General features: G+C 41.3%; 1 long non-coding RNA gene and 14 other non-coding genes across 16 annotated transcripts; all 15 read right to left on the bottom strand.

Annotated features, from left to right (window-relative positions):
- Positions 1-23280: 23280 nt before the first annotated feature.
- On the bottom strand, positions 23281-23394 carry LOC122130454. Its single transcript, XR_006151890.1, has one exon. It is a non-coding gene; the product is annotated as a U5 spliceosomal RNA (small nuclear RNA).
- LOC122130450 lies at positions 23290-34202 on the bottom strand. 2 transcript variants are annotated; one of them, XR_006151885.1, is made up of 3 exons: positions 33874-34202; positions 29863-30454; positions 23290-26837 (listed from the first exon to the last, which is right to left on the bottom strand). It is a non-coding gene; the product is annotated as an uncharacterized LOC122130450 (long non-coding RNA). The 2 variants fall into 2 exon arrangements; XR_006151886.1 differs by having other exon boundaries at positions 29863-29975.
- LOC122130457 lies at positions 23681-23844 on the bottom strand. Its single transcript, XR_006151893.1, has one exon. It is a non-coding gene; the product is annotated as a U1 spliceosomal RNA (small nuclear RNA).
- On the bottom strand, positions 24162-24275 carry LOC122130453. The gene has a single exon (XR_006151889.1). It is a non-coding gene; the product is annotated as a U5 spliceosomal RNA (small nuclear RNA).
- Positions 24562-24725, bottom strand: LOC122130456. Its single transcript, XR_006151892.1, has one exon. It is a non-coding gene; the product is annotated as a U1 spliceosomal RNA (small nuclear RNA).
- LOC122130452 lies at positions 25066-25179 on the bottom strand. Its single transcript, XR_006151888.1, has one exon. It is a non-coding gene; the product is annotated as a U5 spliceosomal RNA (small nuclear RNA).
- Positions 25466-25629, bottom strand: LOC122130455. The gene has a single exon (XR_006151891.1). It is a non-coding gene; the product is annotated as a U1 spliceosomal RNA (small nuclear RNA).
- Positions 25966-26079, bottom strand: LOC122130458. The gene has a single exon (XR_006151894.1). It is a non-coding gene; the product is annotated as a U5 spliceosomal RNA (small nuclear RNA).
- LOC122130451 lies at positions 26366-26529 on the bottom strand. Its single transcript, XR_006151887.1, has one exon. It is a non-coding gene; the product is annotated as a U1 spliceosomal RNA (small nuclear RNA).
- On the bottom strand, positions 26762-26843 carry trnas-gcu. Its single transcript has one exon. It is a non-coding gene; the product is annotated as a tRNA-Ser (tRNA).
- trnas-gcu lies at positions 30017-30098 on the bottom strand. The gene has a single exon. It is a non-coding gene; the product is annotated as a tRNA-Ser (tRNA).
- Positions 30257-30338, bottom strand: trnas-gcu. Its single transcript has one exon. It is a non-coding gene; the product is annotated as a tRNA-Ser (tRNA).
- trnas-gcu lies at positions 33569-33650 on the bottom strand. The gene has a single exon. It is a non-coding gene; the product is annotated as a tRNA-Ser (tRNA).
- trnas-gcu lies at positions 33799-33879 on the bottom strand. Its single transcript has one exon. It is a non-coding gene; the product is annotated as a tRNA-Ser (tRNA).
- On the bottom strand, positions 33915-33996 carry trnas-gcu. Its single transcript has one exon. It is a non-coding gene; the product is annotated as a tRNA-Ser (tRNA).
- Positions 34203-65226: the final 31024 nt, after the last annotated feature.

Here is a 65226-nt window from a genome sequence, read left to right as displayed (position 1 = left end):
ATACACACCACCCTACCCCTGTCCTGCTTGAGTGGGCCTGGGGGCTGAGCGGGTTAGAGAGACAATGCCAAACCAGGCATGGAGGTTGCCCTGCCAAACCCGGTGGCGCACCTCAAGTCCCTCGACCCTGTGAGGCTGTCTATGGACCACTTGGTAGATAGGAAAACAGATGCTAGTGTGAAGCTAAATTAAAACTAAATCCTATATTTAGGGCAACTTAGAAAGGTGTAGTTGAAGGTCATAAAACCTAAACATACACCTAGAATCTAGGCCAACCCTTAAGGGACAATTAAGAACATCAGAAACCCATTGGTGGACTCTTTAAAGAAATTAATAGATACACACCCACTCTGCCCCTATCCTGCTTGAGTGGGCCTGGGGGCTGAGCGGGTGAGAGAGACAATGCCAAACCAGGCATGGAGGTTGCCCTGCCAAACCCGGTGGCGCACCTCAAGTCCCTCGACCCTGTGAGGCTGTCTATGGACCACTTGGTAGATAGGAAAACAGATGCTAGTGTGAAGCTAAAAAGAAAATAATAGATACACACCCACTCTGCCCCTGTCCTGCTTGAGTGGGCCTGGGGGCTGAGCGGGTGAGAGAGACAATGCCAAACCAGGCATGGAGGTTGCCCTGCCAAACCCGGTGGCGCACCTCAAGTCCCTCGACCCTGTGAGGCTGTCTATGGACCACTTGGTAGATAGGAAAACAGATGCTAGTGTGAAGCTAAATTAAACTAAATCCTATATTTAGGGCAACTTAGAAAGGTGTAGTTGAAGGTCATGAAACCTAAACATACACCTAGAATCTAGGCCAACCCTTAAGGGACAATTAAGAACATCAGAAACCCATTGGTGGACTCTTTAAAGAAAATAATAGATACACACCCACTCTGCCCCTATCCTGCTTGAGTGGGCCTGGGGGCTGAGCGGGTGAGAGAGACAATGCCAAACCAGGCATGGAGGTTGCCCTGCCAAACCCGGTGGCGCACCTCAAGTCCCTCGACCCTGTGAGGCTGTTTATGGACCACTTGGTAGATAGGAAAACAGATGCTAGTGTGAAGCTAAATTAAACTAAATCCTATATTTAGGGCAACTTAGAAAGGTGTAGTTGAAGGTCATAAAACCTAAACATAAACCTAGAATCTAGGCCAACCCTTAAGGGACAATTTAGAACATCAGAAACCCATTGGTGGACTCTTTAAAGAAAATAATAGATACACACCCACTCTGCCCCTATCCTGCTTGAGTGGGCCTGGGGGCTGAGCGGGTGAGAGAGACAATGCCAAACCAGGCATGGAGGTTGCCCTGCCAAACCCGGTGGCGCACCTCAAGTCCCTCGACCCTGTGAGGCTGTCTATGGACCACTTGGTAGATAGGAAAACAGATGCTAGTGTGAAGCTAAAAAGAAAATAATAGATACACACCCACTCTGCCCCTGTCCTGCTTGAGTGGGCCTGGGGGCTGAGCGGGTGAGAGAGACAATGCCAAACCAGGCATGGAGGTTGCCCTGCCAAACCCGGTGGCGCACCTCAAGTCCCTCGACCCTGTGAGGCTGTTTATGGACCACTTGGTAGATAGGAAAACAGATGCTAGTGTGAAGCTAAATTAAACTAAATCCTATATTTAGGGCAACTTAGAAAGGTGTAGTTGAAGGTCATAAAACCTAAACATAAACCTAGAATCTAGGCCAACCCTTAAGGGACAATTTAGAAACATCAGAAACCCATTGGTGGACTCTTTAAAGAAAATAATAGATACACACCCACTCTGCCCCTATCCTGCTTGAGTGGGCCTGGGGGCTGAGCGGGTGAGAGAGACAATGCCAAACCAGGCATGGAGGTTGCCCTGCCAAACCCGGTGGCGCACCTCAAGTCCCTCGACCCTGTGAGGCTGTCTATGGACCACTTGGTAGATAGGAAAACAGATGCTAGTGTGAAGCTAAAAAGAAAATAATAAGATACACACCCACTCTGCCCCTGTCCTGCTTGAGTGGGCCTGGGGGCTGAGCGGGTGAGAGAGACAATGCCAAACCAGGCATGGAGGTTGCCCTGCCAAACCCGGTGGCGCACCTCAAGTCCCTCGACCCTGTGAGGCTGTCTATGGACCACTTGGTAGATAGGAAAACAGATGCTAGTGTGAAGCTAAATTAAACTAAATCCTATATTTAGGGGCAACTTAGAAAGGTGTAGTTAAAGGTCATAAAAGCTAAACATACACCTACAATCTAGACCAACCCTTAAGGGACAATTAAGAACATCAGAAACCCATTGGTAGAGTCTTTAAAGAAAATAATAGATACACACCCACTCTGCCCCTGTCCTGCTTGAGTGGGCCTGGGGGCTGAGCGGGTGAGAGAGACAATGCCAAACCAGGCATGGAGGTTGCCCTGCCAAACCCGGTGGCGCACCTCAAGTCCCTCGACCCTGTGAGGCTGTCTATGGACCACTTGGTAGATAGGAAAACAGATGCTAGTGTGAAGCTAAATTAAACTAAATCCTATATTTAGGGCAACTTAGAAAGGTGTAGTTGAAGGTCATAAAACCTAAACATACACCTAGAATCTATGCCAACCCTTAAGGGTCAATTAAGAACATAAGAAACCCATTGGTGGACTCTTTAAAGAAAATAATAGATACACACCCACTCTGCCCCTGTCCTGCTTGAGTGGGCCTGGGGGCTGAGCGGGTGAGAGAGACAATGCCAAACCAGGCATGGAGGTTGCCCTGCCAAACCCGGTGGCGCACCTCAAGTCCCTCGACCCTGTGAGGCTTTCTATGGACCACTTGGTAGATAGGAAAACAGATGCTAGTGTGAAGCAAAATTAAACTAAATCCTATATTTAAGTCAATCTAGAACCTAAACCTAACCCTAGACCCTAACTTAACCAACACTCTAACCCTCATATAAACCTAACTTACATCCTGAAACAATCCTAAACCTAACCCTTCTCCTAAACCTAACCTAAATCTAACCCACATTCTAAACCTAACCCTAGACTCTAACTTAACCCACACCCAACCCTCATTATACATATAAACCTAACTTACATCCTGAAACAATCCTAAATCTAACCCACGTTCTAAACCTAACCTAAATCTAACCCACGTTCTAAACCTAACCTAAATCTAACCCACGTTCTAAACCTAACCCTAGACCCGAACTTAACCCCTAAACCTAACCCTGGACCCTATCTTAAACCCGGAAACAATCCTAAACCCATACACATTGCCTTTCACACCCTAATCCACAGAAAAAATCTCCAACATCTCATAGAGGACCAGTAGGGCTATTCACATACCAAATCATATCATGTTTACCCTTACAGACTCTTTACAATTAGCCTTCAAACATTTGACCACTAGGAGACGCTAGACCTTCGAAAATAGACTAAAACCATCTTTTACATAACACTTAATATTTACCCATCATTTTTAATGTTCTAAACCACTTAGTTACCTATATTTATTTTCCTACCACAAGGGGACGCTCTCCACCTTTGAAACTCCAAGGCTTGATAGAGGACCAGTAGGGCCACACACGCACCAATTCCCAAACTTCTAGCTCTTACAGATTCTTTACAATTAGCCTTCAAACATTTCACCACTGGGGGGCGTTAGACAAACAGACTAAAACCATCTTCTACATGACACTTAATAATTCTCCATTAGTTTTAATACTCTAAACCACTTAGTTTCCTATATTTATTTTCCCACCACAAGGGGGCGCTCTCCACCTAAAAGCCTATGACATACTATAGAGGGCTACAGGGGACACTTACACACCAAGTCCCATATTTTTATCCCTTACAGACTCTTCAGAATTTACCCTCAAACATTTGACCACTAGGGCGCGTTAGACCTTCGAAAATAGACTAAAACCACTCCCTAGGGGACACTTCATAAATCCCCACTGGCCCCAACATCCTAAACCACCCAGAAACCTTTTAAAAGCTTTAAACTCTCCCCTCGTGGTAACCAGGAAATGAATGCATACAAAAATACCATGTGTTGTAGTCTCTGTCCAAATGCATACAAGTCTGTAGTCTTTCAATCCAACAGGAATCAGGAAGAACCAGGAAGTGAAAAGGGGTGATTCTCTTTGACACAAAAACGGCCACAGCGTTTGATTAAAAAGTCAGAAAAATACAAGGTTTTCACTTTTGGATTGCTCTTGATCTCCTCATCTGAGCCAATATGTTTTTAGCCCTTTAAAATTACTTTTAAAATTTCGCTAAAAAGTTAACTTTTGTTGACACAAAAACGTCTGAATCTTTGGATTTATAAGTCAGAAAACACAAGGTTTTCACTTTTGGATTGCTCTTGATCTCCTCATCTGAGCCAATATGTTTTTAGCCCTTTAAAATTACTTTTAAAATTTCGCTAAAAAGTTAACTTTTGTTGACACAAAAACGTCTGAATCTTTGGATTTATAAGTCAGAAAAACACAAGGTTTTCACTTTTGGATTGCTCTTGATCTCCTCATCTGAGCCAATATGTTTTTAGCCCTTTAAAATTACTTTTAAAATTTCGCTAAAAAATAAACAAACCAGGAGGAACCAGGAAGTGAAAAGGAGTTTTTCTCTGACACAAAAACGGCCACAGCTTTTGATTAAAAAGTCAGAAAAACACAAGGTTTTCACTGATGATTAGCTCTCGATCTCCTCATCTTAACCAATATACTTTTAGCCCTTCGGAGTTACTTAAAACAAGTGCTAGGCGTGAGCTGTCAGTGGTAAACAAGAGCTGAACTGAACTCTGGGTTTTCTTTTGACACAAAAACGTCTGAATCTTTTGATTTATAAGTCAGAAAAACACAAGGTTTTCACTGTTGGATTGCTCTTGATCTCCTCTTCTGAACCAATATGGTTTTAGCCCTTCAAAATTACTTTTACATTTTCGCTAAAAAGTACCAACCATTAAGGTGTATTGTATGTAAAATAGGTACCTTTCCCAGCAAAACTATGCTTTGTATTGGGAACGAATGGAAGAACAGGAGTTGTTCTACTGATGAAGATGGCTACCATGGAGGGGAGAGCTGACTTCTGCAAGAACTAACTGCTTTTTTCAAAGCAACACGAGGGAAATCCGGATCCAGCTTGAGTAGAAGCTTGGTGGTCTCTCATGGGTGTTTCCTACCCATGGGTCTAGGCCACCCGCTCTTGCTTGGGTCCAACTGCCGGATCTCGGTAGCCTGGATACCTTACGGTGCCAACGAAGGGCTATCGGGAGAAGGCTAAGCCAGCAGGAGAGCACTCTCCGGCTCTCTGGAACCCTCCTGGTTCCGGCTGGCTTGGGCATGGTGCAGAGATGCTAGTCATCTCTTTCCACCAGTCTCCGCTCTTCTCCAACCCGGAGTTGACATGGAGATTTGCCCCAAGATGAGACCTTTTCTCTGGCTCTAGCTGGGATGGTTCATTCCATCCTGACTAGGGGGTAAGTATCCAGCCACCCTGTGTCCACTTGGACAACGCACACTGGGATGGTGGTCTGGGGCCAAACAGACCTTAAATGGGGCCCAATCTTTTACTGGTGATTAGCACCACCCACACACCAGCACACTTTGCACTACATGAAGAGTTTCACTACATGAAGACAACATCAAGAGTACGCTACGGAAAACACCGCCGTTTAGTGATTTGATTAGCTAGAATACTAATAGTTCAGATAACACCACTCAACTTTATCTAACCTTTTGAATAGCTAATCCAATCTCATTAGTACCGTAGTGGAGGGCAGAGTCAGCAGGAGAGCATTGGGAGGCTGTGGTCTGACCATGGTTTGCCCCGCTCTCTGGTCTGGATCCCTGGTGATCCTAGCTGACTTAGACATGGTATTGAGATGCTCGGGAGAGTCCAGGAGGCTGCGCTCTGGCGCGGCCAGCCTGACTACCCTGAGAGACTTAAGACAGCGCTCTGTTGTGACTGATCTGGGTCTTCTGGGGGTCTTGGGAGGTAGCGCTTTGCTGCTACTGGCCTGGGGCCCTTGGTCATCTCTTTCTACCAGATGCTCGGGAGAGTCTAGGAGACTGCGCTCTGGCGCAGCCAGCCTGACTACCCTGAGAGACTTAAGACAGCACTCTGTTGTGACTGATCTGGGTCTTCTGGGGGCCTTGGGAGGTAGCACTTTGCTGCTATTGATCTGGGGCCCTTAGTCATCAATCGGATGCTCGGGAGAGTCTAGGAGGCTGCGCTCTGGCGCGGCCAGCCTGACTACCCTGAGAGACTTAAGACAGCACTCTGTTGTGACTGATCTGGGTCTTCTGGGGGCCTTGGGAGGTAGCACTTTGCTGCTATTGATCTGGGGCCCTTGGTCATCGTCAGATGCTCGGGAGAGTCTAGGAGGCTGCGCTCTGGTGCGGCCAGCCTGACTACCCTGAGAGACTTAAGACAGCACTCTGTTGTGACTGATCTGGGTCTTCTGGGGGCCTTGGGAGGTAGCACTTTTCTGCTATTGATCTGGGGCCCTTGGTCATCTCTTTCTACCAGTCTTTGCTCCTCTCCTACCTGGGATTGACAACAAAATATCAGTACTTAATTCTATCCAATCTTTAAAACGTAACAGAGTAACATTAACAGTTAGACTGGGAACCCTCCACGGTGGGACAATAGTCTTTAAAACTCTAACTCTTATTAACATTTAACTGCTAACAAACTCAACAATGTAAGGAACCTTCCACTGTGAGGTAATGGTATTTAAACTCTAACTCTTCCTAAAAAATGAACTATTAACAAATGAACTATAAACAAACTCAACAACATAGAGAACTAAAAGCCATCATACCATCATGAGATTCCTCGGAAACCATATTGGATTTTCCTGAGGAAAACTTTAGCAACAATTGGACATAAGACACACGCTGGGGACTGATCTACCTACAGCGGGGCCGCCTCAGATGAGGGTGTTTAGTTATTAAAGGCCTGAAACACCCGATGAGTCTTTGGTGAACTACTGATGATGTGTCTTAAAATTCGCCCACAGACTACTTTGCTACCAAAGAACTTGTGGACCTAGGACCTCCTAAAGCAAATTACTGCCATAACAAACCAAATTACAATATCAGAGCTTAATCTAAAGCCTACTCTTCTTTTTTACAAAAACCATGTTTAAAACTTATCCCTAACCCCTATATCCCCCCGGGGGTTCCTTCTGGAGTAAAACCTAGACCCAAGGACTAATTCTAACCCTAACCTAGGCAATACCTTAAAATAAACTGAACCCTATTCCTAATTCTAACCCTAACCTAGAGGATCTCTCTGAAACATATTGGACACCTTTACTTAAGAGCCTGACTCTAAGATTATACTTGAACTCCAAACAGAGTTGATTCCCTGTTGTGAGACGAGCTACTGAAGCCTAAAAAGGGCAAACCATAGTTCTGATGGCTTAATGCTTGACAAGCGACGACCAGTGCACTTCCCTCGGTCCCTAACCATGCTAGTCATGGTAAAGGCCGTTAAACAAAGACATATACCTAAACCTAACCCTAACCCTAACCCTAACCCTTACCCACAACCCCAGTCCTGACCAAAAACCCTGAATCTGAATTTACCACTGAACACAACCCCAGCCCTGACCATAAACCCTGAACTTTGACTTCATTCCTGACCACAACCCCAGTCCTGATCCAGACCTAACCCTAATCCTAACCCTAACCCCTAACCCCAACCCTAACCCTACCCTAACCCACAACCCCAGTCCTGACCATAACCCTGAATCTGAATTTACCACTGACCACAACCCCAGACCTGACCATAACCCGGACCCTGACTTCATTCCTGACCACAACCCTGACCAAAACCCCAGTCCTGACCATAACTTTGACTCTGACTTCATACCTGACCACACCCCAGCCCTGACCATAACCTTGACTCTTACTTCATTCCTGACCATAACCCCAACCCTTACCATAAGCCTGACTCTGGCTTCATTCCTGACCACAACCCCAATACTGACCAAAACCCCAATCCTGACCATAACTTTAACTGTTACAGATTCTCTACAATCAGCTTTCAAACAATTAACCACTAGGGGACATTAGACCTTAGAAAATAGACTAAAACCATCTTTCACATGACACTTAATATTTCCCCATTATTTGTAATGTTCTAAACCACTTATTTTCCTATATATTTTTCCTACCACAAGGGGCGCTCTCCACCTTAGAAACTCCAACACTTTTTAGAGACCAGTAGGGCCACACACATACCAATTCCCATACTTCTAGCTCTTACAGATCCTTTACAATTAGCCTTCCAAACATTTAACCACTAGGGGGCGTTAGACCTGAGAAAATAGACTAAAACCATCTTCTACATGATACTCATAATTCTTCATTATTTAATGCTCTAAACCACTTAGTTTCCTATATTTACTTTTCCTACACAAGGGGGCGCTCTCCACCTAATAACCTATGACATACTATAGAGGACCACGAGGGACACTTAGACAACTGAGTCCCATATTTTTATCCCTTACAGACTCTTCAGAATTTACACGCAAACATTTGACCACTAGGTTGGCGTTAGACCCTTCGAAAATGAACTAAAACCACCCCTAGGGGACACTTAATAAATCCCCACTGGCCCCAACGTCCTAGACCACCCAGATACTTATATTTATTTTCCCACCACAAGGAGGCGCTCTCCACCTAAAAACCTATGAAATACTATAGAGGGCCACAGGTGACACTTACACACTAAGTCCCATAATTTTATCCCTCACAGACTCTTCAGAATTTACACTCAAACATTTGACCACTAGGGGCGTTAGACCTTCGAAAATGAACTAAAACCCCCCTAGGGGACACTTAATAAATCCCCACTGACCCCAACGTCCAAGACCACCCAGATACTTATATATATTTTCCCACCACAAGGAGGCGCTCTCCACCTAAAAACCTATGACACATTATAGAGGGCCACAGGGGACACTTACACTCTAAGTCCCATCATTTTATCCCTTACAGATTTTTCAGAATTTACCCCCAAACATTTGACCACCAGGGGACATTAAAGACAAACCCTGTTGCCAGGCCCTATAGGGGGCGCCCATTAACTTGTGCTCTCCTTAACTGCATGATGCTCACGGTGGAGAGAGGAAGGGGTCCGGACCCCATCCTCTGACCAACCTCCAGAGGGGCCCCTCCTTTGGTTATCCTGAGCAGCGTGCAGGGGGACCTTCACATTAAGTCGAAACATCCCACCTCTAGGGGGCACTATGGACAGTACTGAGACCTAACCCCGGGAAGAGTCCCTAGTCTATACTCCCTCCTATAATAAAGAGACAGCATTATTTTTACAGAGGGTGGCCCCCAGGGGGAGCCACCTTGGAGGTCCTGAATTAGGACCCCCAGGGGGCGCTCCAGCGGAGCAGCCCCATTGGGTTGTGCTCATCTCGGTTGCCGGGTACAGTCAGGAGACCCTCCTGTATCCCAGAGCAACGTGCAGGGAGAGAGCCTGTGCGCAAGGCCAGTCAACACCTCCAGGGGGCGCTCCATAGGAACAGCCCATTGGGGTAAGCTCACCTCCGTTGCCAGACACCAGGGGAGCCCTGTGGGGGGCTGTGGAAGCCCCTTCGGTATCCCAGAACAACTTGCAGGGAGAGAGCTCTGACTTAAATTCAATGGAAACTATAGCCAGTACTTATGTAAAAGCCCAAAACTCTCCCTCGCGGTGACCAGGAAATGAATGCATACAAAAATACCAGGAGTTGTAGTCTATATCCCACATGTTGTAGTCTTTCAATCCAATAGGAACCAGGAAGTAAAAAACGGCTTTATCTTATGATCAAAAAGTCAGAAAAACACAAGGTTTTCACTGATGAATAGCTCTCGATCTCCTCATCTAAACCAATATAAGTTTAGCCCTTAAAAATTACTTAAAACAATCGCTAGGCATGAGCCTTAGAAAACAAAAGGGAAACCTAACTCTGTGTTCTTCTTTTAACACAAAAAGGTCCGTAACTTTTGATTAAAAAGTCAGAAAAACACAAGGTTTTCAGTTTTGGATTGCTCTCGATCTCCTCATCTTAATCAATGTGCCTTTAGCCCTCCGGAATCACTTTTAAATTTTCGCTAGAAAGTGAGTAAACCTAATTCTGTATTTTCCTTGACACAAAAAGGTCCTTAACTTTTGATTTAAAAGTCAGAAAAATACAAGGTTTTCAGTTTTGGATTGCTCTCGATCTCCTCATCTTAATCAATGTGCCTTTAAGCCCTCCGGAATCACTTTTAAATTTTCGCTAGAAAGTGAGTAAACCTAATTCTGTATTTTCCTTGACACAAAAAGGTCCGTAACTTTTGATTTAAAAGTCAGAAAAATACAAGGTTTTCACTTTTGGATTGCTCTCGATCTCCTCGTCTTAATCAATGTGCGTTTAGCCCTCCGGAATCACTTTGAAATTATCGCTAAAAAGTAAACAAACCTAACTCTATGTCCCCCTTTTTTTGACACAAAAACGGCTTTATCTTTTGATTAAAAAGTCAGAAAAACACAAGGTTTTCACTGTTAGATTGCTCTCGATCTCCTCATCTTAATCAATCTTTTAACCCTCCGGAATCACTTTTAAATTTTCGCTAAAAAGTACCAACCATTAAGGTGTATTGTATGTAAAAAAGAGACCTTTCCCAGCAAAACCATGCTTTGTTATTGAGAGCGAATGGAAGAACAGGACGTGTTCTAGCTGATTGAAGATGGCTACCATGGAGGTGAGTACTGATTTCTGCAAGAACTAACTGCTTTTTCAAAGCAAGCAACATTCAACACGAGGGAAATCCGGACCCAGCTTGAGTAGAAGCTTGGTGGTCTCCTCATGGGTGTTTCTACCCATGGGTCTAGGCCACCCGCTCTTGCTTGGGTCCAACCTGCCCGATCTCGGTAGCCTGGATACCTTACGGTGCCAACGAAGGGCTATCGGGAGAAGGCAAAGCCAGCAGGAGAGCACTCTCCGGCTCTCTGGACCCTCCTGGTTCCGGCTGGCTTGGGCATGGTGCAGAGATGCTAGTCATCTCTTTCCACCTGTCTCCGCTCTTCTCCAACCCGGAGTTGACATGGAGATTTGCCCCAAGATGAGACCATTTCTTGGCTTCCTAGCTGGGATGGTTCATTCCATCCTGACTAGGGGGTAAGTATCCAGCCACCCCTGTGTCCACTTGGACAACGCACACTGGGATGGTGGTCTGGGGCCAAACAGACCTTAAATGGGGCCCAATCTTTTACTGGTGATTAGCACCACCCACAACACCAGCACACCTTTGCACTACATGAAGAGTTTCACTACATGAAGACAACATCAAGAGTACGCTACGGAGAACACCGGCCGTTTAATGATTAGATTAGCTAGAATACTAATAGTTCAGATAGCACTACTCAACTTTATCTAACCTTTGAATAGCTAATCCAATCTCATTAGTACCATAGTGGAGGGCAGAGTCAGCAGGAGAGCATTGGGAGGCTGTGGTCTGACCATGGCCTACCCCGCTCTCTGGTCTTGGATCCCTGGTGATCCTAGCTGACTTAGACATGGTATTTAGATGCTCGGGAGAGTCCAGGAGGCTGCGCTCTGGCGCGGCCTACCTGACTACCCTGAGAGACTTAAGACAGCGCTCTGTTGTGACTGATCTGGGTCTTCTGGGGGTCTTGGGAGGTAGCGCTTTGCTGCTGCTGGCCTGGGGCCCTTGGTCATCTCTTTCTACCAGATGCCGGGAGAAGTCCAGGAGGCTACGCTCTGGCGCGGCCAGCCTGACTACCCTGAGAGACTTAAGACAGCACTCTGTTGTGACTGATCTGGGTCTTCTGGGGGCCTTGGGAGGTAGCACTTTGCTGCTATTGGTCTGGGGCCCCTGGTCATCTCTTTCTACCAAGTCGTTGTTCCTCTCCTACCTGGGATTGATAACAAAATATCAGTACTTATTTCCATCTAAAACCGCCTATTAGTGATTAGTTCAGCTCAAATACTATTACTCCAATCAATAGAAAGCACTACTCAACTTTATCTAACCTATTTAACTTTGATTTACAAATCCAATCTTATTAGTACTGTAGTGGAGGGCAGAGTCAGCAGGAGAGCATTGGGAGGCTGTGGTCTGACCAAGTTTCTCCCTGTGGGATTTTGAGTGGTATTTCGTGGCTGGGCGGAAACATTATTATTTGTTCGTTCCTTATTGGATGTCATTAAAGCTGCACGATCATAAATCTCCAATTGTTCTGATTTCCTTGCTGTACCCCATGAGGCCCACCCTGCAGCAAGTGGTATGCCTCTAGGCACTTGTCTCAATAGTCGCTCTTCCTGAGCTAGGCTTGCGCCTTTGTTAGTTAACTCTTTCATGGCTGTTTTCAAAGTGATTTGCCTCTCACATAGTTTTATGGAGAGTGTTTTTATTCTCTCTTCGACTTCATCTTCACCCGGGACTCGCCTATATTGTGAGGCTAAGTCACCTGCGTGCGTCCCATCCGGGATAGTTAAGCCTCTACGAATCCTCAAGAAAGCATTAACTGAGGCATCGGTCAGCAAACTTTCAGGAATCCCATCATCCTTCCTGTGCTTTAAATATTGCACATCGGACTGGTCTTTTGGTTTTGCTGGAAAGATATCCTCTAGTTTTAATTTTGGGCTACCTGTCCCTAGTATGCTACTTTGTCCTGTAAACATACTTTGAGTCATGTATTTCGGGTTAAAAACGCCAGACTCCCGTGCAGGGGTCTGTTGAAAAGATTGTGTAAGAGGTCTCATTGAATGGGGGAGTGATTTTGTGTAGAGCGTGTGTGCGCCCCAGCATAGGGCGTGGAGTTTACCACGGTCCCTTACGCGGTAGCGCATAGTTGTCATTGGGGTTAGTCACTTCCTGTGTTCCCCATCCAGATTGTTCGCACCACTTCTCTGTCTCCCTTCTCTTTTGGTATTCTCTTTCCACAGATCGGTCTCTGCGTTCACACCCCTCTCTCATGTAATCGTATCCCAAAGCCATTTGAGATTCTTTCCATGTTTTTGTAACCTTATTCATCCCTAATATTTCCGCCGCGGAGGGAATGTGTGGGATTACCTCCCTTTCCTCTCTGTGTGCTTCATACCAGGGTATTTCGGGTCTATGGTTATTTTCCTCAACATATTCATATGTTTGTTGTGTAGTCAGGGGTGCATATGGCATGCCTGTCGGAGTTAACCACCTTGGCCCTTTACTGGGCGGTTTTTCGATATTTTGTAGTCTAATCTGAATTGGTTTGGCTCTTTTGTCAATACCCCTTATGAGCGCAGCTGCCTGCCTGGCATGGCCCGCCTCTGGTGGTGGTTCAAATCTCACCATTGACTGCCTTTGCATGCTGCGTCCCCTGACAGGCGCGCATGGTGTGTTTATGGTTTCATTTTCCCTTGCAGGGACAATGTTTTGACCCCTAGCGGGGCTTTCGTGCCGTCCGGGGGTCGGCGTTCTGTTTCGTATTGGCCTTGGGGGCGGTAAACTGTACTGAATAAGCTCTTCATAGTCACCGTCCGAGTCTGAGTCCTGCTGGTTTGTTCCCGCATTACCCGCGTTTGCGTACAGCTGTTCTGATTCAACTAGTGCCGAGATGAGGTATTGTTCCTCGAGTGGATGTTGAACTAAGAACCTCACAATCAAATTTTCGCTCTCCATTTCCCATGGATAAGCTGCTGCCGCAGCTGTGCAGAATTCTAGAGAGGGCAAACCCACATATTTGCCCGTTTGGGCTCTGAGTCTTATTGTCAAAATTCCTTCTGATTCGTCTTCCGCATCGCACATTGCTTGTGCCAAGATTTTATTTAAATCCTCTATTCTAGATTTTAATGCAATTCGTCCTAGGGTTACTCTGGTATATAAGTCCCTTAATTTGCCCGTTCCCGACAAAGTTCTTATTTCTCCAGGGTTCATATCGCCCTGTCCATTTTCCGTTTGAGTTTTAGCCTTAGCTCGTCTGTACCAGTCCGATCCAAAAGCTCGTCTGATTTCAGCTTCCTCCTTTGTGTCGACATTCAAACTGTCCTGTGTTATAACCAGCAGCCCACCTTTTTTATGCTGCGGAACCTCATCTGGTTTGTTTGCCATGACAATGAATGAAACTCTGCCCACCTGTGCCATCACTCCCCTACTCGGCTCGCTACCCCTAACCTCTCCGTGCTCTGTGTCCCAAATCGGGTCATCTGCTGCCCGCATAAGTGGAGGGGGTGTTGGCAACCCAAGGTGATGTGAACTCAGCCTGAGTATTGGTTCTCTTCCCACAGAGGGAGCTGTAGGGCTAACATGACTGTCATTCATCCAACATTCCTCCGGACCCTCCGGACTTGTGGGACTTTGTCTGGTTAGACAATCATTTATCATTTTGAAATCATCATGGTTATATGCTATCACCACAAACTTCCTGTTTGGGTGTGCTTGAATTATTTCCTTCAGAGCTCTATGTGCTGCTGTGGAGCTATATCTGTAGGCTCCGTTTCCGAAAGGAGCTGTTATTATTTCCTTACCCGGGGTAGCAGCGTTGACCCCTGATTCGAGCATCTCGGATAAATGTATTATCTGATCCTGCTCATCCATTATTTGATCCCAGGGAGTGTAAGCCACATGCACTATTTCTCCCACTTCGGGGTCTGAATATATCGCATGTTTAGTAGACTCCCCGTCTGTTAAAGGTAAACTGTTTTTCATTGCTTCAGCATGCCCTGCCACCTCTATAGGCCACCTGCCCCTCAGTGCTTTCGCTATCCCTGCATTATGATTCAGGTATAAATTAGCTGGGTTTAATACGCTTGCCTTGACTGTGTCAAATTGAATTGTGCGTATGTCACCCTGCAGCAAGGTACAGTTAGGCAATGGAAAAGCTTGATTTTCTGGTTGTGTTTTATGTGTTTGTTCACTTGGATCTAGGTTTTGAATTAATTCAGTCGGATAACATCTAATCCCATCATATACAACACACCCGGACTCATCGATAAGGGGAGGACGCGGATCTTCTCCCTCCTCCCACTCTGACACCGCATCGTCCATCGTCTGGGGGTGTACGATCCTTCCTCAAAAATGGTTGGACTTGACCAAATTTAAGAAGCGCACCTTAATAGAACGCGAGTAGCTAATTCCGTTCCCCAAAGGTGCCTTTTCGGTCTAAACACTGGCTCGCGATTACCACGTATCTAGATCGTTCTTCTATTACCGGATAGGTGTACTTAATCGATTTCCTTATCTGGTGGTATGCCAGACTCTGATTAGGACCAGAAATCGGTTAGGTTCGTGCGTACGGACTAATTATTACTCGCGATCATTAGCATTACCCCTCTACTAATGACCATTCATAGCCTACACGTTGGGCGCCATGTTAAGAAATGCGTAATCGTGGCACCTATAGATAATTAAATTGTGTGCTTTTCGACGCCTGAGTTGCTTATACACTCTCACAAGTAATTACTACGGTTATTGCCACACAAATCAGAATACAACTTAGTTCAGAGAAATCATGTCACATCATGGAGTCAAGCCTTTATGTTTCAGCCCAGATACTATAAAGGATCACTCAGTGTGCCTACTGAGATCACCTTCAAGTACTCTCTTCTAGAATGAAAGAGAGGGACAACTCACCTTTTCCACGTAGTCGACAGGATTCTGTGCCAAAGGTCCCCACCTCTCTTAGGTATCGGACGTTAAGGCACTCAGCCTGATGATAAAGACCGGTGTAGTCAGGCGAGGTGCGATTCAAGCGCGGAACTCACTTCACTTCATTAACTGACGCAGAAGCGAGTTTTGTGGTATTTAAAAAGTACCCTTAGATTTAATGTCAAAAAGGTCAACAAGAATTTAAAGTAAAGAAAAAGAACAATAAGACTTGGTCCCCAAGTCAACAAGAATTAAAAAGAAAGAAATAAAAGCAATAAGACTTGGTCCCCAAGTCAACAGCAAAACAGTGTATAAACCACACAGCAAAAAAAGAAGATCTCTCTCACAAGCATTGGTCTCAGCCTTTTAACTGCGACCTGCTTCTATCTTTTCATCACAGACTTTTCCTTATAAGGTCATTCCATCACACAATGTACTTTTATCATGTCAGGGTTTTTGCAACAAAGGTATGACTCAGCTATATGCCGGCTGCTTACAGCCTGCGTCTTCCTCGCGGGCCCAAAGGTTACACTTCCTGTGCTTGACCCACTTTACAGTTTCCGTTGGAACATTCACAGCTTACATCAACATTGTTCCCCCACAAGCACCTGCACTGAAAATGTTTCCTTACACAATAAGCAATTTTCACTCTTGATCATAGCAATCGGCAGCAGATATAGATTTGTTAAAACATCACTCAAGCAATTACACACACTATCATATGATTATAAGGCATGATTCAGGCATTCTGCAATCATTGTAAAAGGCATATATTGGTTCAGATGATTATAAAGCATAGCTCCAGCAATTTCATCAAAGCATACGTTTTTCATATGATTTATACATATTTCAAACAATCTCAGCAAAGCGTACATTTGTTAAATGAGTATGAGAATGGGATATGAGTGTGAATGTGAGTCAGAGAATGTCCATGAATTTGAGCCTAACACGCGTACGGCTCCATGTCGTGGCTGTCAGGTTCATTCTTTTGTGAGTCGTTCATCAGAGGTCATAAAGTGTCTCGGAAAAAGTTACAGTTTGCAGAATCACAGGTGACATATCTGGGAAGACTAATTTCACATGGGAAAAGACGAATAGCACCTGAACAAATTCAGGCATTGACAGATGCTCCCAAGCCTCTTACAGTACGACAGATGATGGCGTTCATAGGCCTCATAGGATTTAGCAGTGACTGGATAGAGTGTCATGAACAGAAAATTGCTCCACTACGAGCTATGATAAGCAAAGCAGGAATAGGAAATTTGAGAAACCACGTAACATGGACGGTAGATGGACAGGAGGCTTTTGATCTTGTAAAAAGTGAACTACAACAGGCACCCGCATTGGCTTTGCCAGATTATACTAAATGTTTGCTCTATATGTTGCAGTGAAAAAAGAAGAAGGGTGTGATGCTTACATGACAGGTGTGTTGATGCAGGCACAATGTCAGGGGAAGTCCAAACAAGCAATAGCGTATTACTGCTCTAGGTTGGATTCTGTAGCTCAGGGTTACCCACCTTGCTATCAGGGGTTGGAATCAGTATATATGGCATATGTTAAAGCATCAGGAATAACCATGGGGTGGCCAATAACTATCTATACGAGCCATGCTATTGCTCAGCTTACAGAACAGGGGAGGTTTTGTCTCACTGCACAGAGGCAGTTGAAATATTATGATTTGACTTTCTGTCCAGATGTAACTGTTAAAACTTGTGACTCTGTAGGTAATCCAGCAGACAGAGTGCCTCTGGATTACGAGGGAAGCCCGCATAGGTGTGTGGCTGACTCTGTGATTTTCTCCAAACTCAGACCGGATTTGGAGGGGGAACCGTTGTGTGACGCAGAGGTAGTTTATTTCGTGGATGGGTCAAGTCATCATTATGATAATAAAACACAGGCTGGATTTAGCGTGGTGCAAATGGTAAGGCCAGGGGAGTATGTTACAGTAATGTGTATTCCTTGTAAGCAGCCGTGTTCAGCACAGCTGGCTGAACTCAAGGCGTTAACTGAGGCTTGTAGTTTAGCTGCAGGGAAAAAGCAACCGTGCACACGGACAGTGCTTACAGCCATAATGTGTGTCATGTATACGGTGCGCAATGGAAGCAAAGAGGATTTAAGAAATCCGATGGATCTCCGATACAACATCAAGAGCAAATACAATTGCTTTTAACAGCCATGATGCGCCCTGAGCGGTTGGCCATATGTAAGTGCAAAGCACACAAAAAGGGTGGTGACTACATCACGCTGGGTAATGAAAAGGCTGACGAGAGTGCAAAAGAAGCAGCATTAAAGGCTAGGGAACTTGGAGTCCCACCTCAGTCAGAAACAACACATGCTGTGGTCCTAGTGAAGGGGGCGTGGGATGGTAACACCTTACCATGCCCCTCACTATGCCCATATGTTGGCACTGGTGAATCTGAATGCAAATGGTGTCAGTTAATGTTTATGCCAGGTCATGACCATCATATTGATCCTCTATGTTGTGCTATGTGTCAAAGGGGGGATTGTCGTTTATGTTGTGGTAAGCCATGTGAACCATGGCTGCCTGATGTCCAGGGTCCAGTAGTTTATTTACAGCCAACTATAGGTATTACAGACATTATTCAAATGCAGAAGGATGCTGGTCCTTGGGAACAGACTAAATGGATACAAAGGGGGGCAACAAGTGGCAATGATATGGTTTGGAGATACCAGGATGGCCGGATGGTAGCGCCACTCAAATTATTGACCATATTAATCGCTGATTATCATGATATTGATCACAGCGCTAGGGGGGTTGTACGTAACAAAATTTTGAGTGACGGATTTTGGTCACCCTACTTACAAGAAATATAGATCACAAATTAGCACAATGCTATGTCTGTAATACCTATAATATAAAACAGGGTATACCAACAAGACCTCTAGGGCATATTCCTATGCCAGAGGGTCCATTTAAACATCTGGTTATGGATTACATTGACATGGGAAAAACAATCAGAAAACACAGGTATGTATTGGTGGTGGTGGACAGATTCTCAAGATGGGTGGAAGCATGCCCTAGTCCAGGACCGGACTCAGAAACTGTAATTCAATTTTTTACACGTGAAATTCTACCCAGGTTCGGAATCCCGGAAGTGGTGTCAAGTGACAATGGTAAGGCATTTGTGGAAAAAACATGGAATAAAATAATGCAGGCTTTGGGGATAAAAAGGAGGTTAGGTTGTGTATATCATCCTCAGAGTCAGGGAATGGTTGAGCGGGCAAATGGGATTTTGAAAGCTAAGATAGCAAAAATATGTGCATCATCGAACCTTAACTGGTTGGATGCCTTACCCATAGCACTGATGCATATGAGATCTCAAAAGAATAGAATCACACATCTCACACCACATGAGATGCTCACAGGACGGGTCATGCCAACACCCCGGAGCAGGGGAGACGATAAGGGCCCGTCCCTGGAACAACTTCAAAGAGAAATTAGAAGCTATGTACAACAATTGTCACTAATCCATAAGACCATTTATACACAGGCAAAAAGACAAGAACCAGTGAACAACCCTCAGGCGGACACAGGAGGACCGGTTAAACCTGGAGACTGGGTCTTTGTGAAAAAGTTCAAGCGAAAAAGTCTCCAGCCAAGGAGAGAGGGACCTTACCGGGTGACACAGGTTACTCCAACAGCGGTAAGAGTACAAGGATCAAGTGTGTGGCACCATCTTAACTTCTGTTACAGAGCTAGCACCGGAGGAGAGCCAAACAGATGTGGTCCAGCGCAATGGACAGGAGCAGCACGAAGGAGATACAGGAGGTGCTGCCCGGGCAGGACGAGAGAGAGGGAGGCTACTGCTACAGGACAGCTTCGAACCAGTGGAACAGGAGAAAGTGAGAGTTCGAGTTCTCCTGGACAAGGACTACGGGATGAAATGGTGGAGGAACGGGTTTCTGGTAGGGTCAATAATAGGGATCTTAATATGTTTGATGATAGTGTGCCTGTCATTCCCTCAACGCAAGACGACCTTGTGGGAGGAAAGGCCACCCATCAGGAAGACCAGACCGAGCAACAAGGTGCTTCGGGTCCCCAGCATCCATGGCAATTACTCAGGCCCCTGGACCCCGCAGCCCTCCATGAGCACCCGGAACGAGCAGTCAAGTATCAGTATGACCCCTTACCCTTCTTTCAGAGTCCCGTTCACCATCATGGTGCCCAGGAATGAGGTCCAATTAACTGGGCCAGACCAATCCCGATTCCCGCACTTGTGGAAGTCCTGGATGATGGTGCTGGTGAGATCCAGGCCACCGCCCCCACTGAGGTCCAGGCTAAGATGAAGGACCAACTAGAAAGTCTGGATGAGGATAAAGTTCCCAGAAAACGGAGAGCAGCAGAGGGGGGTGGATCTGTGAGTATGAGAAATCCTCTAAAGAAATGGAAGGGTGGTAATGAAGCCGAAAAAATCATAGCCAGAGGTAACAACCTCTGGTATAAGTGGGCAAGATATACCGCTACAACTGTTGAACCAGGAAAGAACTGTTATGTGTGTTCCATGGCATCGGAAGAAAAGGTGGTCATTCCGGTACCCTGGAGGTCGGAGGACTCTCCTCAACATGATTGGGACTATAAAGACCACATCTCTATTTATCCATATAGTCCTTTTGAATGCATGATGTATATGGGAAGTCATTCACATAGAAATATGACCTTTAATATAGAAAACGGTATAAGCTATACATTACGGGATTCATGTAAATTACAGATACATACTTGGCCGGAATCTGACCTAAGGGAAATACGGGACTACACAGTGGAAGAGCATTTTAATTATGAATGTTTTGACATGACAGATAAACAGCTTGGTGGAGAAGATGTGGGCGTGTTTGAAGGAAATTGTAATAGAACTTGGACCATGGTACTACTGGTCCTTTCAACACTACCACAGGCACATCAGTGTTTTACAGACAAGCATGGGAATTAAGAGGAATGGTTCCCCTCAGGTGTGTGGCGGGCCAAGCATGTACTAACCAAGATAAATTCATCGACAAAAAAAGAAACTATATGTATGCAGAAGTTCCCTTATCTGTTGCAGGATGCTCCACTGGCTGACTTATGGTGGGCTTGTGGGAAAGAGTGGGGGTTAAGAAACACTTTACCACCAGATTGGACAGGGAAATGTGCAAGAGTAGCCATAATGCAGCCAGCAAAAGTTATTAATATAGACGACTCAGGACCAGAAAGAGACGGGTTGCAAAAATTCAACTCAGGAATAAGAGGGAGGTGTACGATAGTGAGGCTAGAGATGCGGAGGCGGAGGATCAACCTTTCGCATACGGGGGTTATTTGGATGCCATAGGGCAACCTAGGGGAATTCCCCAACAATACAAAGCTCGAGATGAGGTGACCGCAGGGTTTGAGTCTATCTTTCCCTGGGTGGGGCTTAATAAAAACGTAGAGTGGATAAATTACATCTACTACAATCAGCAGAGGTTCATCAACTACACGTCAGACGCATTAAAAGCACTAGGAGAGCAGTTAGATGCCACGTCAAGAATGACCATGCAGAATAGAATGGTACTCGACTGGATTTAGCAAAGGAGGGAGGAGTTTGTGCCAAAATAGGGAGTTACTGTTGCACCTTCATTCCCAATAACACAGCGCTAGATGGAAACTTCACGATAGCAATGAACAAACTATTCAAACTACGCCATGAGATGAAAGAGAATGCAGGTCCTCCTGAGTTTGGTTCACTATTATCCAACTGGTTTAAAAGTATTTTTGGGTCGTGGGGAGCATGGTTTGCTTCTGTGCTTGGCATCATTGCACTCATAATATTAGTGTTCTGCTTAATAGTATGTTGTCTTATTCCCTGTTTCAAGTCTCTCGCAGTTCGAGCAATAGCTTCTAAATTCACTCAAATGACAGTAGTAGTTGATAAGACTGAAAGCAGAGTTGGTCTAACAATGTCTCATGGTAATGATGAAGTCCTTGAAATGATACAGGTGATGAGCAATTAAGAACAAGATGAGTCAGGAGGCGAACCTGACTCCAACGGTGACGTGTGGGAACTGGGTGACCAGACCACATAAGTCCTGGATAAAAAAAAATAAAAATAACACGCCAGAGTCAAGTGCTAGCCTGCCTCGCCAGCAGGGCGACCGTGTGGTTCGCCACAGACGCAACCTCTGACTCACTCGGGCAGGCTCAAAGGAGCTGAAGACTTGCCACACCGGACAATGCATAACATACAATAACATACACTGAATACATTCACTGGACTACTCATACACTGATGACCCGTTCGGAGCAGTCCTATGAAGAATGAAATTATGCATGCTTATATACATAGGGGGGTTTGGGTACTATTAGCATAGGTATTGTTACATGTATGAAGACCTCCCCGGGGTAATATTACCTGGGGATGATTGATTTATTAAGTTTAAGATGTCTCAGGAAAATGTGAAGGGATGCATAAGAAATGGTGCTATATTTTAATTTGGTCTGTGGAAAGAGGTACACGGACGACCATATACCTCAGTATAAATGTTGAGTAAGGTGTCCGTATAAATGGACACCAAATTGATGTTTTTCTTTTTACATGCCTTCATATGTTGTACCTTCTATAATGTGATACTATGATGTGTGCCTCAGCCATTTGGGACTGACCCAATGGTCGTTTGACTTGTTGAATGTTTATCAATCTAAAGAAATAATAATGAGGTGTAGGGGAATGTTTAGTTTAAAAATTATTATGATTATATGTACACTAATGGCTCATATGCAAATAATGTTTAAAATAAGGTTAACAATTGGTTTACATTGCATAGACAGTAAGATATGCTCTTAAAGTATTGATTAGGTTATTGATAGTGTGTACTTTCTATAATAGCATAAAATGTACTGTGTGTCATTTAGACACATAGGGGGGATTATGTGGGATATTTTTTATGTTGATGTGAATATGGAATGGCCTGGTTCTCAGCGCAAGGTACAGTACAGGAATAGATAAGGACACTTGTACCAGATAAGGACATGCTTACAGTAAAGAACTCTTAGAATAGCCAGAAGTAACAACTATACAGTAGACACGAAGTCTAGCTCTCTGAAGAGACAGTTGTCAGGTCAAAGGTGGCCTCAGTAAATATACCCCTGCCTGGTAGTCGATCAGACCCTAATACAGGATGATTAGGGTAATTAAATATGGGACAACGCCCCAACACAGAATGAGGGCTTAAAATAGTACCAGGGAAGGTACCAGTACATGCCGCTGGAGATCGAGCTTGACCAAGGAACGTTCCTCCTTATTGTAACATTAACGATTACATAATACTAATCAGATTTTCTTTACAAATCAAGTTCCTCAGAAAATATATTAATCCAACGGAAAAAAATGGAATGATCAGCCACGACAACTGGCCAAGGGAAGCACAGGGACGGTGGGGGCACCACCAACTTTCAGGCAGGCTGCCAATGCACCCCAAGCACCTCAAAGCCTTTGCCAGGGCCATGCAGGGATATGAAGGATACAGTCAGCTGGAGTGCACTTGAATATATTTGAACAGCCTCCCCACATTTCAAATAGTCCTTGCTGGAGCTCATCGCCATGCCTTGGGGAACCACCACCACGCACGGCGGAACAAGCCAGAGGAACAGAGAGGACCTAACCAGAGGAACAGAGAGGAGAACAGGGAACAAACTTGACTTTAGACAGACAGGTGATGCTCCGCCGAAGCAGAGCTTCCAAAAATACCGTAAACTCGGGGGTGTTCCCCTCCACGGAAATCTTTAGTAAAAGGCGAAAGATTTGTACGAGTTGAAGAGAAACCCGAGCGTGCCTTCCACATGGCCTCTGGCCCGGGTGCTAGGACGGCACCGGGCGCGGCCCTCACGGTGTGTCTGTCTGTCTGTCTGTCGCAGGCACTTTAACTGCGTAGGCGTGGCTTCTGGACACTGAACTAACAAGCAAACACACACAAAATCAGTTTAAAAAAAAAAAAAAAAACTTTCAGGCAGGCTGCCAATGCACCTCAAAGCCTTTGCCAGGGCCATGCAGGGATATGAAGGATACAGTCAGCTCGAGTCAAAGCCGGCACTTTAGTCTGTCATTAAACCATCACGTCAGGGGAGAGCGCGAACGCAGTTCCCCACTACCAGAAATTGTGCAGTCGAGATTCCTACATTTGAGGAATTCGCAGGGGTCAGCACGACCGGAGTGCAATGGCCGAGCCTCGCCCTGGGCAAACAACCTTCTTGATCATTGTATCGCCCCTGCCAGGTAAGTATGAGTTGTACAAGACCGAGCTGGCGCCGGCCTTCCTGGCCAAGGGAAGCACAGGGACGGTGGGGGCACCACCAACTTTCAGGCAGGCTGCCAATGCACCCCAAGCACCTCAAAGCCTTTGCCAGGGCCATGCAGGGATATGAAGGATACAGTCAGCTGGAGTGCACTTGAATATATTTGAACAGCCTCCCCACATTTCAAATAGTCCTTGCTGGAGCTCATCGCCATGCCTTGGGGAACCACCACCACGCACGGCGGAACAAGCCAGAGGAACAGAGAGGAGAACAGGGAACAAACTTGACTTTAGACAGACAGGTGATGCTCCGCCGAAGCAGAGCTTCCAAAAATACCGTAAACTCGGGGGTGTTCCCCTCCACGGAAATCTTTAGTAAAAGGCGAAAGATTTGTACGAGTTGAAGAGAAACCCGAGCGTGCCTTCCACATGGCCTCTGGCCCGGGTGCTAGGACGGCACCGGGCGCGGCCCTCACGGTGTGTCTGTCTGTCTGTCTGTCGCAGGCACTTTAACTGCGTAGGCGTGGCTTCTGGACACTGAACTAACAAGCAAACACACACAAAATCAGTTTAAAAAAAAAAAAAAAAACTTTCAGGCAGGCTGCCAATGCACCTCAAAGCCTTTGCCAGGGCCATGCAGGGATATGAAGGATACAGTCAGCTCGAGTCAAAGCCGGCACTTTAGTCTGTCATTAAACCATCACGTCAGGGGAGAGCGCGAACGCAGTTCCCCACTACCAGAAATTGTGCAGTCGAGATTCCTACATTTGAGGAATTCGCAGGGGTCAGCACGACCGGAGTGCAATGGCCGAGCCTCGCCCTGGGCAAACAACCTTCTTGATCATTGTATCGCCCCTGCCAGGTAAGTATGAGTTGTACAAGACCGAGCTGGCGCCGGCCTTCCTGGCCAAGGGAAGCACAGGGACGGTGGGGGCACCACCAACTTTCAGGCAGGCTGCCAATGCACCCCAAGCACCTCAAAGCCTTTGCCAGGGCCATGCAGGGATATGAAGGATACAGTCAGCTGGAGTGCACTTGAATATATTTGAACAGCCTCCCCACATTTCAAATAGTCCTTGCTGGAGCTCATCGCCATGCCTTGGGGAACCACCACCACGCACGGCGGAACAAGCCAGAGGAACAGAGAGGACCTAACCAGAGGAACAGAGAGGAGAACAGGGAACAAACTTGACTTTAGACAGACAGGTGATGCTCCGCCGAAGCAGAGCTTCCAAAAATACCGTAAACTCGGGGGTGTTCCCCTCCACGGAAATCTTTAGTAAAAGGCGAAAGATTTGTACGAGTTGAAGAGAAACCCGAGCGTGCCTTCCACATGGCCTCTGGCCCGGGTGCTAGGACGGCACCGGGCGCGGCCCTCACGGTGTGTCTGTCTGTCTGTCTGTCGCAGGCACTTTAACTGCGTAGGCGTGGCTTCTGGACACTGAACTAACAAGCAAACACACACAAAATCAGTTTAAAAAAAAAAAAAAAAACTTTCAGGCAGGCTGCCAATGCACCTCAAAGCCTTTGCCAGGGCCATGCAGGGATATGAAGGATACAGTCAGCTCGAGTCAAAGCCGGCACTTTAGTCTGTCATTAAACCATCACGTCAGGGGAGAGCGCGAACGCAGTTCCCCACTACCAGAAATTGTGCAGTCGAGATTCCTACATTTGAGGAATTCGCAGGGGTCAGCACGACCGGAGTGCAATGGCCGAGCCTCGCCCTGGGCAAACAACCTTCTTGATCATTGTATCGCCCCTGCCAGGTAAGTATGAGTTGTACAAGACCGAGCTGGCGCCGGCCTTCCTGGCCAAGGGAAGCACAGGGACGGTGGGGGCACCACCAACTTTCAGGCAGGCTGCCAATGCACCCCAAGCACCTCAAAGCCTTTGCCAGGGCCATGCAGGGATATGAAGGATACAGTCAGCTGGAGTGCACTTGAATATATTTGAACAGCCTCCCCACATTTCAAATAGTCCTTGCTGGAGCTCATCGCCATGCCTTGGGGAACCACCACCACGCACGGCGGAACAAGCCAGAGGAACAGAGAGGACCTAACCAGAGGAACAGAGAGGAGAACAGGGAACAAACTTGACTTTAGACAGACGATGCTCCGCCGAAGCAGAGCTTCCAAAAATACCGTAAACTCGGGGGTGTTCCCCTCCACGGAAATCTTTAGTAAAAGGCGAAAGATTTGTACGAGTTGAAGAGAAACCCGAGCGTGCCTTCCACATGGCCTCTGGCCCGGGTGCTAGGACGGCACCGGGCGCGGCCCTCACGGTGTGTCTGTCTGTCTGTCTGTCGCAGGCACTTTAACTGCGTAGGCGTGGCTTCTGGACACTGAACTAACAAGCAAACACACACAAAATCAGTTTAAAAAAAAAAAAAAAAACTTTCAGGCAGGCTGCCAATGCACCTCAAAGCCTTTGCCAGGGCCATGCAGGGATATGAAGGATACAGTCAGCTCGAGTCAAAGCCGGCACTTTAGTCTGTCATTAAACCATCACGTCAGGGGAGAGCGCGAACGCAGTTCCCCACTACCAGAAATTGTGCAGTCGAGATTCCTACATTTGAGGAATTCGCAGGGGTCAGCACGACCGGAGTGCAATGGCCGAGCCTCGCCCTGGGCAAACAACCTTCTTGATCATTGTATCGCCCCTGCCAGGTAAGTATGAGTTGTACAAGACCGAGCTGGCGCTGGCCTTCCTGGCCAAGGGAAGCACAGGGACGGTGGGGGCACCACCAACTTTCAGGCAGGCTGCCAATGCACCCCAAGCACCTCAAAGCCTTTGCCAGGGCCATGCAGGGATATGAAGGAAAGGAGCTGGACACTGGTGATGTAGTCCCTAAAATGGCCTCGTATGCTCGTTTGAGAAAGACAACACAAGCCCTTGAGGGCCCTTCACGACGAGGATGGGATTCAAACCCACGCGTGCAGAGCACAATGGATTAGCAGTCCATCGCCTTAACCACTCGGCCACCTCGTCACATAAAGGATGCGCTTTAGAGCCAGATGGAAATACAGCCACTCATCAAGAAAGGGAAGGTATGGAAGGGAAGGAGCTGGACACTGGTGATGTTGTCCCTAAAATGGCGTCGTATGCTCGTTTGAGAAAGACAACACAAGCCCTTGAGAGCCCTTCACGACGAGGATGGGATTCGAACCGAGGCGTGCAGAGCACAATGGATTAGCAGTCCATCGCCTTAACCACTCGGCCAAGAATGAGGGAAAAGGGACTGCTAAAGGGGGGGGAAGAAAAGGAAAAAAGGGGGAAAGGGGGAAAGGGGGAAAAGAGAGAAGGAAAGGAGGAAAAAATGCAAATCCACTTACTACAACTTACAATGAAATCATTTTGAAATAAATACTGATTCGACCAACAAGTCACACACTCTTGCCAGGACTTGCACCTGGAATCTTCCACCCAACGGATGGATGGATGTGTTACTATTACACCACAAGAGTTGTGTTTTTTTTTTTTTTTTTTTTTTTTTTTTAAATGAGAACACAAACACACAAAATATAAAACACAATGTAGCTATATACAAAAGTCTCAGACTTTAACACCACACTGGTCACAACGCTCTTGGACATGGTAGCCTGACAAGTGCTGAGTGTAATCCTTACTGCTCACCTCCTTGCTACATAGAGAGCATGTCATTGATTCCAACTCACTGTCTACACAGAGTCGGTGCTTTCTGTGGTGTCCTGGTCTGTGTAGCTGGTGCTTTCTGTGGTGACCTGGTCTGTGTAGCTGATGCTTTGTGTGCCTCTGAATTGGTCTGTGCAGCTGATGCTGTAGCTGAACTGGCCTGTGCAGCTGATTCTGTAGCTGAAATGGCCTGGGCAGCTGATGCTGTGGCTGAACTGGCCTGTGCAGCTGATGCTGTAGCTGAACTGGCCTGTGCAGCTGATGCTGTAGCTGAACTGGCCTGTGCAGCTGATGCTGTAGCTGAACTGGCCTGTGCAGCTGATGCTGTAGCTGAACTGGTCTGTGCAGCTGATACTGTAGCTGAACTGGCCTGTGCAGCTGATGCTGTAGCTGAACTGGCCTGTGCAGCTGATGCTGTAGCTGAACTGGACTGGACTGTGCAGCTGATGCTGTAGCTGAACTGGTCCTGTGCAGCTGATGCTGTAGCTGAACTGGTCTGTGCAGCTGATGCTGGCAGCTGGCTTCTAGCACTGGAAGTGCTTGGCTGACTCTCATCTGATTCTGACCCTGCCTTCTCAGCTGACTGTGAAACACATTTTACATTAACATATTCCCTAAGCCTGACAATACATCCAATTAACTTTGTAATCCCCCTGTTAAACATTGAGGAACACTTCAAGTACAACTGATGATAAAACAATGCATTTTCCAGGATAGCGTATTCAAATTGGTCATTAGAAAGCTAAAGCAGATTGACTTTTAGTAACCACCACCTACACATGTTTAATCAAACTATTCAAATTCATCACTTACCTTGTGATATCCACATTTACATTCAATCCTTTTCCCGAAAAAGTAAAAATGTCGGACGGGGCAAAGTAGTGTCAAAGGACAGGCGTCAATGCACTGTATGGCAGCCTTTCACCTTCTGGACTTCGGCCTCTTGCCTGTTGAGAACTTGAACTTCCCCTGGGCATACTTGTGCAGGACATCTGCCCAGTATGAGTCTGGTTGACCTGTCTTTGTCATTTCTGCAGATATCAGGGTTGAATGTCACATAACATATAAAACAAAACTTTGAAAGGAGAGCTTTATTATTAGGCGACAGATGGGATTACTTCATCAACGACTGCACTTCATTTTTAAAAGCCTACTTCAGTTTTGTATCTATCAAATGAACAGTATCCTGTCTAAGGACAAGCTACTGATAATAAACAGCCACGTAAAGCAGTGACCAGTGTGCTGATGTCACATTTGACTCAAGTATGTGCCTATGACCTAAAAATTAACCTCAGACAGATCAAAGCCAGAGCAACAACACCGTTTTTCACATCAGGTCACCGAAATAAAACCGTTTGAGTTGACCTAGAGATAAGTTATTTATCTTAGAGAAATCTCAGATGTCAGAAACGTTGTGATATTAACGTTAGAGCTTCTTTACCGGGCTGTAACGTTAACATTACCTCAGCAGTTCACGTAACTGTATCCCTAGCTCAAACTATACAATTTTAACAGCGTTTTCCCAGGCTAATGTAACAGACAAAAACAACATACTACATCTAAACATTCATCCATCGCTTACGATGACACATCGTTATCATTTTGAATAACTTTAGCCTGGGAAAATGGTAAAGTTTGACGATAAAGTTACGTGAACGTTAATGTTAACTCGGCAGTTCCCGTAACTTTACCATTTTCCCAGGCTAATCTGAAAGACAAAAAACAACATACCAACTTTCTATGATACATCGTATTCTTTTAAAATAACTTGAATAACTTTGAATAGCTGTTACAGATATAATTACTATTAGTTACATGCTAACACAACCGATATGTTCGTCTGAACTAGCATTAGGATATGAACGGACTAAACATGAATTACGACCTAAACAAATAAGTTAACACTTGTTTAATGAATTCATTTGTTGATTGATTACTTACTTTAAATATATTGAACGACGGTAGCTGCAATCTGTGAAATTAGATGATCGATACCTCAGAATGATAAACCTCTAGGTGCGTCGTCTTGAAACTCTCGTGAACTATCCAGCTGCGAGATTGTCATAGCAACGGCCACTCACCAATAAGAAAACCTTGCGTCGGTCACCTGTGAAACTTCGTTTCTTAACATCTGATTGGCTCTTTTGCCCCCTTTTGCCCCATCGTTCGGATGTATGTTAGGACTTGTTCGGATGTATGTTAGGACTTGTTCGGATTTGTTAGGATTTGGGTAGGATTTGTTAGGACTTGTTAGGACTTGGGTAGGATTTGTTAGGACTTGTTAGGATATTGTTAACAATAGTTCGGATCGCGTTAGGAACTGTTTTACCGTCCATTCGCTGCAAGGTACGGCCACCTCGTCACATAGAGGATGCGCTATAGAGCCAGATGGAAATACAGCCACTCATCCAGAAAGGGAAGGTAAGGAGCTGGACACTGGTGATGTAGTCCCTAAAATGGCCTTGTATGCTCGTTTGAGAAAGACAACACAAGCCCTTGAGGGCCCTTCACGACGAGGATGGGATTCGAACCCACGCGTGCAGAGCACAATGGATTAGCAGTCCATCGCCTTAACCACTCGGCCACCTCGTCACATAGAGGATGCGCTATAGAGCCAGATGGAAATACAGCCACTCATCCAGAAAGGGAAGGTATGGAAGGTAAGGAGCTGGACACTGGTGATGTAGTCCCTAAAATGGCCTCTGTATGCTCGTTTGAGAAAGACAACACAAGCCCTTGAGGGCCCTTCACGACGAGGATGGGATTCGAACCCACGCGTGCAGAGCACAATGGATTAGCAGTCCATCGCCTTAACCACTCGGCCACCTCGTCACATAGAGGATGCGCTATAGAGCCAGATGGAAATACAGCCACTCATCCAGAAAGGGAAGGTATGGAAGAGAAGGAGCTGGACACTGGTGATGTAGTCCCTAAAATGGCCTCGTATGCTCGTTTGAGAAAGACAACACAAGCCCTTGAGGGCCCTTCACGACGAGGATGGGATTCGAACCCACGCGTGCAGAGCACAATGGATTAGCAGTCCATCGCCTTAACCACTCGGCCAAGAATGGGGGAAAAGGGACTGCTAGAGGGGGGGGAAGAAAAGGAAAAAAGGGGGAAAGGGGGAAAGGGGGAAAAGAGAGAAGGAAAGGAGGAAAAAATGCAAATCCACTTACTACAACTTACAATGAAATCATTTTGAAATAAATACTGATTCGACCAACAAGTCACACACTCTTGCCAGGACTTGCACCTGGAATCTTCCACCCAACGGATGGATGGATGTGTTACTATTACACCACAAGAGTTGTGTTTTTTTTGTTGTTTTTTTTTTTTTTTAAATGAGAACACAAACACACAAAATATAAAACACAATGTAGCTATATACAAAAGTCTCAGACTTTAACACCACACTGGTCACAACGCTCTTGGACATGGTAGCCTGACAAGTGCTGAGTGTAATCCTTACTGCTCACCTCCTTGCTACATAGAGAGCATGTCATTGATTCCAACTCACTGTCTACACAGAGTCGGTGCTTTCTGTGGTGTCCTGGTCTGTGTAGCTGGTGCTTTCTGTGGTGACCTGGTCTGTGTAGCTGATGCTTTGTGTGCCTCTGAATTGGTCTGTGCAGCTGATGCTGTAGCTGAACTGGCCTGTGCAGCTGATGCTGTAGCTGAACTGGCCTGTGCAGCTGATGCTGTAGCTGAACTGGCCTGTGCAGCTGATGCTGTAGCTGAACTGGCCTGTGCAGCTGATGCTGTAGCTGAACTGGCCTGTGCAGCTGATGCTGTAGCTGAACTGGCCTGTGCAGCTGATGCTGTAGCTGAACTGGTCTGTGCAGCTGATACTGTAGCTGAACTGGCCTGTGCAGCTGATGCTGTAGCTGAACTGGCCTGTGCAGCTGATGCTGTAGCTGAACTGGCCTGTGCAGCTGATGCTGTAGCTGAACTGGACTGTGCAGCTGATGCTGTAGCTGAACTGGCCTGTGCAGCTGATGCTGTAGCTGAACTGGTCTGTGCAGCTGATGCTGTAGCTGAACTGGTCTGTGCAGCTGATGCTGGCAGCTGGCTTCTAGCACTGGAAGTGCTTGGCTGACTCTCATCTGATTCTGACCCTGCCTTCTCAGCTGACTGTGAAACACATTTTACATTAACATATTCCCTAAGCCTGACAATACATCCAATTAACTTTGTAATCCCCCTGTTATACATTGAGGAACACTTCAAGTACAACTGATGATAAAACAATGCATTTTCCAGGATAGCGTATTCAAATTGGTCATTAGAAAGCTAAAGCAGATTGACTTTTAGTAACCACCACCTACACATGTTTAATCAAACTATTCAAATTCATCACTTACCTTGTGATATCCACATTTACATTCAATCCTTTTCCCGAAAAAGTAAAAATGTCGGACGGGGCAAAGTAGTGTCAAAGGACAGGCGTCAATGCACTGTATGGCAGCCTTTCACCTTCTGGACTTCGGCCTCTTGCCTGTTGAGAACTTGAACTTCCCCTGGGCATACTTGTGCAGGACATCTGCCCAGTATGAGTCTGGTTGACCTGTCTTTGTCATTTCTGCAGATATCAGGGTTGAATGTCACATAACATATAAAACAAAACTTTGAAAGGAGAGCTTTATTATTAGGCGACAGATGGGATTACTTCATCAACGACTGCACTTCATTTTTAAAAGCCTACTTCAGTTTTGTATCTATCAAATGAACAGTATCCTGTCTAAGGACAAGCTACTGATAATAAACAGCCACGTAAAGCAGTGACCAGTGTGCTGATGTCACATTTGACTCAAGTATGTGCCTATGACCTAAAAATTAACCTCAGACAGATCAAAGCCAGAGCAACAACACCGTTTTTCACATCAGGTCACCGAAATAAAACCGTTTGAGTTGACCTAGAGATAAGTTATTTATCTTAGAGAAATCTCAGATGTCAGAAACGTTGTGATATTAACGTTAGAGCTTCTTTACCGGGCTGTAACGTTAACATTACCTCAGCAGTTCACGTAACTGTATCCCTAGCTCAAACTATACAATTTTAACAGCGTTTTCCCAGGCTAATGTAACAGACAAAAACAACATACTACATCTAAACATTCATCCATCGCTTACGATGACACATCGTTATCATTTTGAATAACTTTAGCCTGGGAAAATGGTAAAGTTTGACGATAAAGTTACGTGAACGTTAATGTTAACTCGGCAGTTCCCGTAACTTTACCATTTTCCCAGGCTAATCTGAAAGACAAAAAACAACATACCAACTTTCTATGATACATCGTATTCTTTTAAAATAACTTGAATAACTTTGAATAGCTGTTACAGATATAATTACTATTAGTTACATGCTAACACAACCGATATGTTCGTCTGAACTAGCATTAGGATATGAACGGACTAAACATGAATTACGACCTAAACAAATAAGTTAACACTTGTTTAATGAATTCATTTGTTGATTGATTACTTACTTTAAATATATTGAACGACGGTAGCTGCAATCTGTGAAATTAGATGATCGATACCTCAGAATGATAAACCTCTAGGTGCGTCGTCTTGAAACTCTCGTGAACTATCCAGCTGCGAGATTGTCATAGCAACGGCCACTCACCAATAAGAAAACCTTGCGTCGGTCACCTGTGAAACTTCGTTTCTTAACATCTGATTGGCTCTTTTGCCCCCTTTTGCCCCATCGTTCGGATGTATGTTAGGACTTGTTCGGATGTATGTTAGGACTTGTTCGGATTTGTTAGGATTTGGGTAGGATTTGTTAGGACTTGTTAGGACTTGGGTAGGATTTGTTAGGACTTGTTAGGATATTGTTAACAATAGTTCGGATCGCGTTAGGAACTGTTTTACCGTCCATTCGGCGCAAGGTACGGCCACCTCGTCACATAGAGGATGCGCTATAGAGCCAGATGGAAATACAGCCACTCATCGAGAAAGGGAAGGTACGGAGCTGGACACTGGTGATGTAGTCCCTAAAATGGCCTCCCTACTATGCTCGTTTGAGAAAGACAACACAAGCCCTTGAGGGCCCTTCACGACGAGGATGGGATTCGAACCCACGCGTGCAGAGCACAATGGATTAGCAGTCCATCGCCTTAACCACTCGGCCACCTCGTCACATAGAGGATGCACTATAGAGCCAGATGGAAATACAGCCACTCATCCAGAAAGGGAAGGTAAGGAGCTGGACACTGGTGATGTAGTCCCTAAAATTGCCTCGTATGCTCGTTTGAGAAAGACAACACAAGCCCTTGAGGGCCCTTCACGACGAGGATGGGATTCGAACCCACGCGTGCAGAGCACAATGGATTAGCAGTCCATCGCCTTAACCACTCGTCACCTCGTTTGAGAAAGACAACACAAGCCCTTGAGGGCCCTTCACGACGAGGATGGGATTCGAACCCACGCGTGCAGAGCACAATGGATTAGCAGTCCATCGCCTTAACCACTCGGCCACCTCGTCACATAGAGGATGCGCTATAGAGCCAGATGGAAATACAGCCACTCATCGAGAAAGGGAAGGTAAGGAGCTGGACACTGGTGATGTAGTCCCTAAAATGGCCTCCCCTACTATGCTCGTTTGAGAAAGACAACACAAGCCCTTGAGGGCCCTTCCCGACGAGGATGGGATTCGAACCCACGCGTGCAGAGCACAATGGATTAGCAGTCCATCGCAGGATGGTGCACGTTCTTCTCGGTTTCAAAGCCTGCGCTGATGTGGTGGTTTTGAATCTCGAAAACCCAGAAAAATTTTGTTGCTTTCGAAGGGCAGACCCAATTGGAAAAGTATGTGAAAAATCAGCTCTGCAGAACGCGTCTATCTATGTTTCCTGAACATTTGTGGTTAAGATGGAACAGTACACCTGTAGATGAGACAGAGATGAGACCAATAGCGGAAGTTCTGTTGTTGTTTCCGGCACACAGGCACATGGCTACTTTAAAATTCAAAACAAAGGCAGACACCCGGCTAGACAAACACGCTGTGAATCGGGAAAGAAAGAACAAGGAAGTCATACTTTTTGGGAACCCAACAACCTTTTATTCATTAAAACAAACGAATGTAATAAAATAAATGAAAATTAAAAATAAAAGTATACATAAAAAATGTCTCTTGTCTTCATTTCTTCCTCCTTTCAGCCAGCCACAGCGCCAGTTATACCAAACTGGCTGTGGTCATAGTCCTTCTGCTGTGGCTGGCCACACAGCTGGCAGACACGGGGCTTTTTTTTTACCTAACTTTAAGATTAATGAAAGAAACACAAGTCAATTTGTTTTAAAAAAAGAAAAAGTATTTATTAAAAGATATTTACATATATATATATATATATATACACACACACACACACACACACACACTTCTTACAGTCTTTCAAGTCTCTGCCTTCCTCCCGGGCACAACGCTCTTTCTCCTGCTGGACCTTCCACCTCCAGGCGGTGGTGGGAAATACCAAAACTTCACTGGCACCGTCAGCTTAATCTGGCCCTGCTGGTTGAGCTGGCGGATGGAGCAGTGGTGGCTGTGGAGGGGGCGCTCGTGGCACCAGCGCTGGTGGACGGGGTGGCGCTGGTGGACGGGGTGACGCTGGTGGACGGGGTGGCTGAGGCTGAGGAGGATGATGCGCTGGCACGGGCGACGATGAGGTCATACCAGACCAGAGGCGTCCGCGGGCAGGCGGAGTTGGAGTGGCCCGGTCTGGCTGCTCGGGCCGCTGCAGCAGAGTCCTTCTTACGACTTGGCAGCCAACATCTATGCAGTAGACGGCATACAACAGGTAACACAAATAACATATACCAAAATAACATATACCAGAAATAACATATAACACTATAACATTTCCCACGTCGTTCTCCAGCAGCCACCGGAACGTCTTCCCCCTGTACTGCCCGAACTGCACCTCGCTCTCGGCCAGCATCTCATGCCAATTCTGGGGGTCCCCTCCCTTCTTAAGTTAGAGATGACACTGGTAAATACACTGGTAAAAAAAAACACACATTATATACACATTAACTATATGCATTCCCTGTAGATGATAGCTATGTGCAGTACACATACTCTTTTGTTCATGTAAATTATTTACTAATTTACATGAATGAAAGCAAGCTAGATACACAAGTACTTTAAGCACATTTTTAAACTGCAATCAAAGTTTAAATTCAACCTTGACATAGCTGACTGACAAATGACATGAATGTTAGCAGGCTAAGTTAGTCAAGCACTTTGGTTATATTCTAAACGCATTTTACCGCAATCTAAAGTTTAAATTGCACCTGGCCTTACCTGAGATTGTTAACTTACATGAATGACAGTAAGCTAGCTAGACAAATACTTTGAAACTCATTTTTAACGCCTTCGAAACTATGAATTAAACCCAAATGACAAATTGTAACCTTGATTTAGAGTTTGCTAATACAGTTACACAGTTTGCTAATACAATACACCTACACAATACATTTAGCATAGATTACACTTTATTGTTCTAACACAGAATGTAACAAACAAATCATTTTAGCTTACCCTTTCCAATTAATATTATTAAGATGAATATGCTTAGTGATATGAAGCTGCGTAGTCAAACTGATTTGACAAATGACATGAATGCTAGCAGGCATTAAACGCATTTTACCGCGATCTAAAGTTTAAATTAAACCTGGCCTTACCTGAGATTGTTAACTTACATGAATGACAGCGAGCTAGCTAGACAAATACTTTGAAAACAATGTTTTAACGCCATCGAAACAATTTTAGCTTACCTTTTCCAACTGTCAGAAAACTCTCTAATTGCGGAAGTTGATCGCTGTGAATGGGACAGGAAGTTCACAGATGAGACAGAGGCATAGCCAATCACAGCAGCAGCTGGACAGGAAGTTCACAGATGAGACAGATGAGACAGATGAGACAAAGGTATAGAGATGAACGTGAAACAGGAAGTGCAAAGGATGGTGCACGTTCTTCTCGGTTTCAAAGCCTGCGCTGATGTGGTGGTTTTGAATCTCTAAAACCCAGAAAAATTTTCTTGCTTTCGAAGGGGAGACCCAATTGGAAAAGTATGTGAAAAATCAGCTCTGCAGAACGCGTCTATCTATGTTTCCTGAACGTTTGTGGTTAAGATGGAACATTACACCTGTAGATGAGACAGAGATGAGACCAATAGCGGAAGTTCTGTTGTTGTTTCCGGCACACAGGCACATGGCTACTTTAAAATTCAAAACAAAGGCAGACACCGGCTAGACAAACACGCTGTGAATCGGGAAAGAAAGAACAAGGAAGTCATACTTTTTGGGAACCCAACAACCTTTTATTCATTAAAACAAACGAATGTAATAAAATAAATGAAAATTAAAAATAAAAGTATACATAAAAAATGTCTCTTGTCTTCATTTCTTCCTCCTTTCAGCCAGCCACAGCGCCAGTTATACCAAACTGGCTGTGGTCATAGTCCTTCTGCTGTGGCTGGCCACACAGCTGGCAGACACGGGGCTTTTTTTTACCTAACTTTAATATTAATGAAAGAAACACAAGTCAATTTGTTTTTAAAAAAGAAAAAGTATTTATTAAAAGATATTTACATATATATATATATACACACACACCACACACACACTATAACTATTTACTGTGGCCATTTTCTCTAGTCTTTGGTTGGCCACAGAGCCTGCAGGTGAAGTGGGAGGCCTTATTATAGTCTTTCAAGTCTCTGCCTTCCTCCCGGGCACGACGCTCTTTCTCCTGCTGGACCTTCCACCTCCAGGCGGTGGAGCGTGGAACTGCTCCAGCAGGGGCGGAGGAGCTGGCGGATGGAGCAGTGGTGGCTGTGGAGGGGGCGCTCGTGGCACCAGCGCTCGTGGCACCAGCGCTGGTGGACGGGGTGACGCTGGTGGACGGGGTGGCTGAGGCTGAGGAGGAGGAGGATGATGCGCTGGCACGGGCGACGATGAGGGCATACCAGACCAGAGGCGTCCGCGGGCAGGCGGAGTCGGAGTGGCCGGTCTGGCTGCTCGGGCCGCAAGTAACAACAGTTTGAAATACAAGAAGGGCAGTTTCCAGGGTGGGGAATATTAAAATAAATAAGATAAAAAATATGTGCTTGTATATTTATATATATATATATATGTAGCAAGTGTATTTGTATGGGTGTGAAGTACAAGGTGATGGCGACTGTTCAGTGTTGCTGATTCAGAAGCCTAACAGCCTGGGGGTAAAAACTGTTTGTGTGTCTGGTAGTCTGGTAGTCATGTCTAGTAACACACTTTATATTTTGCAGAATTTGCTAATCCCCAGGAGCTGGAGGAAAAGCCTCCCTGTTGAGATGCAGGAGTGGGTGAGTGAGGCCCTTTTCCATAACAACCAGCAGGGCCAGATTAAGCTGACGGTGCCAGTGAAGTTCTGGTATTTCCCACCACCGCCTGGAGGTGGAAGGTCCAGGGCAGGAGAAGGAGCGTAGTGCCCGGGAGGAAGGCAAAGACATTAAAGAACACAGGAAGGCCTCCCAATTCACCGCCTGTGCGGTGAGCCGAAAGACAAACGGCATGGCGTAGGAGGTGAGGGAATCCTTCTGCACCATGAGGGGCGTCTGGCTGGGGTCCCCGCTCTCCCTCTCTCTCTCCCGTGGGACGCGATGATGCTGCACGCGTATCCCACGTCGTTCTCCAGCAGCCACCGGAACGTCTTCCCCCTGTACTGCCCGAACTGCACCTCGCTCTCGGCCAGCATCTCATGCCAATTCTGGGGGTCCCCTCCCTTCTTAAGTTAGAGATGACACTGGTAAATACACTGGTAAAAAAAACACACATTATATACACATTAACTATATGCATTCCCTGTAGATGATAGCTATGTGCAGTACACATACTCTTTTGTTCATGTAAATTATTTACTAATTTACATGAATGAAAGCAAGCTAGATACACAAGTACTTTAAGCACATTTTTAAACTGCAATCAAAGTTTAAATTCAACCTTGACATAGCTGACTGACAAATGACATGAATGTTAGCAGGCTAAGTTAGTCAAGCACTTTGGTTATATTCTAAACGCATTTTACCGCAATCTAAAGTTTAAATTGCACCTGGCCTTACCTGAGATTGTTAACTTACATGAATGACAGTAAGCTAGCTAGACAAATACTTTGAAACTCATTTTTAACGCCTTCGAAACTATGAATTAAACCCAAATGACAAATTGTAACCTTGATTTAGAGTTTGCTAATACAGTTACACAGTTTGCTAATACAATACACCTACACAATACATTTAGCATAGATTACACTTTATTGTTCTAACACAGAATGTAACAAACAAATCATTTTAGCTTACCCTTTCCAATTAATATTATTAAGATGAATATGCTTAGTGATATGAAGCTGCGTAGTCAAACTGATTTGACAAATGACATGAATGCTAGCAGGCATTAAACGCATTTTACCGCGATCTAAAGTTTAAATTAAACCTGGCCTTACCTGAGATTGTTAACTTACATGAATGACAGCGAGCTAGCTAGACAAATACTTTGAAAACAATGTTTTAACGCCATCGAAACAATTTTAGCTTACCTTTTCCAACTGTCAGAAAACTCTCTAATTGCGGAAGTTGATCGCTGTGAATGGGACAGGAAGTTCACAGATGAGACAGAGGCATAGCCAATCACAGCAGAGATGAATGTTCCGCTGGACAGGAAGTTCACAGATGAGACAGATGAGACAAAGGTATAGAGATTAACGTGAAACAGGAAGCGCAAAGGATGGTGCACGTTCTTCTCGGTTTCAAAGCCTGCGCTGATGTGGTGGTTTTGAATCTCGAAACCCCAGAAAAATTGTGTTGCTTTTGAAGGGGAGACCCAATTGGAAAAGTATGTGAAAAATCAGCTCTGCAGAACGTGTCTATCTATGTTCTATCTATCTATTAAATCCTGAACGTTTGTGGTTAAAATGGAATGTCACACCTGTACAGTGTTGTATAGTAACGAAGTAGAAATACTTCGTTACTGTACTTAACGTCGTTTTTTGGATATCTGTACTTTACTTTACTACTTATATTTCTGTTTCTTTTAGTTTTACTTCGCTACATTTGCAAAGAAAACGGATACTTTTACTCCGATACATTTCCCCTGAAACCTTCGTTACTCGTTACAAAATCAAATCATCTTTAGAAAAAAAAAAAATCATGAGAGTGACGAGACCAACGTCGGGGACTGTGGTAGAACACAGACTGCAAGCAGGTTTGGCGAATCAGTGGTCCTAGCGCACGTTAATGCGTTATTGACCGTTACCATGGAAACACCAATGAGCGTGAACCACACAGGCCAGAGTTAACATTGAGCGGTGGGGCACTTTCAGATGTGCCCCACAAAATCTGCCCGGCAACTAGACTGGAATAATGCGAAAACCGCGAGACCTGTACCCCGTGACTAAGAGAAAAAAAACATAGTCAGATCAAAATCAGACAGATCAATGCCAGTAACGTTACTGCTAGTTAGCTATCGCTAGTTTTCGAGTATTTGGGAAGTGTTTTAATTCAGCCTACAACGAATGATGTAGACTAGTTGTTGAGGGTGCAATTTAGTACATTGTCGTTGGAAGATAAATTAGAAATTAAACGTTTGGGGCCACACAAAAGGATTAAGCCATTCCCAAGAAACACGATGGGACAGCAGAGAATGAACGCCCTCTCCATGCTTTCCATTGAAAACCCGTTTGTTCATGGGCTGCTGGATTTTAACAGCAAAGTCATCGAGAGGTTTGCTCAAGCAAAGAACCACCGCGCCAACTTCCTATTTAAGTGATCTGCATTGGTGAGTCAAACCTTTTTTTTTTTTTTGGAGCTGATGGATGTATCAATGCAATCTGCAAGGACATCGTCTTTTTACAAAGTTTTGTTCATTTAGCAGCATGTTTTGTTGCTGTTATTTGTTTAAGTTGTGCCTTTCGCTTCATATTGTATGCCACACGTGTGCCACAAGCTTAATACATTAGTCAAGTTATTTGAGCTATGTGTCTTGTCTAATATTTTTACTTTGTTGCAATCATTTTACTTTAATGCTGTATTATAGGCAACATCTTTGTGTTGCGCTGAGCGCTGAAGCATGTGAAATGTATTTGAAATAGGATTTCTGCTCCGTGCTGGCACTCAAAATGCAGCCCATAACATATCCTACTGGTCTACTGCTTATAATAATCAGCTACCTCTAGTTTTTTGACGGTGACATGAAGTCATACAAAATTGCCCCACCAGAAATTTCAGGCTAAAATCGCCACTGCTCCAGATCAAGGCAAAATGGACTGCAATATGCAGTGGAAGGATATATCCAAAACATTAAGATCAACAACGAAGGGGACACAACAATAATCGAAGCAAAAGCACACAGGTCTCAATCAAAAAATTAGAAACCCCACGACCTCTTCATTAAATGCCACCAGCACAACCGTGTAGACTAGTCATGTTCTTTCACCGCTGGGTAAGATCTGTATATAATATTTCAAGCTAGCTAATAACCTACAAAGATAATTTATTCTTATTCTTTATTCCATCTCTGGCGAAGTATCTTGCTAGTTAGCTAGGATGGTGTCAATCTACACTACAGTAACGTAGCAGTGTGGAGCAAAATAGCTGCTAGTAACGTTATTGTTCAAGGGATGTGTGTGTCGCTACACGATGGTAGTCCTTTGGGGGATCGTAGTCCCTCACATTGCGCATGCGTTATTTTGCGACACTGTCGACTGCTGTCGACAGCGAAGCCGCGCGCGCATGCGTCACAACGACAGATCCGTTTTCAATCATGGAGAAAAGCGACGAAAGCCAGTTTTTTGAAAACATGACCATTTATTTAAAAACAAAGAAGATGTCACAGTGGACAAAACAGATGAGGTGGAGGATCAAAAAGTCTCTCCCCAGTTTCGTTTCATATGTTGACGTAGAGCCTTATGCTGTTAGCCGTTTACAACATAATTAAATATAACATTAAATATACCCACATTATGCTTTAAGACAAGCCCCATATGTTGACGTTTAAACCGTTTACAACGTTATTAAATATTACGTTAAATAAACCTACATTATGCGTTAAGACAAGCCAGATATGTTGATGTTGGTGTTGAGCCTTATGCCGTAAACCGTTTGTGTCTGAGCATGCGCAATGTGAGGGACTACGATCCCCCAAAGGACTACCATTGTGTAGCGACAGTGTGTGCATGTTGCTGCAAGTATTTCACAGTCACTGTACAGATAACTTGCTTGTAAAACTGATGATCCTGATGTAATGCTATGGCTTTGTATCAGATCGCCAGGTTATTGCTCTCAGGTTGTGCCTTATGCATACCTTGGGATACTCAGGAGCCCATTCACAAAATGTTACAAAGATTAAAATTAAAAAAATTCATAATGGCTTTTTGGAACGTTTTGTTTGAAGATGAACAAAACATTTTTCAGTTTCAAGTAATGACTGGGTTGTTACTTTCGGTGCTGCTTTAGTATTGCCTATTGTGTTATAATTGTGTTCAAATAAGGCCCAGTTTATAAGTATGCTCATTCTAGTCGGAATAAACTTCATAATTCTCAAAATTCTGACCCTTTGCTTTTTTATTAACAGCATTTACTTGTACTTTTACTTTCAATACTTAAGTACATTTAATATCAGAAAATTACTTTTGATACTTAAGTACAGTAAAGATCAGATACTTTAAGACTTTTACTCAAGTAGTATTCTAAAAGGTTACTTTTACTTTTACTTGAGTCATTTTCCAGGAAGGTATCTTTACTTTTACTCAAGTATGGCTTTTGGGTACTTTATACACCACTGCACCTGTAGATGAGACAGAGATGAGACCAATAGCGGAATCGCTGTTGTTTCCGGCACACAGGCACATGGCTACTTTAAAATTCAAAACAAAGGCAGACACCCGGCTAGACAAACACGCTGTGAATCGGGAAAGAAAGAACAAGGAAGTCATACTTTTTGGGAACCCAACAACCTTTTATTCATTAAAACACACGAATGTAATAAAATAAATGAAAATTAAAAATAAAAGTATACATAACTTTAAGATTAATGAAAGAAACACAAGTCAATTTGTTTTAAAAAAAAAAAAGTATTTATTAAAAGATATTTACATATATATATATACACACACACACACACACACACTATAACTATTTACTGTGGCCATTTTCTCTAGTCTTTGGTTGGCCACAGAGCCTGCAGGTGAAGTGGGATCAAGTGTATCAAAACATTAAACATGTTATCATCATACACTACATGTATCTAAACAATAAACATCTCATCATCATGTATCTAAACATGAAACATCTTATCATCATATACTACATGTATCAAAACCTTAAACATGTTATCATCATATACTACATGTATTTAAACATTAAACATGTTATCATCATATACTACATGTATTTAAACATTAAACATCTTATAATCATGTATCTAAACATGAAACATCTTATCATCATATACTACATGTATCTAAATATTAAACATCTTATCATCATGTATCTAAACATGAAACATCTTATGATCATATACTACATGTATCTAAACATTAAACATCTTATCAACATGTATCTAATCTTATATATGATCTTGATTCTGTATCTAAACATTAAACATCTTATTATCCATGTATCCTACAACCATTAAACCATCCTTTATCAATCAGCTATACATATGTATCTAAATCATCTAAACAATCCTTATTATCACTGTTATTCTAACATTACAAACATCCTTAATCATTCATGTATCTAAAGCATGACAAGCAGCTTTCCATTCAGTATCACTAACATTTATCAAAACACTGAAACATCTTATCATCATATACTACATGTATCTAAACATGTAAACATCTTATCATCATATATACTACATGTATCTAAACATTAAACATCTATATAATCATGTATCTAAACATTAACATCTATCAACATGTTATCTAATCTTATCATCATGTATCTAAACATTAAACATCTTATTATCATGTATTTAAACATTAAACATCTTATCATCATATACTACATGTATCTAAACCATTAAACATCTTATTATCATGTATCTAAACATTAAACATCTTATCATGTATCTAAACATTAACATGTTATCATCATATACTACATGTATCTAAACATTAAACATCTTATAATCATGTATCTAAACATTAAACATCTTATCAACATGTATCTAATCTTATCATCATGTATCTAAACATTAAACATCTTATTATCATGTATCTAAACATGAAACAGCTTATCATCAATATACTACATGTATCTAAACATTAAACATCTTATCATCATGTATCTAAACATGAAATATCTTATCATATACTACATGTATCAAAACATTAAACATGTTCAATCATCAATACTATATGTATCTAAAACATTAAACATCTCATCATCGTGTATCTAAACATGAAACATCTTATCATCATATCACTACATGTATCAAAAACATTAAACATGTTATCATCATATACTACATGCCTATTTAACATTAAACATCTCATAATCATGTATCTAAACATTAAACATCTTAATCATCATATACTACATGTATCTAAACATTAAACATCTTATTATCATGTATCTAAACATTAAACATCTTATCATGTATCTAAACATTAAACATGTTATCATCATATACTACATGTATCTAAACATTAAACATCTTATCATCATGTATCTAAACATGAAACAGCTTATCATCATATACTACATGTATCTAAACATTAAACATCTTATAATCATGTTATCATCATCACATTAAACATGTTATCATCATATACTACATGTATCTAAACATTAAACATCTTATAATCATGTTATCATCATCACATTAAACATGTTATCATCATATACTACATGTATCTAAACATTAAACATCTTATCATCATGTATCTAAACATGAAACATCTTATCATATACTACATGTATCAAAACATTAAACATGTTATCATCATATACTACATGTATTTAAACATTAAACATCTTATAATCATGTATCTAAACATTAAACATCTTATCATCATATACTACATGTATCTAAACATTAAACATCTTATTATCATGTATCTAAACATTAAACATCTTATCATGTATCTAAACATTAAACATGTTATCATCATATACTACATGTATCTAAACATTAAACATCTTATCATCATGTATCATCAACATTAAACATGTTATCATCATATACTACATGTATCTAAACATTAAACATCTTATAATCATGTTATCATCATCACATTAAACATGTTATCATCATATACTACATGTATCTAAACATTAAACATCTTATAATCATGTTATCATCATCACATTAAACATATTATCATCATATACTACATGTATCTAAACATTAAACATCTTATCATCATGTATCTAAACATGAAACATCTTATCATATACTACATGTATCAAAACATTAAACATGTTATCATCATATACTATATGTATCTAAACATTAAACATCTCATCATCGTGTATCTAAACATGAAACATCTTATCATCATATACTACATGTATCAAAACATTAAACATGTTATCATCATATACTACATGTATCTAAACATTAAACATCTTATAATCATGTTATCATCATCACATTAAACATGTTATCATCATATACTACATGTATCTAAACATTAAACATCTTATCATCATGTATCTAAACATGAAACATTCTTATCAATATACTACATGTATCAAAACATTAAACATGTTATCCATCATATACTATATGTATCTAAACATTAAACATCTCATCATCGTGTATCTAAACATGAACATCTTATCATATACTACATGTATCAAAACATTAAACATGTTATCATCATATAACTACATGTTTCTAAATATTAAACATCTTATCAACATGTATCTAACATGAAACATCTTATGATCATATACTACATGTATCTAAACATTAAACATCATATCAACATGTATCTATTCTTATCATCATGTATCTAAACATTAAACATCTTATTATCATGTATCTAAACATTAAACATCTTATCATCATATACTACATGTATCTAAACATTAAACATCTTATTATCATGTATCTAAACATTAAACATCTTATCATCATGTATCTAAACATGAAACAGCTTATCATCATATACTACATGTAGCAAAACATGAAATATCTTATCTTCAAATACTACATGTATCTAAACATTAAAGATGTTATAATCATGTATCTAAACATTAAACATGTTATCATCATATACTACATGTATCTAAACATTAAACATCTTATAATCATGTATCTAAACATTAAACATGTTATCATCATATACTACATGTATCTAAATATTAAACATCTTATCATCATGTATCTAAACATGAAATATCTTATCATCATATACTACATGTATCTAAACATTAAACATCTTATCATCATATACTACATGTATTTAAACATTATACATCTTATAATCATGTATCTAAACATGAAACATCTCATCATCATATACTACATGTATCTAAATATTAAACATCTTATCATCATGTATCTAAACATGAAACATCTTATGATCATATACTACATGTATCTAAACATAAAACATCTTATTATCATGTATCTAAACATTAACCCTTTGGTGCCGCCCCGTGTTAATATCGTTCCTTTTGGAACGATGACGTTTTAGTGCCATGACAACGGAAAATAACATATTTTTGAATTTTTTTACAAAGCCTCAAGACCTATCCAATCAGATTGCATGCTTTTAAAAATCCATTTTATTGATTGGTTAGTCCCAGAGATTTAGTCAAATCAAGCTACGCGAGTTACGTGACTTTGAGGTTAGAAAAAACAAACATGGCGTCCGCACGTAAGCGACACCTCAGTGAGCAACAGCGATTTTCAGGACAAGAAGAGGCAGCATTTCTAATGAATGATGAGTGGACCAAGAAAGCATGTACACAGTGGTATTGGATGGATTCTAGTGGAGAAAAGTTTGAATTTCGCCAAGGATTGGAAGGAGAAAGCGCCGGAGAAAAAGTACTCTCCGACTCCGTTTCTATCACAAGGTACGTTTCAGTCGTAAATACACACACCCAACAAGTAGTCACTGCAATGCATGCTTTCCTCATTTGTTTCTCGGAGTAAATAATACACTTTATCAAACCTTTGTATTTAAGTTTTGTGTTGGGCTTATCAACTATGGCCTAGATTTTGTAGATTTATAGACATTTGAGGGCGAACATTCACATGTGTTTCGTTTACCGCAAAGCTGTAGTACGCACTTGTACTAATAGCCAAGCAACATGTTACTGGTTTTCATTTTGGTGTTTGAAAGGCATAAGCAAACAGGGACTTACAAGACATTTAGAAGAAAAAGATAAATGAGTATTTATTTTTCTTCAAGATAGTTTTCTAACCTAATTTCATGAACAATTTTGACAGTAACATGGTTTTAGTGAAGTTAGTTAGTGTAGTTCTGTCAATATTTCGTTTTGATTTGAGACTTCAAGGTTTTTGTGTGCTTGTAATTTCTCGCCTGTACAATAATATGTATATATATATATATATATATATATATGTGTATGTATGTATATATATATGCCTGCTTTCATGCCTGTACAATAATGTGTATATATATATATATGAGTGTAAAAGAAGAATAAGAAAATGAACTGTTCCTTTTTCTGATCAATTTGATTTTCAGCTTAGGTAATGGCAAGATTAGCCACGAGGAGAGCAGCGGTGAGGGTGCTCCTGAAAATCTGGCAGCCAACCCAAGACCAGCAAGAGGGAGAGGTGTGAGACCAAGAGGGATAGGGCCCAAGAGGCCTACAAGCCAGGAGAGAATTAGACCTTTTTATATATTGACGAATTCCAGATCTGGGCTTACTCTTCACCATTCGCTCATCAACGGACACATTTTGAAAGGGCTGATGCAGAGCTTTGCAGCGCTCCTTGAAATAGTCAAGGAAAGTTCTGACTTCTCAGCTTATCATTTCCATCCTCAGCGCTGGGGTCCACTACATGTAACATGGCCATCAGGGCTTTGAGCCGCTTCCGTGACATGGTAGACCTTGCCCAAAGCCCAGGTTCCCCTCATACAGTTTTACGGGCACGCCTCCGATGACCTCACGGCAAGCCATCCCACCTCTGACACCATTTGTAGCGAACAGAGAGCATAGTCACCCCTCTCTCTCTCTCTCTCTCTCTCTCTCTCTCCCCCAACCCTCCCTCCCTCCCTCCGAATCAACCCGGTTCTAGAGGATGCCAAACATGCACTCTTACTGCCATACCAAAGAGCCTGGAGTGAATGTTTGGCACCCTGTGGCCAGGCCAGGTGAGTTGACTATGCTCTCTGTTCGCTACAAATTATGTCAGAGGTGGGATGGCTTCTCTAGGGGTCATCGGAGGCGTGGCCGTAACACTGTATGAGGGACCCCTAGGTAGGTTGCCCCCTGTGTGAGGGGCCCCATAGATAGGTGAAGCACTTGTGTGTGTGTGTGTGTGTGGGGGGGGGGGCACTCTGGACAAGGGGGCACTCTGGATGGGAGAAGTACGGTTGGTGGATGCGCGAGGAATGCCTATGTGCATGAAGCGCAAGGGTGCACTTCCCGAAGTGGAGGGCAGTGTGACAAAGTGCCGTCACTACAGATGAGTGTGTGCTCTGACTGCCACACTATGGAGCCTGGCTCATTGGTATGGCAGTCAGAGTGCATGTTTAGTACCCTGTAGACCCAGGTTCAAATCCATGTGGGGTGACCACGCTCTCCCTTCGCTACAAAGTGGATATATTTTATCACACTGAATTTTACTGGAATTTTGAAATGTACATAATGTGGAGGACGCCAGATATTGGGCTGTAATATTTGAGGTTTTGCTCAGAACAAGCTGAAATTTTAGGAATATATGGCTGATTGAGTATGTTTTGATTTGTAGTTGAAATTTTTTAATAAATATGTATACTTAGCGCTTCAGATGAGAAATTGTACATGATTTATGCGCATAATTAATAAAAATTTGCATAAATATATATTTTTAATAAAGAAAAATGAAAAAACTGTGCTGTGTTGTACTCCTTACTATTAGCTTTAAAATGAGATATCACAAATTAATATATGTTACAAAGTGTTCTTACATCACTGCTTTAATTGAAAGCACCCTAAATCGGTCATTTTAGGGGCTGGCAACAAAGGGTTAATAACCCTTTATGACCTTTATGACCCCTCATTACTCCAATTATGACACATACCCCCCTCTAAAGACTACTTACATGCATAAATACTTTTTTTTTTTTTTTTTAACTGATTTTGTTTATCAATATACATGCATAAATACTTTTTTTTTTTTTTTTTTTAAACTGATTTAAGTGTTACAGGCCAAAAGAGAAAAAATTTGTATGAGCATATTGGTAACTTTGACCGGTTAAGCAAAAAAGGCAGGAAAGTCATTGGCGAGACTTGTTAGGTGCTGACTAAGACTGTAGATGAGCCATGAGATGAGTGCTTGAAGTGTTACAGGCCAAAAGAAAAAAATAATGTATGAGCATATTGGTAACCTCGACCGGTTAAGCAAAAAAGGCAGGAAAGTCATTGGCTAGCCTTGTTAGGTGCTGACTAAGACTGTAGATGAGCCATTAAGTGTTTGAAGTGTTACAGGCCAAAATACAAAAAAATAGTACGTTTTTTTTTTTTTTACTGATTTTGTTTATTAATACACATGCATACATACTTTTTTTCTTTTTTTTTACTGATTTAAGTGTTACAGGCCAAAAGAGAAAAAATTTGTATGAGCATATTGGTAACCTCGACCGGTTAAGCAAAAAAGGCAGGAAAGTCATTGGCTAGCCTTGTTAGGTGCTGACTAAGACTGTAGATGAGCCATTAAGTGTTTGAAGTGTTACAGGCCAAAATAGAAAAGAATAGTACTTTTTTTTTTTTTTAACTGATTTTGTTCACCAAAATATATGCATAAATACTTTTTTTTTTTTTTTTTTAAACTGATTTTGTTTATCAATATACATGCATTTATACTTTTTTTAACTGATTTAAGTGTTACAGGCCAAAAGAGAAAAAATTTGCATGAGCATATTGGTAACCTCGACCGGTTAATCAAAAAAGGCAGGAAAGTCATTGGCTAGCCTTGTTAGGTGCTGACTAAGACTGTATATGAGCCATTAAGTGTTTGAAAGTGTTACAGGCCAAAATAGAAAAAAATAGTACTTTTTTTTTTTTTACTGATTTTGTTTATTAATACACATGCATAAATACTTTTTTTTTTTTTTTTTACTGATTTTGTTTATCAATATACATGCATTTATACTTTTTTTTTAACTGATTTAAGTGTTACAGGCCAAAAGAGAAAAAGATTGTATGATCCAATGTAACCTCGACCGGTTAAGTGTTACAGGCCAAAAGGGAAAAAATTTGTATGAGCATATTGGTAACCTCGACCGGTTAAGCAAAAAAGGCAGGAAAGTCATTGGCGAGCTTTGTTAGGTCCTGACTTGGACTGTAGTTGAGCCTTTAAGTGTTTGAAGTGTTACAGGCCAAAATAGAAAAAAATAGTAAGAGCATATTGGTAACTTTGACCGGTTAAGCAAAAAGACAGGAAAGTCATTGGCTAGCCTTGTTAGGTACTGACTAAGACTGTAGATGAGCCATTAAGTGTTTGAAGTGTTACAGGCCAAAATAGAAAAGAATAGTACTTTTTTTTTTTTTTTACTGATTTTGTTCACCAAAATATATGCATAAATGCTTTTTATTTTTATTTTTTTAAACTGATTTTGTTTATCAATATACATGCATTTATACTTTTTTTTTAACTAATTTAAGTGTTACAGGCCAAAAGAGAAAAAGATTGTATGATCCAATGTAACCTCGACCGGTTAAGCAAAAAAGGGAGGAAAGTCATTGGCTAGCCTTGTTAGGTACTGACTAAGACTGTAGATGAGCCATTAAGTGTTTGAAGTGTTACAGGCCAAAATAGAAAAAAATAGTACTTTTTTTTTTTTTAAACTGATTTTGTTTATCAATATACATGCATTAATACTTATTTTTTAACTGATTTAAGTGTTACAGGCCAAAAGAGAAAAAGATTGTATGAGCATATTGGTAACTTTGACCGGTTAAGCAAAAAAGGCAGGAAAGTCATTGGCTAGCTTTGTTAGGTCCTGAGTTGGACTGTAGTTGAGCCTTTAAGTGTTTGAAGTGTCACAGGCCAAAAGAAAAAAAAATTGTATGAGCATATTGGTAACCTCGACCGGTTAAGCAAAAAAGGCAGGAAAGTCATTGGCGAGACTTGTTAGGTGCTGACTAAGACTGTAGATGAGCCATTAAGTGTTTGAAGTGTTACAGGCCAAAATAGAAAAAAATAGTAAGAGCATATTGGTAACTTTGACCGGTTAAGCAAAAAGACAGGAAAGTCATTGGCTAGCCTTGTTAGGTGCTGACTACGACTGTAGATGAGCCATTAAGTGTTTGAAGTGTTACAGGCCAAAAGAAAAAAAAATTGTATGAGCATATTGGTAACCTCGACCGGTTAAGCAAAAAAGGCAGGAAAGTCATTGGCGAGACTTGTTAGGTGCTGACTAAGACTGTAGATGAGCCATTAAGTGTTTGAAGTGTTACAGGCCAAAATAGAAAAAAATAGTAAGAGCATATTGGTAACTTTGACCGGTTAAGCAAAAAAGGCAGGAAAGTCATTGGCTAGCTTCGTTAGGTCCTGACTTGGACTGTAGTTGAGCCTTTAAGTGTTTGAAGTGTTACAGGCCAAAAGAAAAAAAAATTGTTTGAGCATATTGGTAACCTCGACCGGTTAAGCAAAAAAGGCAGGAAAGTCATTGGCGAGACTTGTTAGGTGCTGACTAAGACTGTAGATGAGCCATTAAGTGTTTGAAGTGTTACAGGCCAAAACAGAAAAAAATAGTAAGAGCATATTGGTAACTTTGACCGGTTAAGCAAAAAGACAGGAAAGTCATTGGCTAGCCTTGTTAGGTGCTGACTAAGACTGTAGATGAGCCATTAAGTGTTTGAAGTGTTACAGGCCAAAATAGAAAAAAATTGTACTTTTTTTTTTTTTTTACTGATTTTGTTTATTAATACACATGCATACATACTTTTTTTTTTTTCTTTTTAAACTGATTTTGTTTATCAATATACATGCATAAATACTTCTTTTTTTTACTGATTTTGTTCATCAATATACATGCATAAATCCTTTTTTTCTTTTTTTTTTAACTGATTTTGTTTATCAATATACATGCATAAATACTTTTTTTTTTCTTTTTTTTACTGATTTTGTTTATTAATACACATGCATAAATACTTTTTTTTTTTTTTTTTTAAACTGATTTTGTTTATCAATATACATGCATTAATACTTTTTTTTTTTTACTGATTTAAGTGTTAGAGGCCAAAAGAGAAAAAAATTGTATGAGCATATTGGTAACCTCGACCGGTTAAGCAAAAAAGGCAGGAAAGTCATTGGCTAGCCTTGTTAGGTGCTGTAGATGAGCCTTTAAGTGTTTGAAGTGTTACAGGCCAAAATAGAAAAAAATAGTAAGAGCATATTGGTAACTTTGACCGGTTAAGCAAAAAGACAGGAAAGTCATTGGCTAGCCTTGTTAGGTGCTGACTACGACTGTAGATGAGCCATTAACCTGTTTGGGCGGAAGTGACGCTAAAAGTATCGGAACCGATATATTTGCCGGTACATTTTTTTACAGCAACGTAGCGACAAAAATAAAAAACATTTCACCAAAAACAGTTTGATTACCAATTAAGCACTAATACTGCCAAAAGCACCCGTAATATCAAATACCTGTGTCCAACAGTTCACTAGAAAAACCTCGTTTCTCGGAAAAGGATATGCCCACTGCTTTGTCAGAATTGTGATGCCTCCTCACACTAATTGTCCATTTAAACAGGCTATTTTTGCCAAAATGTCTTTTTTATTTTATGAAAAAATCGCTATCTATCCAAACAACTAAATAATGATACTGGAGAGTTTAACTGAGGGTTTTATCGTGGTTTATTTATGTACTCACATCATAGCGAAAAACGTGTCTCCATTTCCCTTATGATACAATTTCAAACTTCGCCGTTTTTTCGCGGGCATGACCAATATTATTTTTCTAAAACATACCCTAATAATCAAAGCCATATGTCTCTTCTACGAAACTGTGAGGTTATTTTTTGCCACAGTACAGTTTATCCCTCGTTCTAGGATAGGTTTCATGTGAAATGCACACAAACTATTCCCTTCCTGTAACAGTTGGCGATTTACAAACTTGTTTTTTCTGCCAATCCAGGCACTATAAAGTAATTGACAGCTATTTTATCCAATAGTACACATTCTTAGGTTTACAATGATACGCCCATTGTCTGTCTTTGAATGATGTAGGGGTCTGATTGGACATTGCGTAATGACTCGGTGCAAGATTTATGACCTGTGCGTCACAGTCAGCGACCATTACGCTTGAAGCAGCTGTGTAAACACCTGCCTTTTGCTCTGCTTTTTGCGACAACTGCCACTCTGCTCTGCTTTTTGCGACGATTACTGTTCGGAAGAAATGAAGTCTTTTACGCGTGAAGAAGTGTTGGAGATGCTGTTCAATAGTTCGGAGGAATCTGAAAATGAAGAAACCAGGACAAATTTCTCAGAAGGAAGAGAAAGAAGTTTAGATTCATCGGATGACATGTAAGTACATATCAGCATTTGTGTTTGTGAATTATATACTAATACTATGAGCATGCATTTCGGTATGTTACCACAATATTATTACCATGTATTATCTGACTAAATACTAGCTGCTCTTTGGCTCACGCTAGATACGTAAAAATGGATGCATTATTTTCGGGCGCACATTGTTTACTTTATATTGCATATATGATTTATATATTTATATGATATCTGCTGTTGTAATTGGTTGCAATGGTTAATTATTCTTGTGTGAGTATAGAAATAAATGATATACAGTATATATGTTTATGTACCGAGATATACCGAGCATTTATGTTACTGAAACTGCTGAATGTTATTTTATGGCTGCTATCTGGCTCACGTTAGATACGTGAAAGTGGATGCATTATTTTCAGCACGCATTGGTTGCTTTAATTTAATTGTTCTAATTTGATTGTAATGATCAGTAATTCTTGTGTGAATGTAGAAATATATGATATGTTCTTACACCTAAATATACACTATCTTTGTATTACTAGCACCACAACTGCAATATTAGCACCTGTTAGAGGCCCTTTGTCTCTGTGGTCTCAGCCCCCCCATTTTAGAGAAGCCCCATCACCTGCAATATTAGCACCTGTTAGAGGCCCTTTGTCTCTGTGGTCTCAGCCCCCCCATTTTAGAGAAGCCCCATCACCTGCAATATTAGCACCTGTTGCAGGCCCTTTGTCTCTGTGGTCTCAGCCTCCCCACGTTAGAGTACCCCCATTACCTTCAACATTAGAATATATTCATTCATGATGCAGGCCCTTGTCTCTGTCTGTAGTTGTTTAGTCATGCAAATTCAGTAATCTATATGTTTATGTTTTTTGCTGGATTGCTGGGTTGTTTTTGTAACACTTTGCAATTGATTTCTTTTTCCCAGAGATGTCCCTGCAGAAGATGTCCCTTCAGACTCATGCCCTCCTCCTGTGCCAAGGCAGAAAAGAACAGCAAGGCGTGTGAAGACAGCCACAAAGAAGACAACACCCACACCATCGCTGCCTGCAGAGGATGACGCTTCAGACCTGCCCGGGCCCTCATGCCCTCCTCCAGTGCCAAGGCGTGTGAAGACAGCCATCAAGAAGAGAGCACCCACATCAAATAGGAGCACCCCTGCCCCACTGGTGGACAGATGGCATGATGGTGCTGAGGAGGATGTGTGCCCCCCACAGTTTCCATTCTGCCCTAAGAGGACACCTGGACCGCAGCTGGATTTCCAGAAGTCATACAGCCCCCTGGACATTTTCAAGCTGTTTTTCACACCCCGTGTCATTCAGACTCTGTGCTCCAACACCAACAAATACGCTGCCAGGAAGCGTGCGCATGGTGCAAAGACGCCGTGGAAAGACGTGAACCCAGATGAGATGAGACGATTCTTGAGCATTGTGCAGTATCTCGGCCTGACCAGGGTGACCGCTGCAAGGGACATGTGGAGGAAGGATCGTCTTTTCAGGTTTCCCTTTCCTGGAGAAGTCATGAGAGGCTACAGGTTTCAGGCCATCGGTGCAAATTTTCACATGAGTGACCCAGCTACTGATGTAGTGAATGAGCGGCTCCTTGGTAAGCCTGGGCATGATGGCCTTTTCCGATTGAAGCCTCTCCATGATGACATCCTCACGGCCTGCAGGGCACACTACCACCCACGGAAGAACCTGTCTGTTGATGAGCGCATGGTGCCCACAAAAGCAAGGATTGGGATGAAGCAATATATGAAGGACAAGCCCACAAAGTGGGGCTACAAGCTGTTTGTGATGGCCGATAGCAAGAGTGGGTACACCTGTGACTTCTCCCTATACCAGGGGAAGGGCAAGCATCCAAGTGGCAATGGACTGAGTTTTGATGCAGTTGTTGACTTGCTCAAGGTGCCCTATCTTGGCACGGGGTACAACGTGTTTGTTGACAATTATTACACCAGCGCCAAGCTTTTCCGCCACCTTCACCAGCTGCGCTTTGGGGCCTGTGGGACCATCCGGGAGAACCGGCTGGGGTTTCCCAAAACACAAGCAAATGCGATGGACAAAAAAACAGAGCGAGGGGGAATGCGCTGGATCCGCGAAGGCTCCTTGCTGTATGTGAAGTGGAAGGACACGCGTGACGTTGCCATGCTTTCCACAATTCACAAGGCATACAGTGGGGAGTCTGTGCAACGCCGTGTCCGCCACCCTCATACAGGCTGGTCCAAGAGGGCGTTTCCTGTGCCTGACCCTATCAAGTGGTACAATAAGTACATGGGGGGGGGTGGACCTCTCTGATGCCCTCATAAAGTACTTCACCGTGACCCGGAGGACAAGGCGGTGGTATATGAAGATGTTTCTACACTTTGTAGATATTGCGGTGGTGAACAGCTTCATAATCCACAAGGAGATGGCAGAGGCAAAGAATCAGAGGCCCCTCACCCAGAAGATGTTCAGGGTGCTTCTGTGTGACCAGCTGTCATCCACTTCCGGGTGTGGAAGGCAGAAGTCAGCTGTTGGGGGAGCCACGGCTTCTCAGGCAGCTGTTGGGCGAGCCTCGGCTTCTCAGGCAGCTGTTAGGCGAGCAACAACTTCTGAGGCGGCAGCAGCTTCCAGTAATAGTCTGTGAACTCTCCGATGATCCGAGCCTGAAAGCCACCAAGGGGAGGAGGAGGTGCAAACTCTGCCAGGCCCTCACTATGTGGCTATGCAGGGCTTGTAAAGTGCCCCTGTGCATAATCCCAGGGCGGTGTTGCTACACAGTGTGGCATGATGCCAAGAGCAGCCAGCGTGGCTGATTTTTTTTATTTCATTTTTTTATTTATTTTTTTTATTTTTTGATTTTTTATATATACATATTTGTAAATAATTCTTTTTTTGTGTACTCATTTGTAAATAGTTAATTTTCCTTTGCCTCCTAAAATCCATCCCCTCATCCACGTTGTAGGAGGTGGTAACAGCACATTACATGTCAGGCATTTGTAATTGTTCTGGCTAACGGGGCTCTGGTATGGATTTTTTTTTTTAATTTTGATTTTATTTTATGAAAGACTGAGACCACTGGAACAAACATCAGGGCAGGCTACACCTCAGATAAGTACAAAACCACAAAAACATTCATGATAATGTGATAATGTACTTCTAAATGAATTTGGATAGGTTTTTGGGTACATTTTGGATAGGTATAGACAATCATGTATATTCTCACAAAAAAATACAATACAATAGAATATATTACACTGAAATTAATTTTTAAATGGTTTGCTGTAGTACAGATGACAAGAAAAAGTTAGAATTCTTGATATACAGTGACTTTTGTATTTGGTGATTTGGAGAGGTTAGGAGACACTTGGAGACGTCTAAAGACACCATATGGAAACTGATGTGTAACACTTGTAAACTTTTGTCTATCTGATTGAAATTTTGTACACACACTGTCAAGATGTTGTTGAATCAGGATATATAGGATTTGTTTTCCTCTGATATTCAAAACCCAGTTCTATACTGAAACAAAAAAGAAAACAGTAAGCGTTTTTTTTTTTTTCTGACAAATCCTTACTTTTGATGCTCTGAAATGTAAACTAAAATTACATAATAAAACACTTGAACTAATTGCAGTTGGTGGCCCAAGTGTCTTCTTCAATTTAAGCCATGAATGGTTATTATGCAATGAGTAGAACAATAGATATTCAAGTTTTAAATGAAACAGTGCCGAAATAGGCTGAATTGTCAAAAAAATACTTTGGATACAAACAGGTTAAGTGTTTGAAGTGTTACAGGCCAAAATAGAAAAAAATAGTAAGAGCATATTGATAACTTTGACCGGTTAAGCAAAAAAGGCAGGAAAGTCATTGGCTAGCCTTGTTAGGTGCTGACTAAGACTGTAGATGAGCCATTAAGTGTTTGAAGTGTTACAGGCCAAAATACAAAAAAAATTTACTTTTCTTTTTTTTTTACTGATTTTGTTTATCAATATACATGCATTAATACTTTTTTTTTAACTGATTTAAGTGTTACAGGCCAAAAGAGAAAAAGATTGTATGAGCATATTGGTAACCTCGACCGGTTAAGCAAAAAAGGCAGGAAAGTCATTGGCTAGCCTTGTTAGGTGCTGTAGATGAGCCATTAAGTGTTTGAAGTGTTACAGGCCAAAATAGAAAAAAATTGTAAGAGCATATTGGTAACTTTGACCGGTTAAGCAAAAAAGGCAGGAAAGTCATTGGCTAGCTTTGTTAGGTCCTGACTTGGACTGTAGTTGAGCCTTTAAGTGTTTGAAGTGTTACAGGCCAAAATAGAAAAAAATAGTAAGAGCATATTGGTAACTTTGACCGGTTAAGCAAAAAGACAGGAAAGTCATTGGCTAGCCTTGTTAGGTGCTGACTACGACTGTAGATGAGCCATTAAGTGTTTGAAGTGTTACAGGCAAAAATAGAAAAAAATTGTACTTTTTTTTTTTTTTTACTGATTTTGTTTATTAATACACATGCATACATACTTTTTTTTTTTTTCTTTTTAAACTGATTTTGTTTATCAATATACATGCATAAATACTTCTTTTTTTTACTGATTTTGTTCATCAATATACATGCATAAATCCTTTTTTTCTTTTTTTTTTAACTGATTTTGTTTATCAATATACCTGCATAAATACTTTTTTTTTTTCTTTTTTTACTGATTTTGTTTATTAATACACATGCATAAATACTTTTTATTTTATTTTTTTAAACTGATTTTGTTTATCAATATACATGCATTAATACTTTTTTTTTTTACTGATTTAAGTGTTAGAGGCCAAAAGAGAAAAAAATTGTATGAGCATATTGGTAACCTCGACCGGTTAAGCAAAAAAGGCAGGAAAGTAATTGGCTAGCCTTGTTAGGTGCTGTAGATGAGCCTTTAAGTGTTTGAAGTGTTACAGGCCAAAATAGAAAAAAATAGTAAGAGCATATTGGTAACTTTGACCGGTTAAGCAAAAAGACAGGAAAGTCATTGGCTAGCCTTGTTAGGTGCTGACTACGACTGTAGATGAGCCATTAAGTGTTTGAAGTGTTACAGGCCAAAATAGAAAAAAATTGTAAGAGCATATTGGTAACTTTGACCGGTTAAGCAAAAAGACAGGAAAGTCATTGGCTAGCCTTGTTAGGTGCTGACTACGACTGTAGATGAGCCATTAAGTGTTTGAAGTGTTACAGGCCAAAAGAAAAAAAAATTGTATGAGCATATTGGTAACCTTGACCGGTTAAGCAAAAAAGGCAGGAAAGTCATTGGCGAGACTTGTTAGGTGCTGACTAAGACTGTAGATGAGCCATTAAGTGTTTGAAGTGTTACAGGCCAAAATAGAAAAAATAGTAAGAGCATATTGGTAACTTTGACCGGTTAAGCAAAAAAGGCAGGAAAGTCATTGGCTAGCTTTGTTAGGTCCTGACTTGGACTGTAGTTGAGCCTTTAAGTGTTTGAAGTGTTACAGGCCAAAAGAAAAAAAAATTGTTTGAGCATATTGGTAACCTCGACCGGTTAAGCAAAAAAGGCAGGAAAGTCATTGGCGAGACTTGTTAGGTGCTGACTAAGACTGTAGATGAGCCATTAAGTGTTTGAAGTGTTACAGGCCAAAACAGAAAAAAATAGTAAGAGCATATTGGTAACTTTGACCGGTTAAGCAAAAAGACAGGAAAGTCATTGGCTAGCCTTGTTAGGTGCTGACTACGACTGTAGATGAGCCATTAAGTGTTTGAAGTGTTACAGGCAAAAATAGAAAAAAATTGTACTTTTTTTTTTTTTTACTGATTTTGTTTATTAATACACATGCATACATACTTTTTTTTTTTTCTTTTTAAACTGATTTTGTTTATCAATATACATGCATAAATACTTCTTTTTTTTACTGATTTTGTTCATCAATATACATGCATAAATCCTTTTTTTTTTAACTGATTTTGTTTATCAATATACATGCATAAATACTTTTTTTTTCTTTTTTTTACTGATTTTGTTTATTAATACACATGCATAAATACTTTTTTTTTTTTTTTTTTAAACTGATTTTGTTTATCAATATACATGCATTAATACTTTTTTTTTTTTACTGATTTAAGTGTTAGAGGCCAAAAGAGAAAAAAATTGTATGAGCATATTGGTAACCTCGACCGGTTAAGCAAAAAAGGCAGGAAAGTCATTGGCTAGCCTTGTTAGGTGCTGTAGATGAGCCTTTAAGTGTTTGAAGTGTTACAGGCCAAAATAGAAAAAAATAGTAAGAGCATATTGGTAACTTTGACCGGTTAAGCAAAAAGACAGGAAAGTCATTGGCTAGCCTTGTTAGGTGCTGACTACGACTGTAGATGAGCCATTAAGTGTTTGAAGTGTTACAGGCCAAAATAGAAAAAAATAGTAAGAGCATATTGATAACTTTGACCGGTTAAGCAAAAAAGGCAGGAAAGTCATTGGCTAGCCTTGTTAGGTGCTGACTAAGACTGTAGATGAGCCATTAAGTGTTTGAAGTGTTACAGGCCAAAATAGAAAAAAAATTTACTTTTTTTTTTTTTTTTACTGATTTTGTTTATTAATACACATGCATAAATACTTTTTATTTTATTTTTTAAACTGATTTTGTTTATCAATATACATGCATTAATACTTTTTTTTTTCACTGATTTAAGTGTTAGAGGCCAAAAGAGAAAAAAATTGTATGAGCATATTGGTAACCTCGACCGGTTAAGCAAAAAAGGCAGGAAAGTAATTGGCTAGCCTTGTTAGGTGCTGTAGATGAGCCTTTAAGTGTTTGAAGTGTTACAGGCCAAAATAGAAAAAAATAGTAAGAGCATATTGGTAACTTTGACCGGTTAAGCAAAAAGACAGGAAAGTCATTGGCTAGCCTTGTTAGGTGCTGACTACGACTGTAGATGAGCCATTAAGTGTTTGAAGTGTTACAGGCCAAAATAGAAAAAAATTGTAAGAGCATATTGGTAACTTTGACCGGTTAAGCAAAAAGACAGGAAAGTCATTGGCTAGCCTTGTTAGGTGCTGACTACGACTGTAGATGAGCCATTAAGTGTTTGAAGTGTTACAGGCCAAAAGAAAAAAAAATTGTATGAGCATATTGGTAACCTTGACCGGTTAAGCAAAAAAGGCAGGAAAGTCATTGGCGAGACTTGTTAGGTGCTGACTAAGACTGTAGATGAGCCATTAAGTGTTTGAAGTGTTACAGGCCAAAATAGAAAAAAATAGTAAGAGCATATTGGTAACTTTGACCGGTTAAGCAAAAAAGGCAGGAAAGTCATTGGCTAGCTTTGTTAGGTCCTGACTTGGACTGTAGTTGAGCCTTTAAGTGTTTGAAGTGTTACAGGCCAAAAGAAAAAAAAATTGTTTGAGCATATTGGTAATCTCGACCGGTTAAGCAAAAAAGGCAGGAAAGTCATTGGCGAGACTTGTTAGGTGCTGACTAAGACTGTAGATGAGCCATTAAGTGTTTGAAGTGTTACAGGCCAAAACAGAAAAAAATAGTAAGAGCATATTGGTAACTTTGACCGGTTAAGCAAAAAGACAGGAAAGTCATTGGCTAGCCTTGTTAGGTGCTGACTACGACTGTAGATGAGCCATTAAGTGTTTGAAGTGTTACAGGCAAAAATAGAAAAAAATTGTACTTTTTTTTTTTTTACTGATTTTGTTTATTAATACACATGCATACATACTTTTTTTTTTTCTTTTTAAACTGATTTTGTTTATCAATATACATGCATAAATACTTCTTTTTTTTACTGATTTTGTTCATCAATATACATGCATAAATCCTTTTTTTCTTTTTTTTTTAACTGATTTTGTTTATCAATATACATGCATAAATACTTTTTTTTTTCTTTTTTTTACTGATTTTGTTTATTAATACACATGCATAAATACTTTTTTTTTTTTTTTTTTAAACTGATTTTGTTTATCAATATACATGCATTAATACTTTTTTTTTTTTACTGATTTAAGTGTTAGAGGCCAAAAGAGAAAAAAATTGTATGAGCATATTGGTAACCTCGACCGGTTAAGCAAAAAAGGCAGGTTACAGGCCAAAATAGAAAAAAATAGTAAGAGCATATTGATAACTTTGACCGGTTAAGCAAAAAAGGCAGGAAAGTCATTGGCTAGCCTTGTTAGGTGCTGACTAAGACTGTAGATGAGCCATTAAGTGTTTGAAGTGTTACAGGCCAAAATAGAAAAAAAATTTACTTTTTTTTTTTTTTTTACTCATTTTGTTTATTAATACACATGCATAAATACTTTTTATTTTATTTTTTAAACTGATTTTGTTTATCAATATTAATACATTTAATTATTAATACTTTTTTTTTTCACTGATTTAAGTGTTAGAGGCCAAAAGAGAAAAAAATTGTATGAGCATATTGGTAACCTCGACCGGTTAAGCAAAAAAGGCAGGAAAGTAATTGGCTAGCCTTGTTAGGTGCTGTAGATGAGCCTTTAAGTGTTTGAAGTGTTACAGGCCAAAATAGAAAAAAATAGTAAGAGCATATTGGTAACTTTGACCGGTTAAGCAAAAAGACAGGAAAGTCATTGGCTAGCCTTGTTAGGTGCTGACTACGACTGTAGATGAGCCATTAAGTGTTTGAAGTGTTACAGGCCAAAATAGAAAAAAATTGTAAGAGCATATTGGTAACTTTGACCGGTTAAGCAAAAAGACAGGAAAGTCATTGGCTAGCCTTGTTAGGTGCTGACTACGACTGTAGATGAGCCATTAAGTGTTTGAAGTGTTACAGGCCAAAAGAAAAAAAAAATTGTATGAGCATATTGGTAACCTTGACCGGTTAAGCAAAAAAGGCAGGAAAGTCATTGGCGAGACTTGTTAGGTGCTGACTAAGACTGTAGATGAGCCATTAAGTGTTTGAAGTGTTACAGGCCAAAATAGAAAAAAATAGTAAGAGCATATTGGTAACTTTGACCGGTTTAAGCAAAAAAGGCAGGAAAGTCATTGGCTAGCTTTGTTAGGTCCTGACTTGGACTGTAGTTGAGCCTTTAAGTGTTTGAAGTGTTACAGGCCAAAAGAAAAAAAAATTGTTTGAGCATATTGGTAACCTCGACCGGTTAAGCAAAAAAGGCAGGAAAGTCATTGGCGAGACTTGTTAGGTGCTGACTAAGACTGTAGATGAGCCATTAAGTGTTTGAAGTGTTACAGGCCAAAACAGAAAAAAATAGTAAGAGCATATTGGTAACTTTGACCGGTTAAGCAAAAAGACAGGAAAAGTCATTGGCTAGCCTTGTTAGGTGCTGACTACGACTGTAGATGAGCCATTAAGTGTTTGAAGTGTTACAGGCAAAAATAGAAAAAAATTGTACTTTTTTTTTTTTTTACTGATTTTGTTTATTAATACACATGCATACATACTTTTTTTTTTTCTTTTTAAACTGATTTTGTTTATCAATATACATGCATAAATACTTCTTTTTTTTACTGATTTTGTTCATCAATATACATGCATAAATCCTTTTTTTCTTTTTTTTTTAACTGATTTTGTTTATCAATATACATGCATAAATACTTTTTTTTTTCTTTTTTTTACTGATTTTGTTTATTAATACACATGCATAAATACTTTTTTTTTTTTTTTTTTAAACTGATTTTGTTTATCAATATACATGCATTAATACTTTTTTTTTTTACTGATTTAAGTGTTAGAGGCCCAAAAGAGAAAAAAATTGTATGAGGCATATTGGTAACCTCGACCGGTTTAAGCAAAAAAGGCAGGAAAGTCATTGGCTAGCCTTGTTAGGTGCTGTAGATGAGCCTTTAAGTGTTTGAAGTGTTACAGGCCAAAATAGAAAAAAATAGTAAGAGCATATTGGTAACTTTGACCGGTTAAGCAAAAAGACAGGAAAGTCATTGGCTAGCCTTGTTAGGTGCTGACTACGACTGTAGATGAGCCATTAAGTGTTTGAAGTGTTACAGGCCAAAATAGAAAAAAATAGTAAGAGCATATTGATAACTTTGACCGGTTAAGCAAAAAAGGCAGGAAAGTCATTGGCTAGCCTTGTTAGGTGCTGACTAAGACTGTAGATGAGCCATTAAGTGTTTGAAGTGTTACAGGCCAAAATAGAAAAAAAATTTACTTTTTTTTTTTTTTTACTGATTTTGTTTATCAATATACATGCATTAATACTTTTTTTTAACTGATTTAAGTGTTACAGGCCAAAAGAGAAAAAGATTGTATGAGCATATTGGTAACCTCGACCGGTTAAGCAAAAAAGGCAGGAAAGTCATTGGCTAGCCTTGTTAGGTGCTGTAGATGAGCCATTAAGTGTTTGAAGTGTTACAGGCCAAAATAGAAAAAAATTGTAAGAGCATATTGGTAACTTTGACCGGTTAAGCAAAAAAGGCAGGAAAGTCATTGGCTAGCTTTGTTAGGTCCTGACTTGGACTGTAGTTTAGCCTTTAAGTGTTTGAAGTGTTACAGGCCAAAATAGAAAAAAATAGTAAGAGCATATTGGTAACTTTGACCGGTTAAGCAAAAAGACAGGAAAGTCATTGGCTAGCCTTGTTAGGTGCTGACTACGACTGTAGATGAGCCATTAAGTGTTTGAAGTGTTACAGGCAAAAATAGAAAAAAATTGTACTTTTTTTTTTTTTTTTACTGGTTTTGTTTATTAATACACATGCATACATACTTTTTTTTTTTTCTTTTTAAACTGATTTTGTTTATCAATATACATGCATAAATACTTCTTTTTTTTACTGATTTTGTTCATCAATATACATGCATAAATCCTTTTTTTCTTTTTTTTTTAACTGATTTTGTTTATCAATATACATGCATAAATACTTTTTTTTTTTCTTTTTTTTTACTGATTTTGTTTATTAATACACATGCATAAATACTTTTTATTTTATTTTTTAAACTGATTTTGTTTATCAATATACATGCATTAATACTTTTTTTTTTTACTGATTTAAGTGTTAGAGGCCAAAAGAGAAAAAAATTGTATGAGCATATTGGTAACCTCGACCGGTTAAGCAAAAAAGGCAGGAAAGTAATTGGCTAGCCTTGTTAGGTGCTGTAGATGAGCCTTTAAGTGTTTGAAGTGTTACAGGCCAAAATAGAAAAAAATAGTGAGAGCATGTTGTAACTTTGACCGGTTTAAGCAAAAAGACAGGAAAGTCATTGGCTAGCCTTGTTAGGTGCTGACTACGACTGTAGATGAGCCATTAAGTGTTTGAAGTGTTACAGGCCAAAATAGAAAAAAATTGTAAGAGCATATTGGTAACTTTGACCGGTTAAGCAAAAAGACAGGTAAGTCATTGGCTAGCCTTGTTAGGTGCTGACTACGACTGTAGATGAGCCATTAAGTGTTTGAAGTGTTACAGGCCAAAAGAAAAAAAAAATGTATGAGCATATTGGTAACCTCGACCGGTTAAGCAAAAAAGGCAGGAAAGTCATTGGCGAGACTTGTTAGGTGCTGACTAAGACTGTAGATGAGCCATTAAGTGTTTGAAGTGTTACAGGCCAAAATAGAAAAAAATAGTAAGAGCATATTGGTAACTTTGACCGGTTAAGCAAAAAAGGCAGAAAGTCATTGGCTAGCTTTGTTAGGTCCTGACTTGGACTGTAGTTGAGCCTTTAAGTGTTTGAAGTGTTACAAGGCCAAAAGAAAAAAAAAATTGTTTTGAGCATATTGGTCAACCCTCGACCGGTTAAGCAAAAAAGGCAGGAAAGTCATTGGCCGAGACTTGTTAGGTGCTGACTAAGACTGTAGATGAGCCATTAAGTGTTTGAAAGTGTTAAAGGCCAAAATAGAAAAAAATAGTAAGAGCATATTGGTAACTTTGAACGTTAAGCAAAAAAGGCAGGAAAGTCATTGGCGAGACTTGTTAGGTGCTGACTAAGACTGTAGATGAGCCATTAAGTGTTTGAAGTGTTACAGGCCAAAATAGAAAAAAATTGTACTTTTTTTTTTTTTTACTGATTTTGTTCATCAATATACATGCATAAATACTTTTTTTTTTTTAACTGATTTTGTTCATCCAATATACATGCATTAATATATTTTTTTTT

The sequence above is a fragment of the Clupea harengus genome, unplaced genomic scaffold (genome assembly GCF_900700415.2).
Source record: "Clupea harengus unplaced genomic scaffold, Ch_v2.0.2, whole genome shotgun sequence".
NCBI lineage: Eukaryota > Metazoa > Chordata > Actinopteri > Clupeiformes > Clupeidae > Clupea > Clupea harengus.
This window is presented reverse-complemented; position numbering and strand designations above follow the sequence as displayed.